Raw genomic sequence first — 72,089 nt, 5'->3', positions numbered from 1 at the left:
ACACATACTACTTGTTTTCTTCTGTGAGCTGCATCTTTTGCTACTGTTATGTCTTTAAGATTTGTCTTTGATGAGCCTGGCTGTAGTTCTTTACTTTCCAAAGCTAAACAGTATTCTCTTTATGAAATGATTACTGGTGAACTTTCTGGCCCTCTGCTATTAAATATTAGGCCCAACCCCTTTTTCTCTTTTCTTAGGAGCAAGTCTGAACAGAGAAAATGCATTCTCAGGTTTTTCCAGCCAGGTCCAGCTGGAGCTGAGAATAGGAGGATTACTTTAAAACTGAGTTCCGTGTTGGAAAGTCACTGGCCGGCCTTGTGGCATTCACATTCTGCAATGCCAGTTTCATGAGTAATGGCAATGCCTTAGCCTCCATTAGCCTCACTCCTTTTGACCGAATTCTCAGTTGTTACAGTTAGGCAGGGAAGAAAAGGATTACATATTTTTTTTCCTCTTTTGAAATCCTGCATTGACATTCTAATAACCAAATTTATTATTTTTCTTGATCTTTCGATTGTGTTGATGTCTCCCTCTTTCTTGAATTCCCCCTTCCCTGGCTCCATCCACATTGTTATGGTTCTCCTCTTCTTGTTGAGTTTTCTCTTTGTAAGATCTTGTGTATAATAGGCCTTGAGTCTTTACCATATGCCAGACTCTGCTGGAGGCTCATTTGTTTACTCTTCTAGATTAATTTCAGGATAATTTTTTCAAGTGAAAAAATTGTCTTATTGTATGTAATGCATGCATTGAGTTGGGAATCATGAGTATCTTACAATGTTTATTTCCCCAACCTGGCGGTAGCGGTGTAGTTGCTAAGTGGTATCTGACTCTTGCGACTCCATGGGCTGTAGCCGGCCAGACTCCTCTGTCCATGGCATTCTCCAGGCAACAGTACTGGAGTGGGTTGCCATTTCCTTCTGCAGGGGATCTTCCTGACCCAGGAATTGAACCCGGGTCTCCTGCCTTGTAGGCCGATTCTTTACTAACTGAGCTACGAGGGAAGATCCCATACACCTGGGTTGTGTGCATTTTCTTAGTACTATGTTAGTTTAGTCGCTCAGTCATGTCTGACCCTTTGCAACCCCATGGACTACAGCAGGCCAGGCTTCCCCGTCCTTACCAACTCCTGGAGTCTGCTCAAACTCATGTTCATCAAGTTGGTGATGCCATCCAACCATCTCATCCTCCGTCATCCCATTATCCTCCCACCTTCAATCTTTCCCAGCATCAGGGTCTTTTCCAAACAGTCAGTTCTTCACATCAGGTGGCCAAAGTATTGGAGTTTCAGCATCAGCATCAGTCCTTCCAATGAACATTCAGGACTGACTTCCTCTAGGATTGACTTGTTTAATCTCCTTGCAGTCCAAGGGGCTCTTAAGAGTCTTCTCCAACACCATAGTTTAAAAGCATCTATTCTTCGGTGCTCAGCTTTCTTTATAGTCTAACTCTCACATCCATACATGATTACTGGAAAGACCTCAACCAGATGGACCTTTGTCGGCAAAGTAATGTCTCTGCTTTTTAATATGCTGTCTAGGTTGGTCATAGCTTTTCTTCCAAGGAGCAAGCATCTTTTAATTTCATGGCTGCAGTCACCATCTGCAGTGATTTTGGAGCCCAAGAAAATAAAGTTTCTCACTGTTTCCATTGTTTCCCCATCTATTGACTGTGAAGTGATGGAACAAGATGCCATGATCTTCGTTTTTTGAATGTTGAGTTTTAAGACAACTTTTTCACTCTCCTCTTTCACTTTCATCAAGAAGCTCCTTAGTTCTTCGCTTTCTGCCATAAGGGTGGTGTCATCTGCATATCTAAGGTTCATGATATTTCTCCCGGCAATCTTGATTCCAGCTTGTGCTTCTTCCAGCCCTGCGTTTCTCATGATGTACTCTGCTGCTGCTGCTGCTAAGTCACTTCAGTTGTGTCCGACTCTGTGCGACCCCATAGACGGCAGCCCACCAGGCTCCCCCGCCCCTGGGATTCTCCAGGCAAGAACACTGGAGTGGGTTGCCATTTCCTTCTCCAATGCAGGAAAGTAAAAAGTGAAAGTGAAGTCGTTCAGTCATGTCCGACTCTTAGAGACCCCATGGACTGCATGCAGCCTACCAGGCTCCTCCATCCATGGGATTTTCCAGGCAAGAGTACTGGAGTGGGTGCCATTGCCTTCTCCGGATGTACTCCGCATATAAGTTAAATAAGCAGGGTGACAATACACAGCCTTGACATACTCATTTCCCAATTTGGAATCAGTCTGTTGTTCCCTGTCCGGTTCTAACTGTTGCTTCTTGACCTGCATACAGATTTCTCAGGAGGCAGGTCAGTTGATCTGGTATTCCCATCTCTTGAAGAATTTTCCACAGTTTGTTGTGATCTACATAGTCAAAGGCTTTGGCATAATCAATAAAACAGGTTTTTTCTGGAATTCTCTTGCTTTTTCTATGAGCCAATGGATATTGACAGTTTGATCTCATAAACTGTATTTAAATCATACATAATCTGTATTTAAGTCATACATAAACTGTATTTGAAGTGAAGTGAAGTGAAGTTGCTCAGTCGTGTCAGACTCTGTGCGATCCTATAGACTATAGCCTACCAGGCTCCTCTGTCCATGGGATTTTCCAAGCAAGAGTACTGGAGTGGGTTGCCATTTCCTTCTCCAGGGGATCTTCCCAACCCAGGGATCAAACCCAGGTCTCCCCCATTGTAGGCAGTCGCTTTACCATCTGAGCCACTAGCGAAGTCCAAACTGTGTTTAAATCATACATAATCACACATAAACTGTACATAAATGTACACAATGTACATAAATTTTACATAAACTGTATTTTTAAAATATATATATTTAAATAAAGATTTACATAAATGGCGTAATTAACATTGTGAATCTTGCTTTTCACTCAACATTATATTTCAGTATGTATAAGGCAAACTCATTCATTTTAGCTGCCATATAAATTTTTATTGTTTATGTGCCTATTCTTCTACTTGTTTGAACTGCCACGTTGAATATTCTTAGGTGTTTCCTTGTGCACATGTTCAAGTTAGCATATATACCTGAGAATGAGTGTTTAACTTTACAAGTTATTACCAAATCACTTTCCCAAGTGGTTGTACCAATTTGCACTCCTGCCAGAGGTTTATCAGAGTTCCTTTTTGACTACATGCTTACTGACACCTGGTATTAACCTACTATTAAGTTTTAAAGCTTGAAATGTTGTCATTGTAGTTTTAATTTTTATTCCCCAAATTCCTAGTGAAGTAGAGCATCCTTTTAATTTGTTTATTGAGTTTTCTCATCTGTGAGTTACCTACTTCTATCCTTTGCCATTTTTTACTTGGGTCTTCTTATAGATCTGTAGGAATTGTCTGCAGGTTCTGAATAGTGACACTTTTTCACTTAAACTCTTGATAATTTCTTCTTATGTGCTGCTGCCATTTAACTGAGCTTATAGTTCTTTTTTTAATACATATTTTTCTTTTTATGTAGTTAAATTTATCACACTTTTCTTCTATAATCTACTCCTTTCTGCTTCAGTATTGTGAAAATATTCTAACTTCTACAAAAAATTTTTAGAAGTTTTGTGTTTCACAATTTGATCTTTGAGTCACCTGAAACATTTTTTGTATATTATATGAAGCAAAATGAAGATGAAAAACTGGATAGAATCATTAGACCTCTATATTACCTGTCAAAGCTGAGATAAATGAGGCACAGCCTCTGCACCTTACCTTTGAAGGGAATCTCTGTTTAACATGCTAAGTCAGGACTTCATACTTTTATTAGTTGTGTCACTTGCTTCACTCATTTAAGGGCTTTTTAATGTATGTAAATAGGTTGTTTTATTTTTTCTGGAAACTGGAATGTATGGCAAAGTACTTCATTTTCCCTACATGATAGATAATTATTAGTAAATAGAAAGATATCAACTCTTTCAAAACTGCTGCTTTGCTTCAGTTAATGAGGTGCTATGTTAGAACCAGAAGGACTGGTCAGCAAAAACCAGTGGGAAACTGATATAAGCATCTTGTCTCTTGAGTCAGCTAATCAAAGCAATGTGAATTTCCAGAATGAAGGACACATCCAAATATACATGTGTAAATATAATCCAAAGGCAAGAATAAAGAATTCTTTAGGTTTTCCCTATCTGGATCAATAGACCATCTTCTGATGGCTTACTGGGTCAGCACTAAACAAGAATTTGCTTTATAGCTTTATAGCAGAGCTTTTTTATTGTGCCTTTGCTAGAAAATGGGATTTCTGTATACCACAAATCTGCTAACAAAACTTTTCCCCATATCTGGGGATGGAATCACTTAATAGATATTCTATAAACGTTTTCTATCCAGTTAAAATATATCTGAAAAAGAAGGCTAAACCTGACTGCTGAATCTGTCTATCCAGAGAACCCTTTAGGTGGACAGCCACGCTTCACTAGTGAGTCCTTGGCCTCCTGACATTGTTTTTGCCTTCCCGTGCTCCTGGCCACCATGCCAATAGAGCCACGCTCCATCAGGAAACTCACTTGGCCAATAAAATACAGAGGCCAAAAGAATACAACATTGTACCTACAGTAAACAATAATGTAGGGTGCACTTTAAAAATTGTCACGTGCCCCCCTCGTTAAAAAAAAAAAAAAAAAAAATTGTCAAGTGGGTAGATGTCATGCTAAGTGCCCTTACTGCAATAAAATAATTTTTTTTTTAAAAAATGATTTATTTCCCTTAGTATCTTCACAGAATAGCTTAAGGACAAAACAGTAGGAAGATGAAGAGTCAAATACAACTTTCACAAGTAACTAGCAGAGGTCAGAGTGGTGATATTACCTTTTACAGGTTGCTTAGTAGTGAGAAAAATGTGAGTAAAAGTCAAGACTCAAGAATGGCTAAAATCATTAGCATGAATGCTCTAGAGTGACTAGTTTTATGTTGTGTCCTTATGGAAAAAAGATTGTTACCAGTTGACTACTCTTGTGAAATAGGACAGGAAGGATAACAAATATGAAGACATCATGTTTTTTAATGGTTTCATCCCATGCTAATTGACACTGAAAGTGAAAGTTGTGATTGGTCTGTAACTACAGACCCTGGTAAGCTTCCTCTTTAAATCAAATCAGTAACCTAAAGGATAGACACATCAATGTTTTTTATGCTTCCAGTTGGATTATCAACCCACTGAGAAAAGTTAGGATTTCAACAGATATAGAAAACGAACTAGTGGTTATCAGTAGGGAGAGGATGGGGGAAGGGGAAATATAGGGTTAGGAGAATAAGAAATGCAAGCTATTGTGTATAAAATAAATAAGCTACAGGGATATTATACAGCACAGGGAGCGTAACTGGTATCTTGTAACTGTAAATGGAATATAATTGCAAGTATGCATTACTATGTTGTACACTGGAAATTTATATAATATTGTAAATCAGCTATATCTCAGTAAAAAATAAAAAGTCAGGATGTTGTTATCTTTATCAATAGCTGTTTCCATTCATGACATCTTATCTAGAAGACTTTTAATTGATAGAGACAAAAGGTAAAATTAACTAAAGTTCAAACCAGAAAAATTTACTGTAAGAAAGTCTTATAAAATGTTCTCTATTATTTACTTAAAGAAGGCTTAACTTTACATTTTTAAGGAAAGAAATTCAGCCTTTTTGTGATAACAATATGAAGACATAATGTCAGAGCACAATAGTCTGAAGAAGTGAACTTAACACAGTTATTGTATTAGGCAACTTGGGATACATATTGATTTGTGAGAAGTATAAGAAGCCTATCCTCTAAAGAGCTCGAACCTACCCTAATTCAGCTCCAAGAATTACTTTGATAACTCTCTCTTGGGAAAATTAGATGAAAGCTTGCCCTAGCAGTGATTAAGAGATTTATGGGATTTATACACCAACATGAAAGCTCAGGATTTTAGGCTTGTACTAATTGTTCCAACCCCAGGTCCCCAAAGTCTGACTCCACTGTTGAGATATCTTAAAGGATATTTCAAAATGTGTTTCAGGAGTCCCACAATTATTTAATTCAAACATTAGTTCATACATTTTTAGATATTATTTAAACTGTAATAGACTGTAATAGGGGCTTCCCTGGGGGCTCAGCAGTAAAGAATCTGCCTGCAATGTGGGAGCCACGAGAGACGAGGATTCGATCCCTGGTTTGGGAAGGTCCCCTGGAGAAGGGCATGGCAACCCACTCCACTATTCTTGCCTGGAGAATCCCATGGACAGGCAGTCCGTAGGGTCACAAAGAGTTGGACTCCACTGGAGCGACTTAGCACGCATGCAGACTACAATAGATGCAATTTTTCAAAAGTGTTGAATATCAAATTTTAACACATTAGAGAGAATTAGTGCCTGATCTCATGTGTTCACATGCAATCACTGAGGTACAGATGTGAAAATAATAGTTGCTTTAACCTCTTTTGCATATAGTTGAACTTACCAATGCAATATTAATCTTAAAAAATGTATGTGACTTTACATACATGTTTTACTTTTGAGTATGGAAATGTCATTTTATTTTATTATTTTTAATGAAGTATTTTTGATTTACAGTGTTGTATTAGTATTATGTGTACAGCAAAGTGATTCAGTTATAAATATGTATATTATTATATATATGTACAAGTATATATGTATGTATGTATGTATATATATATATACACACACACACACATTGTTTTCCAGATTCTTTTCTCTTATAGCTTACTACAAAATATTGAGTATAGTTCCCTGTGCTATACAGTAGGCTCTTGTTGGTTATCTCTTATATATAGGAGTGTGTGTAAGTCAATCCCATCTCTTAATTTACATGTCTTTTTAGTATTAAATAATTATTCAGGACTGTACATGTCTGTCACATTAGATTGTAATTTTGCATCAGCTCTTGTGTTTGCCAATAATTTTTATAATATGAATAAGATTCATTAGACTATGAAGTCTATAGTCATACCATCCTGCCTACTGCAGACAATGTAAGCAGTGAAGGCAACTCTTGAACTTAAAATGCAAAGCAAAGTCCATTTTACTGTTTTGAAATTTTAAGTGACTCTCTGTTTACTAGAGACAAGCACTGAAGTATACAGGAGACTTTTTAAATAACTACACCAAACGTCACATTATAAGATAGTTTTTTAAAATCTTTTCTATAAAAAAAAATCTTTGTTTTTTAATCAGCTTCTCTGAAATTTAAACACTTACCTACCTTATTATGTGAGCAATAGATGGATTACAAAATGAATAAATGCAGAAAAATATCTAGTATCCTCTGTAGTGTTTCAGAATCAGTTTAAGTGTCCAGTACCCTGAGAATGCAAAATGAATGGCTTAGAGAAGTGTCATTTCTTCTATATTACGAATTAGGAATTTCTCCCTATTGTGCAGACAAAATAAAATACAAAAACAATGATTTGTCAAAACTGATAAAAGAGTAAAACTGTCATCATTACTGTAAGAATAACCGTCGCTTCAAATAATGAGTGTGTCAAAACAGCCTAATTATATCCTCTAGTTTTATAAATAAATAAAAAAACAGATTGAAATGACTGAATTTCTATTTGTGCTTATTTTATGTCTCCAGAGTCTATAAAAGATAACATTTGAAATATAATGTCCACTTTTGCTTAAAACTTTTGAAAACTGTTGTGTTAATACAAAGATGAAAATTACTGGCTTTTAATTTGTACAAGTAAACATTCAGTATACTTCCATGGCCATCCCTAAGTTTTATTTGGTTTTCTTGTTATTTAGGTTCTGCAGATCTAACATCTAATTCTCATATTGAAAACTGCATCCATTCAGACAGCCAAGTTCAGCACTGTCCTCTAAGAAATAGATTCCCCTCCAAAAAAATCTCATTTATACCATCTCTGGTATTTACCAAGGTTATTTTATAGGTTTGCATGTTCAATCTAGCAGTTAAGCGGATTCTAAATTTCTCCTGATCCCCTGCTACTGTTTGAGTGAACTGTCATCCTATTCATCGTGATCTCTAAGTTATAGCTTCCAAGTGTGAATTGCTAGCTTCCCACAGGCATGCTAAGTCAGTCACGGGATTAAGCTAAATGTTCTGCTCAGGTTTATCTGAAGGAGAATTCTCTGTTAAAGAAAACAGCAGAACATGAAGAAAGACTCTCTTTTAACAAGAGGCACAATTTAGAGAAAAACTTAGAAAGATACCAGGTGAGATTGGATGTTTTGCTTACTCATCTTCAGCTCTATTGCTCAGTATTCAATTTAACCTTGAGTTTCCCTTCAAAGCTCACTGAATCCCTTGCAATCTGATTTTTCTTTTAATTTTTCTAGGACTTCTTTAAGGAATTAACATCTTGTTCACCGAGGTCAGTTATCAAAATTACTGTAGCTTTTCTTCTTTTCAGACCATTTATACCATAATTGTATCTCGACAGCAGCCAGCCTCTGTCCACTTAAAATTTATAAAGAAGAACATTTCGTCTGGTTTCTCAAGTTACTTGCGTTGTTTCTCTTCTCCTTTACATGCCTCTCACTCAATAGAAAAGGAGCGATTAGAACATCAACAGGCGTGGCAGCAATTATAGTTTGCTTGAGGTGCTTCCAAGCCTCCTTTTTTAATTGGAATGGGATTTCAATTATTCTAGGCTTGTGTGCTGTCTTCTACCACCTGCCCTCTACATGCACCTAAATGGTTTTCAGCATCACAGTCTGACCTATTTAAATGAATCCAGACTCCATTTCTTGGAATTTAACTTTTTAAAGAAAAGTATACCTAGACACATATTAAAATGGTTCTAAATGGAACTCTAAAGCGGCTTCTCCAAAATGTCTTATAAAGGGAAAATACCATTCATGGAAGTGACAGATGAAAATGGCAGTTTTCTCCCTCTCTGTGTAATTCCTTGTCTGTCTCCCTTAACTCTAGATCATGTTGGAACTCGTGGGGCTCTATCAAGGTAAGAGGTCAGGGTAGATCCACAGAAACCATGGGAGCAGGGTGAGGAAATTCGGAGTGGGGATCCCAGCCAACATTTGGGTGCTCTGTCCTTCTGTTTGCTAACTGTATCCTAGTCATGGATTCACTTACTTAGTTCTGGCCCCAGAGCCACCGGATTCCTGGAGTTGTATTTTAAAGCCGAATGAATGGATTCAGAGAGCTGTAAAGAATGTGGCCAGCTATGGCAGTGGCTCTGAGCCACGGAGGCCAAAACCCAGGAGGACTTTACCCTTCTCAAATTGAGCACTGCTTTAGCAGTTTTGTATTTTAGAACCATGTGGTACCACATACTGGGCCAGTTTCTTTTGGATTGATGTCATGTAATTCTGATGTTTTGATGTAATTCTTCAGTTGGTACATAGAATAAGTTAGGGTTCCCTAGAAAAAGTATTACTAGATTTTTTTTTAATTTTACAATGTTAATTAGTAATACAAAATTTTAAAAAGGGATTCAAAGAAAAAATGTACCCTCCCCTCTGACCCTCTCCTTCCATTTTGCCAATGTCCAGATAAGCACTATTGTTTTTTGGTTTATTTTATATATTTCCAATGTTTTTTCATCCTTACACAAACAAATATAAATGTATAGCCTGAATTTTCCCCTTTTTCTATAAAACAGTGTTTTGTATTTTGCTTTTTTCACTTGGTAATGTATCTGTGTTCTTTCAATATCAATACATGAAGAGCTCCCCTATTCTTTACACAGCAGCACAGTATTCCATTGTATTGATCAACATGATTTATTAACTAGTCCCTCCAGTATTCTTCCCGAGAGGATCCCCATGGACAGAAGAGCCTGGTGGACTGTAGTCCACGGGGTCACAAAGAGGCAGAGAGGACTGAGTGACTAGCCCAGCATGGCACAGATGAAATATAAAGTGTTGCCAATAGTTTTGCTGTTTCAAATATTGCTGCAAATATATTTATCAGTTACTGCATTTTGACTTAGCTTACATCATTTTCAGCTAAGACTAAATTTTAATGTCAACATAAATACTTCGTTTTATAGCTTCTGAACTTCCACAATCATAAAGGAACTTTCTCATGTATTCTTCTAATGCTTTTGTGATTTCACTTTTTACTTGTGTATTTTTGATCCACTTGGAATTTATCTGGTAGATCAGTGTATCAGGTTTGGACACAGCTTTTTTCTTTATACTCATCCAGTTGTACCGATGCCATTTATTGACTACTCTATATTTATTCCACTAACCTGAGATGGCTTCTTTACTGTGTAGCATGTGTTTGAGTCAATTTCTGTATTTTCTGTTTTGTTTCATTGATTTCTCTGTTTAGTCATGAACTGCTACTGCAGTGTTTAAATTATTGACTTATTAGGGTATGATTTTCTGTCTATTACAGCTAGTCTCACTTTATAAAGCTAGTCTGCTTTTCTTTTCCTGAGTTTTTATTTGGAGGATAATTTTGTTTATTTTGCCATGTGAATTTTATTTTATATTGTTTTTATATTTTTTATATAGAGAGAGCTTTTCTAATAAAAAAGATGAAGAAGACTATTAGTATTTTTATTGGCATTATAACATTAAATTTTAAATTTATGTAGGAAGAATTTATATTTTTATGGTATTGAGTCTTCTTGATCTAGAACATTAATACATCTTTCTTTTTGGTATCCTTTGACCATGTTTTAAAGATATTTTTATGTTTTTAAGTCTTGTATATTTCTCAAATTTATTCCCTTTTACTTTTTCATTTAATACTATAAATGAGATATTTTTTCCATTATATCTTCTTAGTTTTTTTTCATCCTAATATGCTTGGTTATTGTCATGAATGATAGGGGAAAAGGGATAACCTGCAAGTCATTCAAATTTTTCAAAGAGACAGGCGTTTATAATGATGTTTGAGAATGAACATCTGTAAAATCTGAGGCTTTCTGATAGAAAAGAATCACAACCTTGAGAAGTCCTTGTATAGGAACTGCTGATTGGTACCAGTTTTATTTGGCTTCATCAGTTCTCAGAACTTTGCTGCAACCCTACTGATAAATTTGTCCAGCCATCGAAAAATTGACATTTCTCTGAATTCATTTGCATCAGTTAAGGAAAGTTTCTATTTAATTTTTAATTTTAATGCTTATTTTTTAATGTATTTAAGGTAAAGGTTATATTGTTAATAAGAGTAAACTCTTGACCCATAATTTAAAATTCCCTGCTCACTGACTCCAACCTACTTTTTCATCCTTCACATCCCAGAATTGAAGTACTCACTATTTCTTCCACAGTCCCATACTTTTCCACCTTCAGATATCTAATCACCCTATTATCATCGTCTGGAATACCCTTAACTTCCACCAGTCAAAATTCTATCCACATAAGGCCCCACCTCTAATAGTTCTAATTGGATAGTACTTTTGTAATAGTTCTTTCTTATCATTTAGCTTTAGAAATTTTTTTTTTTTTTGGTTACTAATTTTGAATTGAGATGTAATTGAGATTTAACATTGTGTAAATTTAAGGCATACAGCCTGTTTATTTCATTCACTTATATATCACGAAATGATTACCCTCATCCTGTTAGCTAATCCCACATAATTCCCACTTCTTTTTTTGTGGTAAGAACATTTAACATCTATTCTTTTAGCAACTTTCAAGTATGTAATAGAGTATTTTTACCCATACTCATCATTAGATTCCCCAAACTTGTTTATCATTTAACTGAAGGTTTCTACCTTTAAATCAATATCTCCCCACTTCCCCTGATACTGGTAACCACAATTCTACTCTCTGTTTCTATGACTTTGGCTTTTTTCAATTACATGTGTAAGTGATATTATGCAGTATTTGTCTTTCTGTGTCTGACTTATTTCACTCAATTTAATGCCCTCAGGGTCTATCCATGGCAGAATTTTTTCTTTCTTGTGGCTGAATAATATTCCATTGTTAGGTATATACCACATATTCTTTATTCATCCATTGACAGACACTTAGGTTGTTTACATATTTTGGCTATTGTCAGTAATGCTGCAATGAACCTGGTAGTACACATATCTCTTTGAGATCCTGATTTCATTTCTTTTGGATATATATATCCCAAAGTGAGAATTGCTGGATAATGTAGTAGTTCTGTTTTTAATTTTTTGAGGAATCTCTACACTGTTTTCAGTAGTGACTCTACCAGTTTACATTCCTAGCAAAAATGCAAAAAGAGGCCCCCCCTTTCCCTTCATCCTCACCAACACTTATCTTCTTTCCTTTTGATGATAGTCATCCCAACAGATGTGAGGTGATAGTCACTGTGGTTTTGGTCTTCCGTGATAGTTCTAATCAGACTGGTTATCCCTGCTGAATGTCTGCGACACGTTATCTATAGGTCTCTCTGATAACATAACCCCCCCGCCCCTCCCTGCCACAAAAGGTCCACATCCTGATCCTAGGAACATATGAGTATGTTACACAGCCAGGAGGCTTTGCAGAATTAAGGTTAGAAAACTTTAGCTAGGGTAAGCCTGTATTGCACAGCACATGAGCCTTACAAGCAAAGAACTTTCTTCACCTGGACTCAGAGGTTGGAAGCTTGAGAGGGACTCATTGCTGGCTTATGAGTGGAAGCACCAACATTAAAACCTGAGAAGGAAACGGGTTTTGCAGAAAACCAATGAGCTTGTAAGAAATGCTGAGATCCACATAAGAATTGCAGTCCCAGCTGATATGTTGATTCTGGCTAGATGTTAACTTTTGGCTAATATTTTTGGAGTACGCAAAATCCAAATCTAAAGAGAATTAGGGACATTGAGATTGTTATCATGGAATTGAACTCAAGTGAATACGTTACTTGAAATCACGGGAAGAATTGGAGGTAAAGTAGACATTCACCTTCTCTCAACAGAACTAGCCCAAGTGAAAAAAATCATGGGAAGACTGACTAATAAGAAGTGGAAAACACATTGGGTTAATGGTGATGGCATCAGCAGAGATAGAGATAGAAACTTTTAAATAAGCAGGTATCATCTCCTCAAAAGAATTGACAAGATGTGCGTATGTGTATATGTGTGAGTTTAAGATGGTGTAGGTGTTCTGGGGACAGCTTTTGTCCTGACTTAAGTCACCTGGGTAATTGGCTTAAGATAATTGACCAGCCTCGACAGCATATTAAAAAGCAGAGACATTGCTTTGGCAACAAAGGTGTGTCTAGCCAAAGCTATGGTTTTTCCAGTAGTCATGTATGGATGTTAGAGTTGGACTATAAAGAAAGCTGAGCGTCGAAGAATTGATGCTTTTGAACTGTGGTGTTGGAGAAGATTCTTGAAAGTCCCTTGGACTGCAAGGAGATCCAACCATTCCATCTAAAGGAAATCAGTCCTGAATATGCATTGGAAGAACTGATGCTGAAGCTGAAACTCCAATACTTTGGCCACCTGATGTGAAGAACTGATTGATCGGAAAAGACCCTGATGCTGGGAAAGATTGAGGGCAGGAGGAGAAGGGGATAACAGAGGATGAGATGGTTGGATGGCATCACCAGCTCTGTGGATACGAGTTTGAGCAAGCTCTGGGATTTGGTGATGAACAGGGAAGCCTGGCGTGCTGTGGTTCATGGGGTTGCAAAGAGTCAGACACCACTGAGCAACTGAACTGAACTGAAGTAACTGGGACATTTGTAGTAAAGGAAAGTAAAGAGAATTGAAAGTTTGGTACTTGATTGTCAAAGAAAAGAACAGTAATGAAGAACAGATCAATTCACCCTTTCTCCTAACTCACAAGTCACTGAGCCTACTCTCAAGCATTATTTTTAGAAAAAATAATGATGATTAAATGGATGAGAAATAGCAGAAAGCTTACGGTTTACAGAACCATTCATCACAGTTGTAACCAAAGCAATGTATTGTATTCATTATGGATCATAAGAAAAATTGCTCATTTCTATTGAAATTTTTTTTGCTCTGATGAAGTATTATGCATATATCACAAGGTGACACAAATAGTATCATGATGACCATGTTTTTAGAAAGAGTTCTTCATTGATTAAAAAGTTTAAAGCTTTCTCTGAATGATTCTAAATTATGCCATATTTCTTTTCACAAATTTTTGTGGTTATCTTTCTGGCCTTAAATATTTCTGGGAACATCAGCATTATGTAAGAAAGTACTGTATTTTTGTAGCATCTGTTGGCCCCTAAATATTAGGTATATTTGAGGGAATAAGTGCATATTTCTAAAAAGTCCTGTCATCAGATATTCAAAGGAGTCTGAATACTATTACTAAAATAATATTAGTGATAGGAAGAATCTCTGTTCCAGAGCTTTGCATGCATGATTCCTCTTTACTCTTGATGTACAAGCTTTCTATTTCTGGCTGAAACTGCATCGTGGCCCAGTGTGTGTTCTGTTGATCTCCAGTAGTGCTTTCACATTTGTGAGAATGGGTGTTCATGCTTGACCTTGTGTGGGAGAGTCCAATAAAATAAATAGAGATAATTTAAATATTGTGACTGGCAAGGATGAAAAATTCTGCCATGTTTTCTTTCTATTTTTAAGCTTTTAGCAAACTTTCCACAGTTATGCTTTTTCAGTCTTTCTTAGATGAGAAGGGACTTCCCTGGAAGTCCAGTGGTCAGGATTCTGAGCTTTCACTGCTGAGGGCTCCGATTCAGTCCCTGGTTGGGGAACTAAGATCCCATAAGGCCAGGGCATGGCCAAAAAAAAAAGACTAGTAGATGTAATTTGTAATTCAGAGGAAGCACAATTTTCTGATAATGCAAGACACAGTGTAAATAAACAGATACCTCAGTTCAGTCATAATAAGAGACTGGCTCTCAGCATGATTAAAAAACATGTGTTTAAATCCTCCGTGGTGACCCATGACTCCCAGAATAAATCCCAAATCCCTTCAATTAGCTTTGTGATCTAGCCCCAGTTTTCATCTACAAGTTCATCTATAATGGGGCTTTCTGGCTTAGGCACTGTTAACATCAGGGCCACATAATCCTTTGTTGTAGGAGACTTCTGCATTGTCATGTTTGGCATCACCCCTGGCCTCCACCAACTTGAAGCCAGTAGCCTCCCCACACACTCAGCTGTGGCAAACAACATCTCCAGACGTTGACAGTGTCCCCTGGGAGCCAAAACCTTCCCTGGTTGAAAATCACCAGTGGATATGTAGCCTTTTACTCCCTCAGACTTGACCTCCCCACCGTAATGAGTTCTTTTCTGTTTCAGATGCACACTGTTCTTTCTCCTCTGTATTTGTGTACCTTCTATCCCCTTTATGTACACAGCACTCTCCCCACTCCTCTGTCTAGTGGCCTCCGTCTTCTCTTTAGGGCTCAGCTTGGATGTCTGGGTGAGGCGAGTACAGCCCTCACCAGTCTCTCCCCTTCCGATGAATGGCCCTACTCTATGGAGTAGTGGAGTGTTTGCCTGTCTACATCACCTGTTAAACCAGAAGTCACACGATGTCAGGGATCATTACCAGGTTCCTCACGAGTGTGTCACCACTGCCTGGCACATATTCGATACACAGTAAAGAGTCGTTGAATAAACTAACATTTTAGCCAAAAGATTAGTAATGCCATAGTGCTACTTTTAAAAATACAGTTTTTTCCTACAGTTATTGAGCATTAAAATTTCAGAAAAAATAACTAACCTTGGAGAAAATCTGGTACCACATGTGTCAAACACAAATCACTGTTTCAACTTAATTCTTTTCATGCTTTTGACCTTTGTAAAGTTTCTTGGCTAAATTAATTTTATATTTAAAACCTATATTTTATCATAATTTGGCAGATTTTTGTTTGCTGTCTATTAGCACAGTAAAGGTCACATCATTAGATAAAATCTGACTGCAGGAAAAAACACAGTAATTTGCCAGTGGGAAACATGAAAAAGACTTCATTTTTTATGTTGTCTTACACTTTTTACCTTGGGGTTGAATTTAAATGTTATTACTCAAAATGGAAAATTATGTCCGAAGTGAATCTGGGAAGGACACAAAAAAGAAAGATCACTTAGAAGTTCAACTTTAAGACCATGTTTATTTCACACAATTAAATTATAGAAAGGTGCTTAAAATATCTTGGCTGACAAGGGATTTTAAAAGCTACTAAATAATAGCTGCTTATTATAAGTAGGTCAAAAACCCTCAGCTATGTGTTTCACTTTGTTTCTTATCACTAACGTTCTTTCTAACGATAAAATAATTTCCAGCAGTACGTACATACTGGACAGATAATTATTTGATGCCTACCAAACTGGATACAAACTACAGTCCATTCTTGATAGTGGTGTGTGGGATGCAGGGCAATGCTCACAGTAATTATCTAGGCACTGTTTCTCATTTCAAGGATTTCACTTTAATCCAAAGCAAGGTAAACTGTCAACAGTGATTTACTGAGTATCCACTTTGTGCGAACACTATAGGAGATAACAAAAGATAAGTGATACAAAGCACCTGCTTGGAGTGACTACCCATCTGGTAAGGGAGGAAAGACATGTACACAAGGGCTGTAATTTAGCAAAAAGAGCACCCCATGTATTAAGGATAAGCAAAGTACTATCGGAATTTGACCAGAGAGACGACATCATCATGTGTGTGTTTGTGTGTGTTTATGTCTCTATCTCTGTGTGTGATGGGGTTGTCTCAGAAAGTGGGGCCTTCTAGATAAATAATATGTTTAAAGAAACATTTATAAAGACATATTTTGGTGTCAGTGAGCAGAGGATGTATTCGGAGCTGAGAAGTGGGATATATGGTGCCTGATATGTCACAGTGAAGACTGTGTCTTTAGCTTGGTTGACAGGAGATACATTTTAACAATTTTTGTCTCTATCCCACTAGTATCAAAATGTCATTCAGTAATTGCTGGTGGTGGTGTGGCTACGTTAGGAGAGGCAGGGAGAAAGCTTGCGGAGGGAGGGAAGGGAGAAGATAGGGAAGAAGGGAGATACTAATAGGAAGCCATAGAGATGCTTATATCAGGATTCTGTAACTTCAGCTGTATTGAATAAATCATCTGACAGTAGACAATAGAACAGACTGTGAGGAAAGGCGTGTGATCAGATACCAGCTGAAACTACTGAGATAAGAGGAAATGAGACCTTGACTCTGGCTGACCATGGGGATGAAAAGAAAGAGATTGATGAGAAAAACATTTTACATGGAGGATTTCAGGAAGTGATAAATTACTGAATTAGGTGTTAGCAGGAAAGACTGAATACCACTCTGAGGTCTCATGACTGGACAACTCAGCAATGTTAATAAATAGAGAAACTGGTGAATAAGGTGTATGGGAATCCTCTGTACTATAGTGTTAATTTTTCTATAAATCCAAAAATGTTCTATAAATAAAGTCCACTTAAAAGGGGAGAAAGATTTGTTGGTTAAGTGATTCCATTTATAAAATGCTTCAGATATGCAGAGAAGGCAGTCAGGATAGACCTGGGGATTACACTTTAATAAGTCAAATTCTAAAGAGACATTTCAGTGAATATTGGGCAGGGAACTCCATTTACAGAGAATGAAGTAGTGAGTGTATGGTTAGGACATAGAGGCAATAAGAAGGATGATGGTGAAGACAGACTGGCCTGAAGAATCTAGGAGCTTAGACTCCAAGGAAGCTCAAGAGCATGTACAGGTGAAGAAGGGAAGGAATGAAGGGAGAGAGGGAGGCTGAAAGTGTAGGACAGTGTAATGAGTATGTACTCATTCCCTCTGCTGTAATGAATTACCACACACTTAGTGCCTTAAAATGACATTAATTTATCAACTTCCAATTCTGGAGGTCAGAAGTACAAAATCAGTTCCAATGGGCGAAATCAAGCCGTCAGTTGGGTCTATGCTACTGCTATTAAAAGCTCTAAGTTAGAATCTGTTTCCTCATCTTTTGCAGCTTCTAGAGGCCACCTACATTCCTTGGCTCATGGCCCCTTTCTTCATCCTCAAAGCCAGCAGAGAGAAAATTCACCCTTTCTCTGCCTTCTGTTCTATTTGAGCCCTCACTGCATTGGATGATGCTCACCTACAAAGAGGAGGGCAGATATTCTTACTCAGTCTACTGATTCAGCTGCTAATATCTTCCAGACACACCCTCCGAGACACAAACAGACATTTTTTTCTTTTCTTTTCTTTTCTTCTTTAACCAGCCATGTAAGCATCTCTTAGCCCGGTCAAGTTGACACATAAAATTAACCATCATAGTTACCCTTTACAGTTATGTGAAGAGTTCACAGAAAAGATGCTAACTGGGTGTCCTCCATGACCATGAAGTCATCACTGAGAGGTGGGCAGCCTTTTGCCAAGAGTTAAGGAGGTAGGGCACATAGGGGAGGACTTGGTTCCTGGTGATGCCGGGGAACGACTGTGCACTCGCCTTGCCCAGAGAGCCTCTGTCAGAGAAGGCAGCCCTCTTTCTGCCAATGAGATGTTCATCCACCTGAAGATGCTGAGCTGCCTTCTCAAGGACCTTTTGCAAAGAGTCACGATTTGGTGATCAAAGACCAAAATGCACTTTCAAAATCACACCTTTGTCATTAACAGAAAAGTTAGTAAAATAGGAAAGGATCAGTAGACCCTTTTTCATTCAATTTCAAGAGAATGTAGATGACTGCTATGAAGCTGTAGTTAAAAAAGTTTGAAATGCATCTGTGAAACAACATTCCCAGGAAAAATGGGAGAAACTATAAATATTCAGAAATTTTCACATATTTCATTAAATTTTTCTACATTTTCTAACTCTAAAAAATTCTGTTTAACTGGGTTAGTAGGCTTGCTTTTGCACCAAACTTTTCCGATAGGAGGATATTTTAATAACATTGCCACTGTCAAATTCCTACAGCTAGAATGGCTTCATTTAACCTGACCTCCTCACACTAAAAGAACATACATTATAGTTTTTTAATTCTTAAAAAATGTTACAAACTAGTAGAAGTTTTTTTAAAACCTCTTCAGTGTATACAGTACATTTTGGGCAGTACAAGACATTTATTTACCAATGAGCCACAAGATTAGTTATGAAATATGATCACTAAGGCTGCATTCAACTGTACCAAAAAGCTAATTTTAGAATTTTAATATTATCAGCCCCTAAGTATGATCAGCTTCAGATCTCAAATAACTGAGAAGGAATACATATCACAGAACTTTTGACAAATTTTTGTTTCATAATTAAAATAGGCACATCAAAATCCTCTTGAGATTCATAGTGTAGACCTTCAGACAAAAGAATTAAAGTAATACTGAGCCCTAACTTGAAAAGAGCTGTGACAGTATTCAGCCTCACTAATTCTTACCCCAGAATATAATGACAACACATCACGTTTTCTAAACCAGAAAGGGAGCTTCATGCTAGAGGACCTGAGTTTAACCCACACAATTTCAGATTCATGTGATCCCTGAGACATAGTATAAACTGGTTTTTCAAGCTACCACTTAACATGGTGATAAAAATATAACCACAAAATATTAGCTACCTTCTCTACTGAAATATATGCATAAGACTATATGCATAAAAAGTTCAAAGTACTCTTTTTAAAAGAAGAGATGAATGTATTATTTTCTTACAGTGCACTCCTGGGAGAGCTTGTTCAAAGTTTTGCAGCCTTCTGGATGTGGGTGATAAAGAGCAATGAAATCTGAGGGAGGGAATGAGATGAATGGAGCTGAGGGAAGAGTTCTACATTGTTTTTATAAAAATCGGTTTCATATATCAAGAGAGTATATAGCTTACGTAGTGTGTCATATCTTCTTTAAAAAAGAAAACTGAGAACGTTGTTCTGAAAATCAGTTTATTCAGTTGAGCAGTAAAGAAGTATAATTATATAAAACATAAAAGATATTCACTTATAAAAATATATATCAGAGCTTTATTTAATATGTTACTCATAAAAACTAACTGGTCATCAAAAAGTAAGCTTAGGGCAAATAATCCACAACTCTTAAATGAGTGCCCCTAAACAGTAGTTAACAAAGAATGCTTAGTGTATGCTGGAATATTTGTATGTTTTATATTGTATATTAATGTAATAATCCTATAGCAACTCTACAAGATAGGCATTATTATTACTCCTGTGTTAAAATGAGAAAACTGACACCATGAAAACTCAAGTTACTTGGCAAAGATCACACAAGCCAGTGAGTGGTAGGGTTCATGTTCAAATTCAAGGAGTTTTAGTGTTAGTTTTGTTTAGTTTGTGTAATAAGTAATGCATGGTCTTTGTTTAGAATAAGTAAACAAAAGTCAACTAGACAAAAAAGCTACTCAGAAACAAATAAATACAGCTGTTTAGAAGTATATAAAATGAAGCAGTGAGAACACCTCTCCATTCTGGGCTCAAAAAGTAACACTTTGAGACTTAAGTACATAGACTTACACATATGTAGGGACACAGTACTTTCACAAAAATGGGATACTTTTATATGATGCATGTCATTTTTTCTTAATATCTAACATGCATGTTTCTGTGTCTTTAAAATACATCTCTCCGTGTACTATTACAGATAATACAACAATTACCATTCTTATGCACATATATGTTTTTACATGTGCTGAATTTCTCTGAAACAAATTCTGAGGAGTACAGTTCTTGATTCAAGTCTATGTGCTTAAGAAAACATTGACAGGTAATGATAAATTATCCTCCAAGATGATAATTAATTAATTAACTAAATTAATTAACTAACACCTTGAATATGGGCTTCCCTGATAGCTCAGTTGGTAAAGAATCCACCTGCAATGCAGGAGACCCCAGTTCGATTCCTGGGTTGGGAAGATCCCCTGGAGAAGGGAAAGCCTACACACTCCAGTATTCTAGCCTGGAGAATTCCATGGACTCTGTAGTCCATGGGGTTGCAAAGAGTTGGACACGACTGAGAGACTTTCACTTTTCACCTTGAATATAATGTTAAAATCTGATCATCCTTTTTTAAAATCATTATTTTGAAAAACATTTGTGTGCGTGCACCAGTGTTTCCTTTTTTTTAAACCAGTACACAAGTTCGATTTTTTAAGTTAATTTTTTTATTGGAATATAGTTGATTTACAACGTTGTGTTAGTTTCTGCTATACGGCAAAGTGAGTCAGTTATATATATGTGTGCGTATGTCCACTTTTTTTATGTTCTGTTCCCATATGGGATATTACAGAGTGCTGAGTATTGAGTAGAGTCCTCTTTGCTATACAATAAGTTCTTATTAGCTATCCATTTTACGTACCGTAGCGTGTATATGTCAATCAGAATTTCCCAGTTTATCCCTCCCCCAGCTTTCCCCCTGGGTAATCATAGGTTTGTTTTCTACATCTGTGATTTAATTTATGTTTTATAAAAAGGTTCTTTTGTACCATTTTTTTTAGATTCCAGATACAAGCAATATCATATGATATTTGTCTTTCTCTGACTTATTTACAGTAGTTTTGATTTGTGTGTGTGTGTGTGCACGCGCGGGCACATTTAGTGGCTCAGTTGTATCCAACTCTTTGTGACCTCATTGGACTATACCTCGTCAGGCTCCTCTGTCCGTGGAATTCTCCAGGCAAGAATACTGGAGTGAGTAGCCATCATTCCCTTCTCCAGGGCATCTTCCTGACCCAGGGATCGAATCTGGGTCTTCTGAATTGCAGGTGGATTCTTTACCGTCTAAACCATCAGGGAAGCACAATCTATGGTCGCTGCCCAACACTAAACTGTATAATTAGTTCCACTCTTATCAGTTTGGTTTCCTTAGATTTTTTTTTTTCTAGGTAAGCAAACCAATCATTCACAAATATCTCTTTACCCACAAAGTCTATTTTGTTCCCTCGTCTAATTTCACAGTGGTTGGTGCACACCTTCTTCTGATTTGAGTAGGAATGTCTGTCCTTTAACATATGTGTATGGTTCCCATTCCTTAAATAAGTTTCCTGGCACATTTTCATCTTCTTTTTTGTCTTCTTGAGATTTCTTTGACCTCTCCTTTGCTACAGTACAGTATGTGGTTTCTTCAACTAATATGAGAATATAGATTTATATGTGTGTGAAGTTTTCTTTTGTTTCCTGGAGTAATTCTGCTCTCATATTTTCATTATCTACAAGTTACTTACTGTGCTTTCTTTCTACCCCTCCCTGTCCCCCTCCCATCCTCCTCCTTGTTCTTCTTTCTCTCTCTCCCCCATTTTCTTTTGTATTATCAAAGCATAGATCCCAATGTTATTCCTTTCTGCACGTTCCTCTTCTCTGTATGTGGAGAGTTTTTCCTCAGACACCTGGTTAACAAAGTAGGGGCAGTTTAGAGGAGCCGTTTTTGGCCAGTAGCTTTGGTTTGTATTCTTGTTTTTAAATATTAATATTTTCTCATCAAATCACATGTCTTCTTCCCAGGGGCAACATCCTCTGTCAGTTTCTGGCATTCTTCACTCTGGGGTGAGCAGGAGGCGAGAGGATCTTCCTGTGAACAAACCCTTCCGTGACTCCCTGTTGCTTTATCTCTGCTCAGCTGACTGGGTGAGCGCATACAGAGCTCATCACTGCTTCTTTCCTGTCACTTATTCCTTACACTTTTAGGCATGTTTTGTTTTGTTTTTCCTGGGAAAGGCATCTAGTTTAGCTTATGTGTTTCCTCCTCATCCCTACCCTCCCATTTCTACTCTGCAGTGGCATCCCTGTAACTAGGTCTTTTTCTTTCCTTATGGCCTGCCTATTGATGAAAGTCATCACTCATTTGTAGGCTCTTTCAGGCTACTTTCACTGACTTTGGAGGAAAATACAAATCTATCCCAGTTAGTTTCAGTATGAGATGTTTCCTTGATTCCACATTTCTACATCTATCTGGGTGACATATGAAGCTTACCCTTTAGATATAAGATGAAAGTTGGCTATTATATTAATAGTATCTATTCAGCCATCCAGCTTCTGAGAGGAGAGGGAAATAACCTCTCCCCTGTGCATGTTCACAGTGATACTCTGTCCTTTCTCTCCGAAAGTGTTGAATCCTTTGCTATAAGGATCACTTCTGCTCAATTGGACACTTTTTAAAACCCTTCCTAGGGGAACTCCTGAAATCTGAGGGTCAGCATGCCATTTTGGTAAGAAGTTGGGTAAGAATGGCAGCTATCAGGTCTTTGATTGATGAAATGTTTATTTCTCTGCATCGTTGGGGTCTAAAGTTTAGACACTTGAGGGGTTTGCCTGGTGGTCCAGTGGCTAAGGCTGTGCACTCCCAATGCTGGGACTCAGGACACAGCTATGAGTTCAAATTCCGCAACTAAGACCCAGCACAAATAAATTAAATATTAAAAAAATAAAACACTCGAGAGGCCCCCAGATGATCCTTTTAGGCCTTACTTTCTCTCAGATGTGAGACCCAGAAGAAAATACTGCTGTGTGGTGATAGTAGTATTGGGCTCTCTTGGTGACTCAGTGGGAGAGAATCTGCCTGCAATGCAGGAGACGTGGCTAGAGACACGGGTTCAATCCCTGGCTCAGGAAGATCCCCTGGAGAAGGAAATGGCAACCCACTCCAGTATGCTTGCCTGGAAAATCCCGTGGACAGAGGAGCCTGGCAGGCTACAGTCCACGGGGTCGCAAAGAGTCGGACATGACCGAGCGACTGGGCACACACACAGTGACTGCATATTTTCCCCAGTCCTAATAGTCCTTCTGATTCATACCAAGTAGTGAAAGCCCGGTATCTTGCCCACAACCACCAGCCCACTGCAGTCTTTCATGATGTTTCTTATTTCCAGAATAAGGGTAATATACTACATGTTCTAGAATGAAACTAAAACCGGTTGTTTGCAAAACAATAAGCATTAAACTGGCATCAGCCTTCTGATCCATGCTACTAAATGCTTGAAGGTATGAACAAATGCCTACCAAGTTCTAAGAGTAAAGGACTGTGAACTTTCACAGTCAAGGGCAAGAGTAAAATTAAGTCATAAAAAACATTTTCTGATACACAAGGATTTAAAAGTATACTACCTGTGAACCCTTTATGAACAGAATTTAATAAAATTTATCTCCAAGTGTTTTTAGAAAACTGGTAGAGAATGAGCTCGTGTAAAATTAGGCAGAGGTTAAGAAAGAAGAAATAGTAAAACTGACACAAGATTAGGACAAGAGTTCTAAAATGAAAGCGTGTAATTGGCTTTGGGGACAGAAGTGTTCAAGACTGTGGGATACTTCACTGAGGTCCTCCAGGAAAAGAAAGGGAAGAGATGAGGAGAGGGAAAGATAGACGAGGGGAGATGAGGGTATTTAGACACAAAATTAAGTATTTGTATTTAAATTGGAATTTTTTTTTTTCTTTTACCATTCAAGAATGTTTCTCTGGCCTCTAGAAGTTAGAGCATGTCCCACCAATGGTTAGGATTCTTCTAGAGAAAGACTGCAGAGAGAGGGTATAGAGCGATACTTGGCTTATGGCATACAAAGTAAGTTCATGCAGCAAGAAAGTAATCGTGCAAGGCCAGCTTCTCTCTCAAGGGAAAGTCATCTGTGCCTGACCATTCACATTCATGCGACCAAGCACCAGGCTTAGTCACCTGGAGTATAGAGGTTTCTGTGAGACAGGAGTCAAGGAGAAGAGAGAGAAGGATGAGATGGAGAGAGAAGGATGAGATGTAGACAGAAAGGAAAAGAACTGAGTGGTCAAGATGTGTTGTTCTTGTTGTTTAGTTGCTAAATCATGTCTGACTCTTTTGCAGTCTCATGGACTGTAGCCTGCCAGGCTCCTCTGTCCATGGGGTTTCCCAGGCAAGGATACTGGAGTGGGTTGCCATTTCGTCTCCAGGGAATCTTTCCAACCCAGGGATCGAACCCACATCTCCCGCATTGGAGATGGTCTCCCGCAGTGCAAGCAGATTCTTTACCACTGAGCTACCAGACGACTGTGTCATTATTTCCTTCTCAAAGGAAAGAGAGGATGTGTGAGAGTTGTGGCAACAACATTAAGAGCAGAGTCATACTTCATCCTTGTCTAAAACCTGGACAAGATGATACCCTGGATTGTCCCCACACCAACCCAGGACAGGCCACTCTGATTTAGTAGAACTGCCTGCTCAGACAGAGATAAAACTGGGCGTGTCTGTCCAAGAAACTGAAGACTCCTGAAAGGGAACTGTTAAATTTATTGGATCAAACTTAGAATTAAATGAAAGTGGACAGGTTATACTTTTCCTCCCATTCACCTAGAAGGATGGCCTGATTGGTTATATTTAAAATAATGAAATTATTATTCCCCCATAAGTTACAATATTAAAGTCTTACAACCTCCTTCTTGCTGCACACACTTTCTTTATTTTCCAAGATAGGCTCCCACGTGTGGTTAAAAAATTACTAGTTCCCTTCCCCTTTTCCCATCTCTGTTAATTTATTTTTTCTTTGCCTCCCCCTACACATACAGAATGATAAAATAGAGTCAGTGCAAATGTACCATTTTTCAAATGAAAATCAAATCTAAAGTCTCCAAAGAGATTTGGTAAGCATTTAGGGAAAGCGTATGAAATCTCAGCACTGACAAATATTCCATAGCCAGTCCTCTTTTTAGTCAGGGGAGAGTGTTTCTCCCCACGTGGTCCTGCTGCATAACAAAGGACAATGTTCTTCCTAAACACTGGTAAAGCAGAGTTCAAGTGTATCACAGTAAGCAATGATCTCATTATGTATATTGCACATGTGACGGAAGCACCAGATATTTCCATCTGTCCATCTTTATCTGCAGCAAATTGATTTCACAATTTTTCCGGATGTTAAATGCCAAGCTCCATATAAAAATGCTTGCCAATCACTGCTAAGCCTGAAAATGTATCTTTCCAAACAGTGTAGGGGAATGTGGAGTCTGAAAGTCCCAGAGAGGAGAAAGAAACCCGTGGCAAGTGAAAAAAGGACTTTCGCACTTCCATTAATCAAAGAGTTGGGGGACTCCTGTCTGCCGCACACCCTGCTTTGTGCTCAGCGGACACTGGAGGCTAAATATACTAGGTACATGGTCCCTGTCCCCGGGAGCTTCAAATCCAAGCAGGAGCTTAGGGGGACCAGTGTCCTGAAGGAACGTACAGGTGTGTAAGAGAACATTCAGCAACATGCATTAAGAAACAAAATCAAGTTCCTCTGAGCCGTATTGGTTAGGCAGAGAGGCGTTCTGATTCATCAAATCATCTCGTTATTCTATACGAATAAACAATTTTCAGAGTCAGAATTTGAAACTTACACTTCACAGTGAACTCAGAAGCAAAAGGCGTCACTGAGTTTCCAGGCATCATTTCAGAAGTCCTGGAACTGTGAACACCCGGTTTGCACTTGACACTGTGTGGCCTCTTTGCTTCCTCAGTCCCGAGTTCCTGGTTCTCCCAGGACCTCACTGCTCTTGGCTCCTCAGAAGGACTCTCTTCCCCTTCCCGTGCCTCACATGGGCCCTCCAAGGCTTGGCTCTTCCCCACACCCTTCTCTCCACACTCCCTCCGTGAACGCTGGCCTGCGTGCCTGGGGGCTCCAGCTCTGCTCAGTCTCGGGCTGGCTGCCAAATTCACATCTTGCCTGACCTATCACCTTCATTCAGTTTCCTGTCTCCAGGCCCATCCTGGCTGTTTCCCCGCACAGCAATCTATACATAGTTATCCCGCTGTCACTTGCAACTTGGGCTCTTCCAAAAGTGAGCTCACTCACTTTACATCCCACACTGGCTGCCTTTCCAGCCGTCTGCTGTCCTCACACCAACATGTTCTGTTTTTCAATAGAACCCATTCTGGCCATCTCTTGGGTCCCCACTCACGAGGGACTGGGGAGAAATTCATAAATCCGCTTCCATTTACAGCTACGTTCTTATCCCATTAGTTTGACAATTGCCTTTCAGTTCCTTTGTTTCTTCAACAGTAAAAACAGAGGCAGTGACAGATGACAGCAAATAATACATACAAAACCGTTCTGCAAAGTAGAAAGCGTCACACAAGAATATGAGCCAGTGGCTCATAAATGTTAAAATATTTTTCACGTGGGAGGCTATTGTCATATACAAGTATGATCAAGAGGATCTGCAGCCTTAAAATATAGTCTGTCATGCCAAACTCCAAATCAAACTTGAACGGCTCAATGCCCAGAAAAGGGTGGATAGTATTGTATTTTTGGAGGAGTGAAATGTAGGTTTAAGAAAAAACAAAACAAAACAAAATCACCTCTTAGAAGCCCTCAAGAATAAAGAGGCACAAAAATTGCTGTGTATCACATTTATGTATGACTGTGAAAGTGTGTAATATCCACGTGCCCAAATCACCTCGTTTCTGCCGCCCCAGTTACCATTCTGTCGTGGTTTTCTGAACTGTGGACAATAGTTGCTCCAGGACTAAATCCCCAGGCACGTGCTGCACAACCAGGAGTTAAAATTTGAAATTCGGGGAAGTCCCTATTCCCTGGGGGCTGGCCAGGTGGTGGGTACCATCTCCCGAGCCACCCCATGCCCAAACATGCTCCACAAACACCGTGGGAGAGGAGCTAGGTCCTCCATACCTTCGCATACGCCTGTTCTGATAGCTCATCAGTTCTGCCTGTGACTCCCGCCACACCCACCACATACTTTAGAAAACACAGGATATTCGAGTACTTATCACAAACCAGATGTCTTGGGTCAGGGGTGGAAACCAGATTGGGCTCTCAACTGAATTTCATCCGGCCTGTGGGGCGAAGTAGCAAGAACTTGCAAAATCGGTTAACATTTGTACTCTCTGGCAGAGATGTAAGAGGCCACAGAAAGGGTGTCTGTTTCTCTCTGGGTCAGTATTTCCCTGCGTGGTTTTTCATCCGCTCCTGTTTCTAAGAGTTTGTCTTGTGCAGATTCAGAGCTCAGCCTGCAGCTCTATGGGTGTCCTCGTCTCGTAGTTCTCATTACTTTGAGTGGGAACAGGGGTACTGCAGAACTCTCACCTGGGAATAGTCTAGAAACAGAGTAGGTTATGACTGCATGGGTATTGCTCATTTCCTGTTTTTGCTGAAAAAGCATGAAGTGCTCTGATTTATTTTTTAAGCTCCATGTGTCCCGGGCCTCTGTTTCTGACTCCTGCTACCTCTAGGCTTCCTGGGCTGAGCACCTGTACCCCACCCCCCACACTCATACCTTCAACCTGTACCTTAAGTCACAGCAATCTGATTTTTGACCCTAGCACTCTGCTGAAACCACTGCATCCTTTCCAATCTTTAAACTGCCAGAGCCCGGAGCTAGCTGCATTTTCCTCATGTTCTTAGGATCACATTCTCCTCTGATAACTTCCTAGTTGCCTTTCTACCGCCTTTTCAACTCAATTTCTCAGATTTTTGTTCTTAGACAATTTTTCTTCTCCTTTTATATTTTATGTTTTAGCCAATGTATCTATTCACTGAAATTTAACTAAAATCAGCCAGTTCGGTGCCAGACTCCTAAGTTCCATTGCTAACCTTGACCTCAGCTTCAGACCAGCTGTCAGAGAGCATCTGTGGATTTCTTGTCATCTCAGATGCTCACTAGCTCCAAGGAAATGCCCCCATATGTTGTGTAGGTTCTTCTTAGTACGTGACCTTTAAAACTTCGGTCACCTGACTCAGGCATAGGCCTTAGATATCCTAAATAGGTGTCAGTATACAATGCTTTGACTGTATTTTTTGTCCTCAAAGGAGCTTTAGAATCACATTTTTCAAGAACTGGACTATGTCACTTGAATCCTATAGATCCTCATCCATAAGTGAGAACAGAGGACAGGATTGAGCCCTGAGGGACAGATTCTTTTCAGTTCTTAAAAATAGACAAGCAGATACACACAAGCCCACTTTTTATTTTGTAGACATAAGTTACTAGCCTAGTGGCAATTGCTTTAAGTACTGTTTGTTTGATTTCAGTCCTTTAGAAATGAGTGGTGAAGAAGTGAAAGTGAGAACTGTGTGACTGTAAAACTGTGAAAATTGTTTTCATGTGTGGATTATGGACACATTCTCATTAATAAGAGTCCGAACGGCTACCCTTCTTTTTAGCATGTACCTTATACTAGTTGTAAAGGAGATGTTATTCTACTGAGGCTGTTTTCAGTGTATCCAAGAGACAGCAGGATAGCTGTGAATAACACTAACAAGGACCATTTTAGAGTGTTTATTACATGCCAGGCACTGTGATATGATTTTTTCATGCTTATTTTCTCCTCACAAAAACTATAAATTGAATTATATTAAAAGTCCTACTGTATATCTGAGAAAGATTATAGCTTGGGGACTTTAAGTAATCTGCCCAGTCACCCAAAACACTGTAATTCCTGTTCATAAGACCAATTTACATATTTAGAAAACATATTACACATTTTCTGTTTGTTAATATTTGTGTCTAGCTTTCTTTTCCACCAAATCATATGCTTGTGCATATATCGTTGAAGGGGAAAGAAAGGAAGAAAAGGATCTATTCACTCTCATGTATTTCTAGCAAACTAATCAATAGAAAATGTTCTGTGTATGCATGATAAGGATAATTTAAAATGATTACATTCAAATGTCCAATTTAGTTTTAATAGTATAATTACATCTATGAAAATATATTTTATACTCAAATGTATAATTATGCTCAAAATTAAAATCTTAATTGAATTATATCATATCATTTTGATTTGGCCCTGAAAAGCTGGGCTATTAGGTACTGAAGAGTCAATAATCACTGAACTGTGTATTAAATAATTCTGGGAAGGCGAGGGTGGGATGAATGGAGAGAGTGTGTAAAACAGCTAGCTAGTGGGAAGCTGCTGTAGCGCACAGGGGGCCCAGCCTGGTGGTCTGTGATGACCTAGAGGGGTGGGATGGGGTGGAGGGTGGGAGTGAGGTTCAAGAGGGAGGCGACATATGTATACCTATGGCTGATTCATGGTCGTGTACTGCAGAAATCAACACATCATAAGGGAATTATCCTCCAGTGGGAAAAAAATAATAATAATTCTGTGACCATGTAAGGATACCTACATATGATTAAGTGTATGGACATGTTTACAAAGTAAGACTAACTTTTAAACTTATTCTTTTATTGTGAAATATATACATATAAAAGAGGCTGTATAATACTTAGGTATGAGGGAAAGAATAACTCATTCACTTAATAAATGAATAGAAGCTTATTATAGAGACTTCCAGATTCAGCACTGCAATGTAAGGAGTTTGGAAGTTGTTACTCTCAGCCTTACAACAAGGAAAAGCTATTCAACTGAGAATTAATGCCTTTTCTTGGCCCTATCAGAGAAGTTAGATTGCAGGGCAGTCACTCTGAAATCTGGAGTACAGGTGAATCCAAACGACTGTCATCAAGGTCTGCTCACCTGGACCAGAAAGCCCAAGAGCTATCAACTAATAAGAACACTAAAAGGGTAATTTTGATGAATTGCTGGAAATTGAGTGTAGAGAAGGAAGAGAGTGTGAAACTCCTGGACCCCTATATCTTAGTGGACATTACCTACAGGCACCAGTTCTCATAGTGAAGAGCTGAGAAAGGTTTCCTAGCGGTTCTGGCATGAGAGGAGGAGTGATAATTGTGAAATACTCCCAGAGCCTTTCCGTAACAAAGGCCTCCTCTCCAGGGAAAAATACTCTGAGAGAGCTTGATAAAAGCTGGAGGAAGAGCTAGCCTTCCATCTCATCTAAGGGGAAAAAGAATGAACAGGTTCACAGGGATCAGAGCTTTAAGGAAATAGCTTAGGGTCACTGCACCAAGGAAGGGGGGATGAGGCAAGAGAAAATAAAAAGCTGTACCAGTAGAGAAGGTAACGGCCCAAGACACAGGCCCACCAAAATACTGAGATTTAATCATAAAACTTTACAATGTTCTCCCTCACCCATACCACCACACCAACAGGACTGCAGATAATAAGAGTGAATTAAAGCAGAAAGAGCCACAAGACACAAACTGTTTCTGACAAATACTTAGAAAAGCCCAACAGAAAGAGTGGACAAAACAAGGGAGCTACAGGAATTGGATGCCTCCAGTGCCAGTAGCTATAGTAGTCATTAAATACAGCCCAGACGCCTAGCCATTTTAACGTAAGTCTTCACACTAAAGGCCTGTTTACCTTATTTCCTGTTACCCAATTCATCATGTCTGTCTTTCACAAAAACTATGGCATGCTCAAATAAGGCAAGAAAAACACAATCTGAAGAGAAAAATCAAGCATCAGAACAAGACTCAGATATGTCAAAGATTTTGGGATGGTCTGTATGAGAATTTAAAATAACTGATTAATATGTAAGGGCCCTAATGGAAAAGCACAGACAACAGGCAAGAACAGATGGGTAATGTTAGCAAAGAGATGGAAACTCTAAGAAAGAATCAAAAGTAAATACTGGAAGTCAAAAACACTGTACAAGAAATGAAAATTGCCATTGATGGACTCATCAATAGACTGGATATGTCTGATAAGACAATCAGTGAACTTGAATACATGTCAGTAGAAATTTGGCATACTGACACAAAGAAAAAGAATGGAAACAATGGTAGAGAACATCCAAAGACTGTTAGGCAGATACAAAATGTGTAATATAAGCATAATTTTAATACCAGAAGATGAAAGAAAGAAAGGAGCAAAAAAGAAATATTTAACAATGACTGAGAATTTCTCTAAATTAGTGACAGACACCAACTTACAGAGCTAGGAAGCTCAGAGAACACCAAGTAAGATAAATAACAAAAGCTATCATGTAGAGATACCATGTTCAAAATGAAGGAAACCAAATAGAAAGGGGAAATCTTTCTTTTTGATAAGATGAAAAATACACCCTCCTTTAAAAGGAACAAAAATAAGAATTACATTATACTTCTCATTGGAAGCTATGCAATATTTAAAAGGTTGAAAAAAAACCAAATAAAAAGCAACATAGAATTTTCGATTCAGTAAGATTATCCTTAAAAACAAAGAAGTTTTCTCAGACAAACAAAATCTGAAGGAATTCATCACGTACACACCTGTTCCACAAGCCATGTAAAAAGTTCTTCAGAAACTGGTTAAACAACATAGGTCAGGAATTTGGATCTACATAAAGAGATGGACAATGTCAGAGAAGGAATAAATGAAGAGAAGGCAGGGAAATAGATGAAAAGAAGAAACAACTAATAAGGATAATAAAATGCTAACAAATACAGTCGATATCAGTCCAGCTATATTGATAGTCACATTAAATGTGAATGGTCTATGTATACCAATGAACAGATAGAGCTTCTTATAATGGACATCAGAACAAGTCCTAATTATGTCGCTTAGAAACTCATTTGGGTATAAAGATTCAGATAGTTAAAAGGGATGGGGAAAGATGATGATACCAAGTTAGCACTAGGTAAAAGAATACTGGAATGACTATATTAATTTCACAGAAGTCTCTAGAACAAGGAAGATTATCAGAAATTACATAATTATGAAAGTGTTCCTTCTCCAAAACATGATAAAGATATTTTGTACTAACTAAAGTCATAATAACAACATATTGAAATTTGTGAAAGGCGACAAAAGTAGTGCTTAGAGGAAAATTAATGGCTTTAAGTGCATGTACTAGAAAAAGAAGAAAAATCTAAAATTGGTAACCTAAGCTTCCACCTTAAGTAATTTGAGAGTGAAGAGTAATTAAAGCTTAAACCAGCATAAGAAAATAAATAATAAATCTTAGAACAGAAATCAATGAAATTAAAGCCACAAAACAGTCAAGGAAACTGGTTAACCTGAATCTGGTTCTTAGACAAGAACAATAAAATTGATGCCTCTAGCTGGGTAAACTAAGAGTAAACCAAGCTGAATAAACCAAGAAAAAAAGAAGACACAAATTACCAACACCAGGAATGAAAGAGGGTTAATGACTACTAATTCCATGGACATTAGAAGAATAATAAAGGAATACTCTAAATAAGTCTGTGCCCACAAACTTGATAATGTAGATAAAATGGACCAATTTCTTGAAAGACATGAACAAAATTCACTCAAGGAGAAATACATAGCCTGAATAACCAAAATTTATTTAAGACATTGAATTATTTTTTTTAAACTTGCAAAGAATAAAGCATTAGGTTCACATGGTTTCAACTGTAAATTCTACCGTACTTTTAAAGGAGGAATTATACCAGTTTTCCACTGTTTCAGAAAACAGAATCAGAGGGAAAACTTCTTTTAATGAATCCAGCATTACCCTCACACCAAATACAATAAAGACATTGACCAATATTTCTCATTAACCCAGACACAAAAATCCTCAAAAAATATTAGCAAACCAAATACAACAATGTATAAAAGGGATTATATATCATGACAAAGTACATTTAATTCTAGGTATGTAAGTCTGGTTTGGAGAAGGAAATGGCAACCCACTCCAGTATTCTTGCCTAGAGAATCCTGTGGACGGAGGACCCTGGTGGGCTGCTGTCTGTGGGGTTGCACAGAGTCGGACATGGCTGAAGCAACTTAGCAGCAGCAGCAGCAGCAAGTCTGGTTTAACATTTATAAATCAATCAGTGTAATCCACCACACCATAGGCTGAAGAAGAAAAACTATATCATCACATAAATTATTTAAACTGTATGAAACAATCTCAGCCCCATGGACTGTAACCTGCCAGGGTCCTCTGTCCATGGGATTCTCCAGGCCAGAATACTGGAGTGGGTAGCCGTTCCCTTCTCCAAGGGATCTTCCCAACCGAGGAATCAAACCCAGATCTCCTGTATTGCAGGTGGATTCTTTACCATCTGAGCCACCAGGGAGACCTGGGTGGGAAAGGTGCTGACCTAAATAACTCTAGAAATGAATGGAGTCTATAAGAGTAAAGTTGAAAGAACTATATATAAGCACCATGCTCTCACTGATAAAGTTGCTTCTCATGGGAGTGTGGGTTATCATTTCTGAAACCACTGGACGCATACAGTAGAAATGAACAGTTTAGTAAATGAATGGTAGATGGTTGGAGCCAGGCTTCTCACTGGATGGAAGAGAAGGCTAGGAATTTCCATGTAGCAATGCATTAGGGTAGGACACAGTATAAAGTAAAGTTTAGCTTCATGTTGATATGAATGCATATAGGAATTTTTCAGATATGTGCTTATAAAGCAGTTAGAACACACATACAACTTTTTTTTTTCAGTCAGCTAAGGGGGTCTAGAAACAAAGATATTCCAGTAGCAATAAGAACACCAAGTGCCCAGATGTCCAATGAAAAGAACTACAGATTTTTGAAGAAATGGCTAATCCCAGGACTGGGAAAGGAAGCTTATGACTTAAGCCTGGAGCATCTTGTAGAGCCAGAAAATAGGAACAGCTCATAAAATATATACATATAAAAAAAGAAAATATGCTAATGGGAGTATGTCCAAAGGGCACAGGAGCCAACTGAAAGAGCTCCCAGTGGTCAAAGCTGGAACAATTTGAGCCACAAAATAAAGTAGCAGTAGATTATCTCCCAAAGTATAAATAAATGTAATAGCCCAAAGTAGAAGATGAGTCCATACTAACATAAATAAATAATTGAATAAATAAATAAATTAGGGAAGAGAGATAATCTGTACAGTAGAATTCCAAATAACTTACATAGATAATCTGCCTTTAAGGAGGCCATAACTCTGCACTCCTTGAGTGGGAAATGCACACAGTGGCTTCCTTTCAGAGGAAAGAGGGGGAAATAACTTTACAGGGAAGTAACCTAACAAAACGATCTCAGCCAGATGAGGAAGGCTAACATCAACGGTGACAAGTCATACTGAGACTAGACACCCTGGATATGATGACGTGATTAGTACTTTTACCTCTATGGTCCTCCCTCCTCAACCACATAACCTCAGTCTAATCATGAGAAGAACGTCAGACAAATCCCAGTTGAGGGCTGTTGTATTAAATGCCTGACTAGTGTCTCTGAAAACTGTCAAAGTCATCCAAAACAAGGAATGTCTGAGACACTGTCACAGCCAAAAGGAGCCTGAGGAGACATAACAACTAAATGTTATATATCCTTAATGAGATACTGGAGCATTAACAGGACATTATGTAAAAACTAAGAATTTATTAGTAAAGTATCAGTTCAGTTCAGTCGCTCAGTTGTGTCTGACTCTTTGCGACCCCATGAATCGCAGCACACCAGGCCTCCCTATCCATCACCAACTCCCGGAGTTTACTCAAACTCATGCCCATCGAGTCAGTGATGCCATCCAGCCATCTCATCCTCTGTCGTCCCCTTCTCCTCCTGCCCCTAATCCCTCCCAGCATCAGGGTCTTTTCCAGTGAGTCAACTCTTCGCATGAGGTGGCCAAGGTACGGAGTTTCAGCTTCAGCATCAGTCCTTCCAATGAAAACCCAGGACTGATCTCCTTTAGGATGGACTGGTTGGATCTCCTTGCAGTCCAAGAGACTCTCAAGAGTCTTCTCCAACACCACAGTTCAAAAGCATCAATTTTTCGGCGCTCAGCTTTCTTCACAGTCCAGCTCTCACATCCATACATGACCACTGGAAAAACCATAGGATTTAGTTAATTATAATGAATCTATATTAGCTTATTAATACATTAATAATAAGGGAAACTGGGTGTGGGATATATGAGAACTCTCTGTTCTATGTTCTCTGTTCTATCCTATATATATATATGGGATCTAAAAAGTTGGTACTTATGAACCTATGTACAGGGCAGCAAAAGAAATGCAGACATAAAGAACAGACTTATGGTCACAGAGAGCAGTACTGAAACATGTACATTACAGTATGTAAAATGGATAGCCAGTGGGGATTTGCTGTATGATGCAGGGACTCCAGTAGTCATGTGTGGATGTGAGAGTTGGACCATAAAGAAGGCTGAGTGCTAAAGAATTGATGCTTTTGAACTAGGTGTTGGAGAAGACTCTTGAGAGTCCCTTGGACTGCAAGGAAATCAATCCTAAAGGAAATCAGTCCTGAATATTCACTGGTAGGACTGATGCTTAAGCTGAAACTCCAACTTTGGCCATCTGATGTGAAGAGCCAACTCATTGGAAAAGACCCTGATGCTGGGAAAGATTGAAGGCAAAATGTGAAGAGGGAGGCAGAGGATAAGATGGTTAAATAGCATCACTGACTCAATGGACATGAATGTGAGCAAACTCCAGGAGATAGTGAAGTAGAGGGGAACCTGGCATGCTGCAGTTCATGGGGTTACAAAGAGTCAGACACAACTTAGCGATTGAATGTGAAACAGCAGGGAATTCAAAACTGATGCTCTGTGACAACCTAGTGGGGTGGGATGCAAAGGAAGGTAGGAGAATGGTTTGAGAAGGAGGGTTTGAGAAGTATGTCTATGGCTGATTCATGTTGATGGATGGCAGAAACCTTTACAATATTGTAAAGCAATTATTCTCCAATTAAAAATAATTAAAAAAAAATTATATGTGAGACACTCTTCCAGGTATGGGCAAATATTGGATGACAATACGCCTGGGCTCCGCCCTTGTAGAACTGTTTAGTGGGGGAACTGTTTAGACAGCAAAAAGCAGTGGGAGAATAGACCACTTTGGGTGGTAAGATCTAACATGACAGGGACATTTAGTTCATTTAGGATTGTTTTCTTTTTTTTTTTTTTTTTTAATTTATTTATTTATTTATTTTTTTTTCCAGTGGGTTTTGTCATACATTTAGGATTGTTTTCTTTAAACAAAAGTTTAATAACTGCAATAGGATTTAGCTAGCGAGATCTTATTGAGACTTGAAATATAAGAACAAAATCGTTGTGCAAAGAGCAGAGGTGAAGGACAGAAGTTTTCAAGTGCAAGGGGACAGCATGAACAGAGCCCATAACATAGGTTTCTTGAGGGATTGAAAAAATGGCCAGTGTCTTAGGTTGAGTTATTGAAGAAGCCAGTCATGAGCCAGGATTTGAGTGCAAGAACAAGGATCTGAATGCAGGTAGTTAATTATGGGGAGAGAAGGTGGTCCCAAGAAGCATTGGTAGGATAGGAAGAAAATGAATAGGAGAAGACATGGTTATCAAGCAGGTATTATGGGCAACTAGGGCTCATTCTCATTGGGGAACTCGAGGAGACAGTGGAGAACATGCCTCACTTATCCCACCTATGGAAAGAAACTGGGATGTTTATCCACCAGCTCCCATCAGGAACTGGTTGTAAGCTGCTCCTCAGGGGTAACTGCCTTAACTTGAATACCTGTATGACAACTGAAAGTCAAAAAGGTCAGTAGGCATGGGAACCGTGAGTGCCAAGTGTGTGTGGGAGAATCATGCACAGATCTTTAGACATAGCCGTGGACCTAAGGAACAGGTAGCCAGGGGGAAAGTGGCACTGGATAAGGCTGGAGGAGTAAGCAGGAGGCCATTTCTGTAGCACCTGATGGTAGGCAATTGCTATGTTCCACACTTGGCAATAACACAGTACCATTTGTGTGAGATCACTCTGGCTGTTGTACTGGGAATGGAGACTGAGGATGTGGCTTAAGTTGAAATAGGCAGAACTGTTACGGTGCCGCTGTAGTGGGCCGGGCAGTAGAAGTCTAGCTTCAGCATAGGTGAGAGTAGTGGAAATGGAGAGGGGTGGACAGGTATAAATTGCACTTTGCAGATGGAGCTTTTCAGGGGATAATAGAAAAGGAGGATTTAAAGATGCTGAGCTTGAGATGTGTCCACCAATCGAACAGGAGCTATCTAGTAGGCAGTTGGATGGGAGCCTGGAGACAGGAGTTGAGATGTGGTTAGAAAATATAAATTTGAAAGTCATCAGTATGCATATAGCATTCCAATGCCAAAGAAATAGGTGAGGTCAGCTGAGAAGAGAAGACAGAAGAGGACTCAGGGAGAGAAGGTCCCTGTAAAGGGGGGTTAGTAAGAAGTGAGTAACGAGAATTTTCAGGGCATGGTGTCCCAGGAAGGCTTCAGAATATGGGAGTCAACTGTGCCGAACACATCTGTGAAGTCAAGTGAGTTAAGGACGGAAATGTGCAAAATGAATTTACAGCTTAATGTTGTTGGAGACCTTGATGACAGGAGTTTCGGTTATGAGGAGAACGTAGTGACTGCAGCAGGTTGAAGAGTTAATGAAAGCTGGGAAATCGAACATTTGCAGGAACAACCCCATTACAAAGCTGTGGCTTTCATGGAAGCCGAGAGTAGGGGCACGAAGTGGAGGGAGCTGCTGGACTGAAGAATAATCTGTGGTTGTTTGTTTTTGTTTTGCTAAGTGGTTGAGAAAAGTGCATTTTTTGTTTTCGTCAAATGATCTGAGGGGGATTTTTGGATGACTTAGGAGAGGGGATGGTGAAGGAACTGGAGCAGAAAGCAACTATGCATAGAAAAAGCTTATTTTCTTCACATGTTTTAAAAGGACAAGTAGAGAAGATTTAGGCAGATGGTGGAAGGAAAGGGAGCACCTATATATATAATGGCTGCCACCTCGATACATCAGGAAGAAAAGCACAGAACTAATAATCAAGAGGGATAAAAGATAGGCATACAGAAGTTTGAGAAAAGGTAAAAACTGCTCCATTATGCTGAGAACCCACGGTAAGTCCATCATGTCAAAGAGAGTCAGTATGAACATATGGAATTTCTCCAGCAATATTCCTCCACTCAGGGCCCAAGCACAGAGGAGGCTCATAGCCAGGATCTTCAGAGTTGGGGTTTTACAGGCAAGTATGGCAGCAGTAACAAGAAGGAACTGAGGAAATGTAAAATGGCATTATTTTGAATAGATTATGGAATTTAAGATGGGTAAGTTCAGAAAAAGTCCCCAGTAGGAGCTGATGGATAGTAGAAAAAGTCCTGGGATTGGCATCTCAATGAAATCCGAAAAGCCTAACTGCAGGGTTCTTGAGCAAGTGGATTTAAATAATGGAGGCGGTAGCTGGTAGGAGGCTTGTTACATACTTTCTATCATTTGAGTGATTTAAAATGCATGACTTAAAAGTGGAATATTGTGTCTGTGGTTACTGTCAAACTGAACTATGTCCCTCTCAGTAGGCATAAAATACTTTATACTTTAATAAATTAAAATTTTGCCTGTGGCTTAGCAATTTAAATCTCCAAATAATACTTTATGATGGAATGTCTTCACTTTTTCCTTTCTCTGGGGTGGCAGCCCTATTGATTCCCCTGTTCAAATGTGTAGAATAGCTTCCTTATGAACCTATACAAGTAAACTAGGCTAAAGGTTACCAAAAAGGAAGGAGAATCAGCAAATCCATGAACCAGATGTCCAACTTTCTAGATTCTGGGGTCTTCTACCAAAGAAATACAGATCATCAAAATGAAGTGTGGAGAATGAGAATGAAGGACAAATTGACTTGATATTTACTAGAACTGGTAGTAGTAATACTACCACTTCATAGTTACTTTTGAAAGGCATTTAAATTCTGTCTACCAAAGTTTCAAGTCAAGAACCTTTAGTATATACTAGACACATTTGTTCAGTTACCTAGTTATGTCTGACTCTTTGAGACCCCCTTGGACTGCAGCATGCTAGGCCTCCCTGTCCCTCGCCATCTCCCAAAGTTTGCCCAAGTTCATGTACATTGCATTGATGATACATCCAGCCATCTCATCCTCTGACATCCTCTTCTCCTTCTGCCTTCAATCTTTCCCAGCATTAGGGTCTTATCCAATGAGTCGGCTGTTCATATCAGGTGACCGAAGTATTGGAGCTTCAGCTTCGGCATCAGTCCTTCCAATGACTATTCAGGGTTGATTTCCTTTAGGACTGACTAGTTTGATCTCCTTGCTGTCCAAGGGACTCTCAAAAGTCTTCTCCAACACCACAGTTTGAAAGCATCAATTGAGGGATACATTAACTGAGGGAAAATACTTTTTTCCTTACTCCATTTTATCAAATTCCAACTTTCACTTCAAAAAACTAGGTGTCATTTACAGCATTCTTTTGGAGCTCCTGGTGGCTCAGACAATAAAAGTCTGCCTGCCGTGCGGGAGACCTGGGTTTGATCCCTGTGTTGGGAAGATCCTCTGGAGAAGGAAATGGCAACCCGCTCCAGTATTCCTGCCTGGAGAATCCCACGGGCATGGGATCGCCAAGAGTCAGACACAACTGAGCAACTTCACTTTCACTTTCTTTCACTTTCTGAAGAGTTAGATTCCAGACCACTTATTTTTAATTTTTGTATTTGCAAATAATTTGTCAATTAAGAAAAAACAAAACAGTCATACAGCCAAGATTTTAATTTGGCAAGTTATTTTAACTTCACAGAGAACGAAAGTAACAGCACTCTAATTTAAATCAGTATTTCTCAAGCCTTTTCATCAACTTGTTTGAGGGATAGAACTCAGTACAGTGGCATATAAGCATAATGATGTAATTATAGGAGTGCAGGTGGGGTGCATTCCCTTGTTGAGAGCTAATCACAGTCTATATAACATAGAGTTGTTGTTGTTCAGTTGCTAAGTTGTGTCCAACTCTTTGCAATCCCGTGACATACAGTAGATAATTTAAATAATAGTATTGGAAAAAAGGTGGGACTCAGAAAAGGCAACCAGTAAACACAAAATGTAGAGCATCTGCTTTTCTATCAGTTTTGTTTAGAAGGAACTAGTAACCCACTCCAGTATTCTTGCCTGGAAAATCCCGTGGATGGAGGAGCCTGGCGAGCTACAGTCCATGGGGTCGCAAAGAGTTGGACGAGACTGAACAACTAACACACAATGGAGAAACTAGGGCTTCCGTGATAGCTCAATTGGTTAAGAATCTGCCTGCAATGCAGGAGACCCTGGTTTGATTCCTGGGTCAGGAAGATCCCCTGGAGAAGGGATAGGCTACCCACTCCAGTATTCTTAGGCTTCCCTGGTGGCTCAGCTGGTAAAGAATCCGCCTGCAATGCGGGAGACTTGGGTTCGATCCCTGGGTTGGGAATATCCCCTGAAGGGAAAGCCTACCCACTCTAGTATTCTGGCCTGGAGAATTCCATAAACTGTATAGTCCGTGGGGTAGCAGAGAGTCAGGCACAATGGAGCGACTTTCACTTTCACTTTTCAACGGAGCACCTGTCAGAACTAGATTGAGTCAAAGTGGAGTGCTTGGCTCTAATCCCGGGTGAGCGTCTCATTAGTTACATGACCCTCAGCAATTTACTTGGGCTTTGTGTTTCTGGTCTGATAAAACAGAGGTGATAGCACTGGTTCTGCCACTTCTCAGGGTTTTCTAAGACTGAAATGAAAATTTGGTTTTTACAAACTTTGAATGCCTTGTAGGTTCCAGGCGCTGGGCTGAGGTGAACAAGAAATAAAATAAATCCCTTGCCTTCATGGAACTTACATTTGAATGGGGGGAGATGTATGAAAAATAAAGAGAGAAAAGACTGGTGGTATGGGTGGGGGTGAGTTTGGAAGGCATTGTTTTACACAAAGTAGTCAGGGAAGGCCTGTCTGGAGTTTTAATACTGAAATAAGTGCGTTGTCAGGGCTTCCTCAGCAGAAGACACAGCAAAGAAAAAGGCCTCAGTGTTGGAGGGACTTGGAACAGCAGTCAGTGTGGCTGGAATGGAGTGAGCAGGTGGAACGGCAATGTGGTCCCAAGAGTAGGGTTGGGATGGATCATGGGAGGAAGGGGTGTGGCTCTCACATGAAGGGAGATGGGGAGGCACTGGGATCAGAGCAGAAGAAAGTAATCTGACTTATGTTTCAACAGGATTGCTCTGGCTACTGTGTGGACAGAATAGATTACAAGGAGACAAAGGTGATGGAGAAAAGATCAATTCAGTGGCACAGCATTAAGGCAGACAAGGTCGGTTAGTTTAGACTAGGGTGATAGTGGTGCAAGAGATATGTGGTGAGAATCGAGGTCTATTTTGAAGGAAGAGGCAACAGGATTTCCTTATGGGTTGACATGAATTGTGAGAGAGAGGAGTGGGACACCAAGAGATGAGGGCAGAACCACTCAACAAAGGGGCTACCGATGAGTGAGCTTGCTTCAGAATTTCAAGAGCACTATTCAAGCATTATGGATTACCTTGTTCATTTTGTACCAGAGACCAGGCATTTGGTAGATAAAAATCTCCTCCAATTCCCAATAAAAGGTATTACATGATTTTCACCAAACTCGCTAGGTCAGAGGTCAATTTATGACAATGGAACTTTTCCGTCAGAAAAAGTTTTATTACAAGAAACAATGCCATCAGGTAAAAATGCAAAAAATTGTGCAATTATGGCAAAATGTTTAAAAATATCTACACATTTGCCCCCAAAGGACTACAGTACTTAACTACATACCTGAGCACAGAACATCGAATGCCATTTTAAACTGTTTCACGTAGAAAATCTGATTCCTTGCAAGATCACATCCACTTTCTCTCATGCACCCATGAAATCAGCTTGATGCTTAAGCATCAACTTTGTAGGATAACAGAAAACAAAGATGGAAAATAAAGAATACAATTTCTACTTCCCTATAACATAGTTATACCACATCCAGTTTTCAATGTATAAAAAATACATAGGAAAGTGCTACATACTTTCTTCAAATGCAAAAACAAAGCTCAAGTGGAACTGGCGTCTGTCACCCTCTATTTTAATTCTATAGTACCCATTATGCCTTTTACTTATATTCTCATCATACTAAGCAAATGTACCTTAAATATCTAAACACAGACCCACACATATTACTAATCTTAGTTTTCTAGAACCTCTTCTGAAATCATCTGAAAAGTGGCAAAATATCCCAGCTATATAATTTAAACAAATAGTTATTCATACAAAATTCAATATATATTCTATTGATACTTCCATAGCAAATTCTAAACCTTGGCTTTGACACACTATCCTTAGATCACACCCTCAATATAAACTGTTATAGGATCAATTGTTAGAGGATCAACTGTTGTGCAGATCAATAGAATAAATCGACTGCAGAATTAACCACAGTACATTGTACTCCTATACATCACACGGCACATGTAAATTGTTAATGTCTAATGTCATGTTTTCAAGTAACACAGTGTTCTAAATAAATACAGGAGATTGTCAAAAAGCGGCAGAAGTCTCAGGAAGCAACAAAGCTTTCAAAAATAAATTATGGGAACATCTCTTATAATGTTTAGTTTGGTTTTTCCTCCCCTTGGCAATGCATCACGGTGTAGATGCTTCAAAATGCTCACAGAAAAAGCCCCAAAACAGCACGAAGATAAAGAAAAACTGAGAAGAAAAAGAATAGGTGATTAGTTGACAGTCAGTAAGGAGACTATAGACACACTACCAAGGCCAGCAAGAAGAAAGCATGTACCCAGCTTCCCAAGACTGGATTTTAAAATGTCAATTCTCTAAATGCTGTCCACTTTCAATTCGGCTTCAGGAAACATTCCCTGCTTGTAGAGAGCTAAGACAAGCAGTTTGGAAAGTTTCCAAAAAACGAGGTATGTGATGCAAAGAGGCAATGTTTTCGATTTGTTTCACAGTATCACATTACAATTTGTGCAAGAGTTTTTAATACAAACCGTGCCAGTTTGTTTTCTTTAAGGGAATCAAAATGTTCCAGTTAAGGACAGACTCTGGCTATACTTATATCCTTTATTACTTATTCTGGGAAGAGTAAAAAATAAGTTACTGATCTAAATATCTGCCTTAGGTATAACACATGAGTTGGTTTGTCCTCTCTGTGAGTATTTCTGTTAGAAATTAATCAGTTAAATATGAAAAATGATTTAGTACCTATAATGCTACGGTTCTATTCACTCACACTTTTCCTTCTCAGTCACCTGCAGTTAGAACAAAGGTTTTCAATGCAAAACTATTCATAACTGTTAAGTGCAAAAAAATTTTTTTAAATGAGGTTTTAATTGTCATAGGTAATGCAAAAGACATTAAATGAGACTATTGCAGGAGTTTTATGTTTCTGGAAAACAGAATTTTAAAAGTAGGAGTTAAAACTTCACATTCTGCTCTGTTTGTACCGATAATGAATGGACAGGTAGAGGATGGAAAGGAGGTTAGGCAACAAAATGCCCCATGTTAGTGCAAAATGAGGATAATAGTCTTTTCACTATTCTCAGATTGAATCCAGTTAGACCAGTAACTAGCCATAGCTTGCCATCATGTAAGTAGAGAATCTTGTGAAATCACAAGAGTTCAGCAGGTCAAGTACTATGGTCATGAAACTAACATACCAATTTGAAAGGTAAGCATAGGCTCAGACATTTGAAATACACCTAACTATACACATGAGTTAAATTATACTAGCACCAGCCACCTTTGAATTTGAACTCTACTCCAGATTTAAAAAAAAAAAAAAATGAGACAGTGTTAGCACTTGAAAAAACTGTCAACACAAAACTACTTTAAAACTTTAGCTTAACTTAAAGTAACATGGGAAATATAAAATAATCCAACTAAAAGCTCTTTCTGAGACTGATTTGTTTTTCCTTCAAACTACTCTAATAACACATTTAAATCCAGTAAACGTGAAAACAGTACACAAAATATACACATATTCAGAATGAGGATCTAAGTTAGTGCGTCTCTGTAGCAGAGAGGTCACAGCTAAAGTCCTAGTGATATTGCCTCAAATTTTTACCCGTATTTAAAATAAAAAGTCACATCAAACTATTTTGGATGTCTCTAATCCATAGTACCCTAACTGCTCTTCTAAGAGTGCATAGTTGTCAATTCGTCTGGTATCTCAGTGACTATTCATCACACAATTCTAGAATGATGTGATTACTTTTATACCAGAAAAAAAAAAATGCTGATAATTGCACTTTGTTACCTTTTGCTTACTGAAATGAAAACATCACATGGATGAAAAGAAATCCCTCCCTACAGTCATCTCAAACAGCACCCATCTCCACGTGTAAACTCTCTTCAGCTTTCTTAAATACTGACAGCACTTCTTATCACTGAAAGACTAAGTTTCCTCCAGCACAAGATGCCGGTGAGCTCACTAAGGCCTGCCATTCATTAAAGTACTTTCTGAAGACACTGAGGATACAGCTTAGCAACAGCACATTCAAAATGCCGGCCTAGGTCCCAGAGGCGATCTGGGGTCTCATACACTTTCATCCATTGGTCAGTGATATCATCATACTGGTAAAGGGAATTTTTTCTGCTGGTTCTGAAGACATGTTCTTCAACGGTCACTTGAGTAGCTCGAACAAATAAATGGAGTTTATTCTGGAAAAGTACCAGTTTAAGGTATGGGTTTATGGACTCATCACATGGAAAGTCCTTCTTACGAGTCCACTTATTGAGCTCAATATCATAGGCTTCTACAGTAAACATCCGCTGATGATTTCCACAGGTTCCAGCTATGTAGTAGATAGAGTTCTTGTATACCGCTGCTAAGCCCTGGATTCTAGGCACAGTCATGGGGGTTAAGAAACCCCAGTAGTCTTTCTGAGGCTCATAGAAGAGGAAAAACTCTCCTAAAGAAAGAGAAAGGGAAAAAAAAAAGAGAAAACAAAACAAGAATATGAACATTTAAATATAAGATAGCTTAAAACATCTACATCTCATGGCACAACATAACATAATATTAGAATCAACCTGATTTGGGGCATTCAAACTGGGTGAGTATGAGAAGTTACTTTGGCTTGGTGGCAGTATAAGGGTTAAGAGCTTGGTTTCATTTACTCTATCCAAATATCTGGGTATTTCAGAAAATTGATTTTAAGCCAGCTCTTATAAAAAGTATTATTACTAATGGTTAGCCAGTAAGATCAAAATATGAATATAGGTTCAATCATGAATAAGCCACTATAAATTTATGTGCTAGTTATTTAATTATAAGGTAGTACATAGAATTGTTCAGATTTGTATCTATGAGCCACTAATGTGTTTACTTTAGTGTTGCTATAAGGCAAAGACAAATATCAAGAGGAGAAAATATGACCTTAAGCTGATAGAAAACATGCACATCATTTATAGAATTGAGGCAGTTTCCATTCTGTTTTGACAATGAAAAGGTGTGCTGAGTCACACTGCCGATGTAAAAATGTCTAAAAGAATTAAGCTAGTGAAAATTTACAAGAGCTTGGCTAATTATAACATTAAAATCTTTGATTTGAAAGAATCAAATAAAATCTTTGATATGAAAATCTGAACCCTTTATGATCAGATTAAGTGGTACTCCAATAGCCACTGACAGTAGGGCATGATCTTCTGACTATTCATGTCAAGTTTATTTATATTAAGAGGCTTTGTTTAGATCAGAAGTACCTACTTCTAAATTGAGCTTCCCCTTGAAAACTGTTCTGAACTAGGTTAACTCCTATCGATAAATATAACTGCCTACCTAATAAAAAAAAGTGATGCTGAAAAAAATCCAGGTTTTCATAAAATAGCTTGTTAAACTCTCAGCTTTTGCCTGCATATTCCCTATGCTTTTTGACTAAAATGTAATAGGATTCTTAATAAAGAAGACAGGAATGAACACTTTTTACCATGTACTACCTTGCTACAAATTTCTTATAAAGAGGAAAGATAATACATTTTACAAGTTGATTTTTAAAACCTAAAGTCGTCTTTAATAAACTAAAACCAGTAATGGGCAATTAAAACCCTCAGTGCCTCAGATTTGTCTTATACAATCTGATTAAACAATGTTCACTCCAACCCTGAAATTCTGTTAATTCACTGTTACTTTGCTTTAGTATTTAAATTAATATACCACCTTTACATTCCATTTGGGAGTCTTCTAATTAATTCTGTCTCTACTAAAAAATAACTGCTTAGCCAGTAAAACCAAAAATCTATGAAGAGAGAGCTTCACCATATTGGGTGATATAACCTATCCAACCATGTAAGTGAATGTGTTACTGGCTGAGTTGTATCCAACTCTTTGCAACCCCATGGACTCTAGCCCACCAGGCCCCTCAGGTCATGGAATTCTCCAGGCAAGAATACTGGAGTGCGTAGCCATTCCCTTCTCCAGGGGCTCTTCCCAACCCAGGGATCAAACCTGGCTCTCCAGGACTGCAGGCAGATTCTTCACCACTTGAGCCACCCAGGAAGCCCTTTCTAACCATTCTTGATAGATTTTACATTCATTCAGATACTCCATTTTTTGGCAAGACCAACAAACCTACATCATCTCAGGCTTCCATTCAATTAAAATGAGGCACAAGAGAGTATTCCTTACTCTCTCTGGAGAATTAACTTTACACTGAAGTTTAAACAAATGGGTTTAGGCATTTCTAAGAAATTTTAAGTCAAATAAAGGATTACGGCAAAGAACATTAAAAAAAAAAACTTACAATGGGGAAAAAAACTAAAAAGTCACATGTATCTACACAGAAGTTGCACCCCTTTCCTTATTTTTTTTTATAGTAGTGAAGAAAAGCATTTATATATAAGCAGTTAAGAAATGCCAAAGAAGAAGAAGGATGTTGGTATTGTCAATACTGTATTCAGCATTCAAGCAACTAAAATAAGAAACCAAACACAAGGAAAAGATTAGCACAAATCAGAACCTTGAATCAAGTATCTTATTTACTGTTACTCAGTTCCTCTTTCTTGTATCTTTACCAAGGTACCAGTCTTCAATTGTTTAAACAAAAATTTTTAAGCTAAGCATATTACCATCCCGCTCATCTTATAAGGTTAAAAAGATGACATCTCAAAATTTTTCAGTGAAAAAAAAATTGAAAACACTGTATTATGGATGACAACATTAACTGCAGTGAAATTAAAATCTTGAACAGTGTGATTTCAAACTCTTTGTAAGTGAGTTTCATAACCTTTGCCATCATAAGACTTCATACAAAATTCTTTGGCAACTGAATAGTATAACTGCAGTTGAGGCTTTGTTCTTTTTTTCTCTTTTAAGCTAGTCCAGTAAGTTCCATAAGAAGAATACTTGCTACCATCCCTTGATTATATATCATTCAACTGCAAAAAGTCATGTATCAAACTTGCTTCCTTGTTTAAAGTCTTTAAAATGGCACAGAAATAGTTTTTCTCAAATGCTGAACTATTATTTATGGGAAAAAAAGTTTTCAAAAATACTTATGTCACATGATGTCAAAAGACAGTAAGAACATAAAAAACTTACATGATCATTTTAGGAACTTGAAAGCACCTGCCTTTTTTGATTGAAAATTTTATTTTCTTTACTAGTCCCTTAAAGAACAGACTACTCCAATAAATACTTTAACCACTTAGACACCTACCCTGTAAAACATAGATCTTCTCTTTGTATTCCACGGCATTATGAAACTCCATTGCAACAGGCATGGCGCAAACAGTAGTCCAGCGGTTCTCTCTGCTGTCGTAGCACTCCACAGATTTTAGTGAGTTTCTTCCATCACCTTCATAGACACGCCCTCCGATTGCATACATCTTACCACAGCAGTACACCAGTTTGCAGCCTATTCTGGCTCGAAGCAAGGAGGGTTTGGAAAGCCACCTGTTGGTGGAATGGTCATACATCCAGAAATCATTTTCTGCCTTGTGGTCAATGGATACCTCACTGCTGCTTGGCCTGTACCCTCCTGCAATGTAAATATCATTATCTGGTGATACAAGAATTCCAACTTCTCTCAGATCATTTGGTGGTTTGCATAGTTTGAACACTCTTCCTGTGAATATATCTAGACAAGGCACTGTTTGCTTCTTTCCTGAGTGTTTGTGGGCTGCGTCGAAACATATGATCATTTCCGATGCAGTCATTCCAAGTCTCTGTGTACAGCCATTGGGACTGGCTGGTCCCTTTTCCACACAGCTTTTGGCGATAGCCTGTGCAAACTGAGGTGGAATTTTCTCTATAAAGGTGTCTTCCATCAGAGGAAAACGTATGCATTTGGCAAAAATTTCTGGAAGGTGCACTTCTCTTTCATTCTGTTCATGTTCAAACCACCTTACAATACTCTCATAAACATGCTCTTCCCGGTCTACATTTAAATCATCACTGTCTAGGATACTTATCAGTTGGTCTTTTGTCAGCTGAAGAAACTCCTGTTCTTTGGTGACACACAGGAACTTTTTACGAATGTATTCTTTAGATCGATCTCCAAGTTCCTGATGACCGTAATGATCAGCAAAGATGAAGACCCCGATAGAATTTTGTGGGTCCAAATGACTGATCATGTACTTAGCACACTGGTCTTGGATGGAGGGAATCTGGAAGATGCTAGCTGCAGTGAACAAGGCTTGAACATTGGCCTCTGTCAGAACAACTCTGGAGGTATAGGCATAGTTCAACACTAAATCCATCGACTCGGCTTCAACACCAACAATTCGAACTTCTTTTTGAGTGCTTTCTGTAAGGCCGCTAGTGAACATGGATCTAGGAAGGAAAGAGTGGTGAATTTATGTGCACTACAAATAAAAATTATTGTGGCAAGCTTGTAAAAGCATAAAGTTATCACAAGGATCACCTTTTGAAATTGAAAAACATGTCTTAATGTGTTTCCTGATATCCTGAATATCAGGAAAGGGATAAAGTGGATCATCTAGCAGAAGGATTTAATCTGGCTAATCTCAAAGAAACCCTGTTCTCAGGACCAGTCGGTCTACTTTGTGCCAACTCTGAGAAAAGCAGAGTATACCTAACTAAATCAAACTGAAAAGTGGCAAGACATATTCTAGGACATCTTATTTTCCTTGGAACCCCATGCAGGCTTCTGGTCAAGTTGCTTTAGGGAGTTAAGATTTTCAATCACCAGGTCAGTCAGAAAGTTTTCAAATACCTATGGGGTATCAGTGTGACACATTAGCATATAGAGACTGTCTAATAGAACTTCTCATAACCCAGTGGAAATTTACAAGGCAACCTCTACCCAAAATGTATCTTTAAAAATTTTAGCTTAGAAACATAAGATGTTCTTCAGAAGTTCTTATTTTCTCCCTACTCCTTTTTAACATAATTATCCTTTGAATGCTTCCTTGATCACTATAAAGAATATAAAGCACATCAATTCATCAGTTATCCTTTTGCTTGAGAAAATCAAGCAATATATGTTATTTTCTCAAAGTTACCATAGTTTTATCTATTTATAAATAAAAATGTTAGCCTCACTGATGCTCAGTCGTATCTGACTCTTTGCAACCCTAGGGACTGTAGCTCTCCAGGCTCCTTTGTCCTGGGATTTCCCAGGCAGGAATACTGGAGTAGATTGCCATATCCTTCTCCGAGAGATCTTCCCAACCCAGGGACTGAACCCCTGTCTCCTGCATCACAGATGGATTGTTTAACATTGAGCCACCTGGGAGGCCATAAATAAAGATCTGGCTAGGGTTAATATTAATAAAATGCCTACTTCTAAAGAGAATTTAAGAATTAACTGATTTGTTGCAGATCTGATTTTGTTCGTTTTCAAAAATTCCAGGTTTTTGTCTTTGAGACCAAGCTTTCTTTTCCTTTTTAATGTGCTTTTATGGTACTTTCAGGGCTTCCTTGGTAGTTGAGCTGGTGAAGAATCCATCTGCAATGCAGGAGACCCCAGTTTGATTCCTGGGTGGGGAAGATGCCCTGGAGAAGGGATGGCTACCCACTCCAGTATTCTTGGGCTTCCTTGGTGGCTCCGCTGGTAAAGAATCCACCTGCAATGCGGGAGAACCTGGGTTTGATCCCTGGGTTGGGAAAATCCCCTGGAAGAGGGCATGGCAACCCACTCCTGTATTCTTGCCTAGAGAATCTCCATGGACAGAGTCAGAATGAGCGACTAAGACAGCACAGCATGGTACTTTCTTGGCCAAACCATTAAGAAGTCAAAAGCCTAGCTTTTTATTTAAAGTCCTAGTCATTTATAAACATCATTTGCCTTTCTTCTCCCTCCTTTGATGTTTCTTTCTAAGCAGTTCTTAAAATGAAACTTAGAAAAAGGTCAAAAGCTCTTTTAAAATCCTCTTGAGAAAAGGATGGTATGCCCTAGAATGCTTAATAGATGTCTGTTGAAGATATTGACCTAACACTGGTGATAAACTTGATTATTCAGATCCAGACCTCTCCTATTTTAAGTGTGATGTTATGAAAAAACAGTGGGAAGATTTCAGACCACTTTAACATCTTTGTCAAAAACATGAAATTAATTCAAAAATGCAATATGTAATATTGGAAGTATACAGGGGTACCTGGACCTGGCTTGTTACCTGGGTTAACCATCCTTTGAGTCCTAATTTTACTTCTATTATGCAAAATTTCATATCCTGCAGACTTTTTTTTCCCCCTTAAATGACTGAAAACTAAATGTTCCAATGTATGAGCTGCTTTTAAATTCAGGTACTGAAAAACTCAGTTATATAGGTCCCAATTAAAAAGAAAAAGAAAGCCCTTCATTATGCAAAGATTAAATCCCAAAGGAGAACATTACCACATAACCCTTTATCAAGGGAGCTACTCTACTGACTTGAATAAGCTGGCCTCACACACAGCAATGTGACATGCAAGTTCTCCTCTGGTCTATCATGTTCTTTATGTAAACTCTATATAAAGTGGGAGTACTTCCTCACACAAAAATCCTGAGCAAGATGTTTCTAATAATCATACACATTTTATTTCTGACAAGTCTCTGGGATCAGGAAACAGCCATGGCAGATTGCAAGCTATTCTATTTTTTCCATCAGTGATGCAAGATTTGCAAATATTAAGTATGACTTTCTACATCTCACATAAGGTGCAACAACTGGTGCCCAAGAAACTTCTGTACAAAAAGCTCTAGTCAAGTGAGAAGAACCTAATCCTTGAGTCTTCTAGCCAAATACCTTCATTTGACTTCACCTAACTTATGCTTAGAAAGTCTTCCAAGCATTTCCTTAACTTCTTGGAAAGCAAGAAAATCTACTGCAGTGTACGTCTTTCCAAGAGATCTCTCAGGTCCTCAAAACTAATTTTAAGCAAGTGTGATATTCAAATGAAATAAGCCAGAATATAAAATTACACTGAATAAATATTTTCACTTTAAAGTTTCAATTTTTTTTTTACTATTTAAATCTAATATACAATTAACACTTCTGTAAATTAAAATTTAAAGAGGACACACTCTTGTTCCTTAAAAGTTATACAGTGACTAAGAAGCCTGACTCTGGACTCAAATCCAGCCTCTGCCACTTACTAGTTAGATGATTTAGGCAGTTCACTTAACCTCTTTGAGCCTCAGTTTTTTCACATGTAAAAGGGTAATAACAAGAGTGTAGAGACAGAATTACAAAGATTATATAAAGTGACATAGGTAAAGTGAGCTTTGCCTAGAACTTGATCAGCAGTAACTATAGCATGTATAAACACATAAATGACCTAACCATATCTAATGGATAACCTAGATAACTGAATCTCACCAGCAATTTTCAATAGAGGCCAAACTTCATACCTTTTGTGTATACCAGTTTCTTCTTTTTTCTTTCCAGGTCACTCCCTTGTTATGGTTAATACTTAATAGTCCAGTGGCCTATCCAATGCAAATCTAAATGGTTACATCACAAACATCAAACTGAAGTGACTATATGTAACCCAGTATTCTGAGAAGGAGGAACCAGAAACTACTGTCTGGAACATTACACTGCTATATGCCCTATAATGGTAAGCACCTTCAAAAGGAAAAAATACATTTACCGTGTGGTTGAGAAAATTACTTCACAGTCATTCATGCACCATTTTTGAAAACAAAAAGGCTTAAAGCGAGCACTTCAAACAAAAAGTTAAACTTCAACAGGAAATTGCCTTTATCACTGATCTTTTCTTAGAGTATGACATTATTTTTTAGACCCAAGTTTTGAAATTTTACTTTTCCAAGTTTTATAATATATAAAGATGAATATAAATGAAAATGACCTCTAAAATACTTCTGGAAATCTTAGAAATAGTCACTAGCGTGGAGCCTAACACACATAGAAACTGTATTTCACTGATTTTTATTTCACTGCTGTTACCATCATGGGATTAAGACAGTCCATTAAGTGGGCAATTTGTTTTTAAAAGAAAACGCTATTAATTTTTAAATTCTAAAAGAGTTAACATGCACTAAAGAAATCCTGGATAAATTTCTGGAACAAATTCCAGATCAGCACTGTCCAATAAAACTTCCAATGATGGAAAGGTTCTGTTTCTGGGCTGTACAGTGAGGCAACCACTACCTACATGTGGCTACTGAGCACTTTAAATGTGGTTAGTGTACCTGAGGAACTGAATTTTTTTTATTTTATTTAATTTTAGATAAGTGAAGTTTAGCCACACGTGACTAGTGGTTGCCATATTGGGCAGTGCAATTTTAGATTTTTCTGGAACATACAAACAAAAACATATTCACTGACCACTCATCTGAATTCTAGAAGAATCTGTCAGCTTTTTTTAAAAAGGCGGGGGGGGGGGGGGCTTAATAAAATAGGGCCTGCTATTTATTCTTAGGAAACAAATGCATTAGTTTCAGTCATTGTTGCATCTCAATATAAAAATGAAGTGGGCAGTACTGAAGGAGGAAGGGGACTCGGTGCAGACATCAATAGAGGTTTCCACCAACATCATACCTGAAGTAAGGGCTGATTGCAGCAAGAACGTTTCTATGACAGGAAAATGTTTTCCCGTGATCCACTTCCACTACAATGTCTGTCAGCTGTCCTTCATCGTACATTGTTTTGAGTTGCTTAAGAATACTGCAAGCATGCAAGGGGTCCATGGCATCGCTGGCTGTGTCTGAAGATGGAACTCCATTCGGTGTTAGGGAAGACTTACTTAAATCTAGGAGGAGAAAAATCGTACAACCACAAGAAGTTCGGGGCCAGTTTCGGCGTTGCGGGTTTTATTTTTTGTTTTTGTGTTTGTTTGTTTTGTTGTTGTCTGTGGGATGGGGCTGGGGGTTGTTTGTTGGCTTGGCTTGCTTTCTCCCCGCTACAAAAATACACATATGTATATAGACTCCCTTAATGAGAACGCGAGATAGGATATGGGAAAGAGCGAGGTGCGATGCAAGTTCAAACACCAGCCTGCTTCTCCCGGAGCCCGGCGAGCCCGAAGCCCCGTGCTCGCCGACAGACCGCGCAGGCAGAACAGGCGAGGTGTCTGCGGCGACTCCGCCGACAGCCAGAACGTCCCAGCTGAGAGCGGAGGGCAGGAGCCTCACAAGGGAAGCTCGATGGATGGCGGCCGCCAGTGCCTCCTCAACCGCCCTGCGAACAGGTCAGAGCGGCGGCGGGTACCCGGCCTCCCCATCCCTGTCCTGCCGGACCGCCCACCTCCCTCCACGCCATTCATCTTCCCTCTACTCATCTCTGTCCACCTCTCCATCCTTCTCTCCCAGTCCTCATCGCCGCCGCCTAAGCTCGCAGCCCGAACTTGGCCCCCGGCCCACCTCCCCTCCACACCTCCCTAGCCACCACACGACCCACCTGCCGACGCGGCCATTTCTAGACGCGGCCCGGGCTCCAGCTATTTAAAGAGGAAATGTCATTTCGCTTCTCTCTCTCCCGGGTTCCGGCTCTTCTAAGCCGTCCCTAGCCAATGGGGTGACCTATGCATCCGGCTCCGCCCCTAAGCTCCGAAATCAGGGGGTCTATTGGCCACGAGAAGCGCAACGGCACGTCGGGAAATGTAGTTTTATTGCCCCCGCTCCCGCGTGGTCCGTGTAGGGCGGAGGCCCAAGCTCGGAATTTCTATTGGCTGTTTTGGGTGGAGGCGGAGAGCAGGGAGCCCGCCAGCCTGTGTCTGTGGGGCGCGCAGTGCCTGCCGGAAGAGGTAGTCTTCTGGCTGAGGCGAGCTGTCATTCTGAGAGGCTGGGGTAGGGAAAGCTCTTGAAGTGCAAATTTCCCCATTTTAGGCCTCTCTCCAGGCCCCCGGTTCTTTTTTTTTTTTTTTTCCCCCCACCTGGTTCTTCGTTTCCTAAACCTCCTGCCAATGACTAGCTTCCGGTACGAAAGCGGGGGTCCATGTGAGGGCTGTGAAACGAGAAAATTTTGGAAATGGACAAGAGAGCTGTTGTCCAAAAATGGGAAGGAAACCTGACACCTCACCCCTAAGAAAAATATCAGGAGGCCAAAAAGCAAGCCATCTTTGATGAGTCACCTGTGACACCCAATTGAAACAGCATCGACTTGGCTGAGTGCTGCGGTTTCCACAGATTAATTGGTCTGGTTACAACCGCTGCTCGGGATCTTTAACTCCCACAAAATGCATTGCTTCTCCTGAGCACTCGGGAACACCTGTTCCACTTTTAAGAGTACGTGGACATTACAGAGGGATACAAGACGCTTTCCTTTTTGCTCCTGGTAAATTGAGTGGTGAAGATACTAAGTAGTCTGGATTTTCCTTTGAAGAAATCCTGGAAAGTGCCCTGAGCCTGAAACGAGGGACGGTTATTGAATCCCTGGCTCTACTTCTTAATGTGGGACCTTTAGATAAGACCATTTAATTCTTGGTCACTTAGCTCCTTCACCTGTAATGTGTGAATAATAATTATTTTTCTAGCTGCCTCATAGGCAGCAAGTCTTTTGAAAGAAAACAAAAATGTTTTACTGTTGACATGTTTTGATTTTCTTGTCGGGTATTTCTAGCATCTAACAGGGTGCCTGACACATTATAGGTAGTTAATGTTTGAAAAATAAATGTAAGGCACAAATGAGCTAACATTGGAAATGCTATTTCCAGATATTTCACTTGTAAGGAAGTCTTACCAGCGAATAGGAAGGAAATTTTGGATGATATATAGTTAGTGCATGAGCATGGCTTTTCTAATCCTGAAAAGACCAAACAGTTGAATCTCCTGATGAAGGATCTCGGAATTTAAATTGAAATTGTGGAACACATAGAATGAGGAAAAACAATACAATTCTGTCCTACAAGGTCGGCTGAATAATTTAGAGCTCAAAGTATTATAATTCTGTGCAGGTTAACAAGAATTGGTGTTTCTTTGGAGCTGGGATATGTGGACATTGATAACCCTGTATACACAGTTCTGCATGAATGAAATTGATTTAACTTTTGTTATTCAGGACTTTAAATTTCCATTTTTTTATGAGCCAAATGTTGTTGCTTTCTACTTTTTGAAAATAGTGGGAATTTTACTCACAATATTGATGGCTTCCCTGGTGGCTCTGATGGTAAAGAGTCTGACTATAAAGTGGGAGACCTGGGTTCGATCCCTGGGTTGGGAAGGTTCCCTGGAGAAGGGAATGGCTACCCACTCCAGTATTATTGCCTGAAGAATTCCATGGAAAGAGGAGCCTGGCAGGCTACAGTCCATGGAGTCACAAAGAGCCGAACACAACTGAGCAACTAACACACACAAGAGAAATGACATCAATCTTTAGGGTTGCCAAATTTAGCAAATAAAAACACAGAAGGCGCGATATTGGGGAGATACTTATAGTAAAATGTCATTTGTTATCGGAATCAAGTTTAATTGGGTGTTTTGTATTTTACCTGTCAACCTTTTTGAGCCTATTAAAATAGGGGTTTTATTGTTTGAGTTTGGCTTTTGGTAGCCATCTGTTTAAGATTTTAGAAATTTGGCCAATTTGCTTTTTCATTTAATTTTCACTTAATTAAGAAATAGACTTGGCAATATTTTTTTTTCATTTTTTTAAAGTTTTCTGATTCTTTGAGCCACAATAGTTTCTAAATTTGGAGGTGGGAAGAATACAAAGAGCAAATGTCAATTTAAGTATAAATAGGGGAAAAAATGAAGATTTATAATTACAAGGTTGCCATTTATGTGACACTGTAAATAAACTCCATCCTACTGGGCAAATGGCATTACATAGTAGAGTCCATCATCATTCAAAAGGCACTTTTGAAAAATATAGAATAAGTGGGAAAATGTCAAAACTGAGTCAGTAGCCCCATAGTAGTTATTCTCAGTGATCTGTAAGAACACAAAGGAGATTTTGTTTCAGGATTGATATTAAGTAGCCAAAGACTACAGCTTTATTTTCAAATAGCTCTGATTTGAAATTTAATATGAACTCATTGCCAATCTAGAAAGGCAGCAGCAAGGGTAAGCCCGTTTTCTTCTTTATGTATTAAGTACTGTACTGTCCTCTGAAGCAATCTTCTTAAATAGTTACAGTTTAAAGTAAATTTTCATGGAGATAAAAAATTGAAAAAGCAAACCAAAATAGTTGAAGAACCTATATTTATTTCAAATTAGACATTTAGAGCATTATTACTTTATTAATTATTACCTAGGAACTGAAGGCAAAGGAGATTGCTGTAACCATAGTTGTTTGAGAGTTGAAAAGTCTTCACATTTAAATTCTTACAGAGATGAAAGGAAAGCAGCAAATTTGGAAAATAAGAAAATTGCACAGTCGCCTTGGTTTTTTGTTTTTTGTTTTTTTCTGCTTCTACTTTAAGAGAATGACTTAGCAATTATCAGGTGTGCCCAGGCTCCTGTCCCTAATAATACCACATAACACAAGAATGATAGCAACTCTGATGAAGAAAGTATAAAAGAAAATAGGACTTCACTTCTGCAAATCTCTTCTGCAGTTTTCCGGTTTCCCTATTCAGTTTTGATTCAGGCTATGAAATTGACCAGAGCAACTTAAAATGAAAATAGAGAATTCCTGTGACTTCTCCTTTTTAACAAATGACATCTTATAGTATATATATAGTATCATTCTTTTCAGGCTATGGCTGCAACAAAAGATGACATTTTCCTTGCTGAAGACTGTTGTGATGGATAACTGCCTCAAGTGCAGTAACAAAAGTGATCATTTGAATATAATTTTCAGATAATTATATTTTCAACTTTATTATTTGAATATAAAAGTGATTATTTGAAAATAAGTGATTATTTGAATATAAATTTGATATAATATTACACACTGAGAGAGATTTGGGGGGTGATGTCTAGAACCTTACATATTGTATATGAATTACTTTCTTTGAAATACAAAACTTTAAATAGATAGTAGCTTCAGGTTTACTGACTGAACATTATTAACCTTTGTTGTATTTTAATTTTTATTCCATCTAAGGTGATGTGAGGACTCAACATGGTAGTAACTAGAAGATTGCATTTTGTGAATCACTGAATTTGATCATATTGTAAGATGTTAAATCATATTAATTTGTCTTTTAAGTATTTGAAATTTAGCATATATGTGAAAAAAAGTGTGGGGGGTGGGAATTGTTTTGTGACCCCATGGACTGCAGCCTGCCAGGCTCCTCTTCCATGGAGTTCTCCAGGCAAGAATTCTGGGATGGGTAGCCATTCCCTTTTCCAAGGGATCTTCTCGATCTAGGGATTGAACTGAGGTTTCCTGCATTGCAGGCAGATTTTTTTTTTACCATCTGAGCCACCAGGGAAGCACTAAAAGTAGTAGCTGGGATAGTCAGTTCCTCAAGAATACTTATCACCCCCATCCTCCACCTGAACCTGCATTCTGAGCAGGCACTGTATAAAGCAGTGTTCCTGATAGTAGAAATAGTACATAATGACAGAGATAAAGACAGCAGTACAGATAGAGACACTGAGTGTGTCTCTGCAAAACTGATGTGGAAACCTGATCTCCAGTGTGATAGTATTTGGAGACAGGGCCTTTGGGAGGTGATTAGATTGTGAGGGTGAAGCTCTCATGAAAGGAATTAGTGCCCTTATAAAAGAAACCCCCCAAAGACATTTCACCGTGTGAGGACACAGTGAGAAGACAGACATCTGTGAACCAGGAAGCAAGTCCTCACTGGAAACCAAACCCACCAGTGCCTTGAGCTTTGATTTTCCAGCCTCCGGAACTGTGAGAAATGAATTTCTGTTGTTTATAAACCACCCAGTCTATGGTATTCGGTTATAGGAGCTTGAACAGACTAAGGTTTATATATGGATGGATGGTTAGATAGATGTAAATGATATAATGTGATATATGTGTGCATATGTGCTCAGTTGTGTCCAACTCTTTGCAACTCCCCAGACTGTAGCCCACCAGGCTCCTCTGTTCTTGGGATTTCCCAGGCAAGAATACTGGAGTGGGTTGCCATTTCCTTCTCTAGGGGATTGTCCCAACCCAGGAATCAAACCCGTGTCTCCTGTGTTGTAGGTGGATTCTCTACCATCTGAGCCACCAGGGAAGCCATATTACATATATATGAATGATTAACCATATATATAGTTTCATGTATATGGTTAATCACATATAATTATATATCATATATATTCATTCATATTTGTTAAGCTGATCATAACTCAGTATTCTACAATATAACTGAGTACAAAACTGGAAACCTTGAACAGAATTACTCTACTGGACCCTTCAGTTACAATATTTAAACTTAAAATGATTGAGAGAGCCAAAGCCACTGTCAAAATGTGAGACATCAACACCCTTCCTTGTATGAAGATTACCTTATAACCCAATTGGGACTGATAGAATTAATCAATGACTGCTGCTTCTTTCTAACCTCAGTCATGATCCAAATCTTTAAGCTCATGGTATCACTGGAAAATGTAAAGAGAAGAAACATCAGTGTCTTCAGCATGTAGCCATAGGAACAGAAATTCATCGAGAAGAGGCATAAGGTATAGGAAAGAAGTATATTAAACACAGCAGAGAGAACACAAAGGATGAAGAGCTGATGGTTTAATCCCTAAAAGAATCAAATGTTTAGAAAGCAAATCTGCTGGCATGCCACAGTAATTTCAGAGATATTTAATTTTCATTTCTGCTTGTTCTACCCCAGGATTTCTTAATCTTGGCACTATTCATAATTTGCCCCCAGATAAATTTTTGGTGGTGGGGGGGTGGGGGTTGGGTCTGTCCTGTGCATTATCAAATGCTGCTCACCAGTATCCATAGTCTCTGTGCACCAGAGGCCAGCAGTACCTTCCATGAGGACTTGACAACCAAAAATGTCCCCAGAGGTGATCAAATGTCCCTCGGGAAAACCATCCCTAGTTGAGAGCCACTGTAGTGCAACATGCTTCTGTCTGTTCTGTGCCCTCCCGCTTTGTTAACAGTTCTATTACACTTTATATCGATCTACCATGTTTATTATTTAAAGCTGTTTTGTTTATCTTCCTTTTAAATATTCATTGCAAGGATTTGAGTTAATCATCTCTTGTGTTCATAACACAACAGTGTCTTTGGTCCAGAAGCCCCATCTCCTGTGTTGCAGATGTCCTACTTTCTTTACCCCTCCCCACATCCTCTAATCCCATCCTCTCCTGCTTCATATACAGCCATTGTAATGGTTTGATGTGGATCCCTCTGTTTACATCTGTTCTTGTAAATTCTGATTGTTGTTTTATGCACTTTATATAATGGTATTGTGCTATGGATCTCTTTTATTTCTTACTTTTTTCACTCAGTACTGTGTTTTAAGATCTGTGTCAATCCTTCTTCTTTATATCCCCATCAACTAGCTTACTATCCGATGTATGTTAGGTGCCAAATAAATGTTCACATAATTTATTGCATAAATGAATACGTCAAATGGTGAATCAGAATAGTAGACAGAATAGTGGCTTCCCAAAGATGTCCATGTTGTGAGCTCTAGAATCTGTGAATGTGTTACCTTATGAAGCACAAGAGACTTTGACTGCTGCTGCTGCTGCTAAGTCGCTTCAGTCATGTCTGACTCTGTGTGACCCCATAGACGGCAGCCCACTAGGCTCCTCCATCCCTGGGACTCTCTAGGCAAGAATACTGGAGTGGGTTGCCGTTTCCTTCTCCAATGCATGAAAGTGAAAAGTGAAAGTGAAGTCGCTCAGTTGTGCCGACTCTTAGCGACCCCGTGGACTGCAGCCTACCAGGCTCCTCCATCCATGGGATTTTCCAGGCAAGAGTACTGGAGTGGGTTACTATTTCCTTCTCCAAGAGACTTTGGAGATGTGCTTAAATTAAGAATTTCAAGATGGGAAGATGACCCTGGATTATCCAGGTGGACTCAGTATAATCACAAGGGTCCTTATAAGAGGAGAAAAAGGGGTCAACGCCAGAAAAAGGAGACGTGATGACAGAAGCAGAGGATGAGTGATGTGCTTTCAAGATGGGTCAGGAGCATGAGCCAAGGAATGCAGGCAGGCTGGAGAAGTTAGCAAGGCAAGGTAATAGATTCTGCCTAGAGCCTGCATGAGGATGTCTGTCCTGCTGACATGTTAGTTTCAGGTTTTCTGACATCCAGGACTGTAAGGTCATTTGTTTTGTTTTAAGCCACTAAATCTGTGGTAATTTGTTACAGCAGCGATAGGAAAGTAACACAGTGGCTGAATTAATGCATAGATAAGTGTACAAAACTTTCCAACAGTTGAACTTCTCTCTCCTGTCTCCTCCTTGTCTCTCCATAAAGTGTTTATTATTCACACAAATTGAGAGAATCTCAAGATATGAAAAGACCTCGAAGAGTAATACTTTAAAGGGAAAATCGTGAGGTGAACAGTCAGCCCACATCTGTCTGTTAATTGGATGGCCCACTTGGCTGCAGCAGGGGTTCACTCAGGCATCTTGTAAGGAGAGTGAGATTCACATGGGATGAGGACTTGAACACCTGGGAGGTATGGTTCCTTTGTGGCCATCTCTGGAGATTAGCCACTTCACTAGATTTAAGTCTTGAAGATAAACAGGTTACTATGATAGAGACAGGCTTCCCTAGTGGCTCAGATAGTAAAGACTCTGCCTGCAATGCAGGAGACCTGAGTTTGATCCCTGGGTCAGGAAAATCCCCTGGAGACGGGAGCGGCTACCCACTCCAGTCATTTTTTTTTTCTCCTGAAGAATTCCATGGACAGAGGAGCCTGGAGAGCTACAGTCCATGGGGTCACAAAGAGTCAGATGTGACTGAGTGACTTACACATGTACACACACATGATAGACACATCAAGCCTCATAATTGTGGCAGAATTCTTTCTACGGGTCTGGAACCAAAATTATAACACTCACTACATTAGATGTGACCCAAACCTGATGGTGTCTTACATGCAGCTTTCTTGCATGACCCAATCCATCCCTCAGAAAGAAATGTATTCACTTATATACATATCAATTCGGTTACAGGTTTAGGATCTCGCCTCATTTCAAATATATGGCTATTTTTTCCAACCATCTCATAAGGCTTCCTTGTTAGAGCACATGTAGCCCTATCTTGTTAGGCAAATGTCTGCATATTCACCAGGACCTCATTTTCTGGAAAATCAGAGAATCATTCTTTAGGAAGTAGGTTATCATAGCTGTCAAGAAGTGCAGGCTGAGATCAGACTACCCCAGTTCAAACTCTTGTTGAACCACATTCTAGCTGTGACCTCAAACAAATGAATAACTTCCTGATGCCTTTGTTTCCTCAGCTCTAAAACTGAGCTAATAATAACATTTACAGTTATAAGGAACATAGAGATAATTTATATAGATTATTGCAAAGCATTTAGTTCACTGATGGGCACAAAGAAAATGCTCAGTGAATATTTGTTATTAGTAGTAGTAGGACTGTGATAGTGAAAATTCAGTTTAATTTTCCAGATAATTATGGCAATTAATTTTTTATTCTTCATGGAACATTTACCAGTTTTGCAGCTTAAACTTGATCAGGAACCTGAGATGCAGCTGTTTCCCCAGCTCTCGCCATCAGTGACCTGTAGCCTTGCTAAGGGTAAGGGAAGAGGAACCAAACCACCCTCATGGGTCCTCTGAATCCAAATGTCCCTGACATTAAAACCAGCACGTATTGTTGCTTAGTTGCTAAGTCATGTCAGACTCTTTGCAACTCCCTGGACTGTAGCCCGCCAGGCTCCTCTGTCCGTGGGATTTCCCAGGCAAGAATACTAGAGTGGGTTGCCGTTCCCTTCTCCAGGGGATCTTCCCGACCCAGGAATCAAACCCACATCTCCTGCTTGGCAGACAAATTCTTTACCACTGAGCTACCAGGGAATCATGTATACTTTAGAATAGACTAAAATATGTTGTGGTAACAAACAATCCCATACTTACAGTAGTGTAACTCACCAAAGTTTTTTTTTTTCACTGTTGCGTATGTCCAACTGAGGCGAGCAGAAATATCTGCTCACTGTAGTCACTCAGAGACCCAGAATGATGGGTATCCACCATCATAAATGGGGATGGTCCACATGTCTGAAAGAAAGCAATTGGGTGGTGAATTGTGCACTGGTTCTTAAAATTTCCACCTGGAAAAATATGCATCACTTTCCTTCCCATTTCAGTGGCCAGAAAAGTCAAGTGGCCACTCCTCATTGTAAATAGGATGGAACATTTAATTCTACCATTCTCAGAAGGAAGAAAGCCAGAAATATTTGGAGATCCACATCAATGACAAACATGCCATACAAAGATTATGCTAAGCGCTTTTAGTGATTGGGCATAAACAAAACCTAGCAGCTACTCTCAGTGACTTGACAGATAAAAGGCAATCTGTGCATGAACACGTATGACTTTTTTTAAACAAACATTTATTTATTTAGGTTTACCAGGTATTCAGTGTGGCACACAGGATCTTCCATCTTCGTTTTGATGTGGAGCATATTTAGTTGCAGCATGCACACCCTTAATTACAATATGTCGGGTCTAGTTCCCTGACCAGGGATCAAATCTGGGCCCCCTGCATTGGCAGCACAGAGTCTTAGCCACCGGACCAAGAGGGAAGTCCCCACATCTGATTTTGAAATTAACTAGCAGCTGCTAAGATCACTTTACCCCGATCATGTGGGGAAAGGAAACCAAAGCCACTGATATATTGGCCAGCTTAATTAAGCAAGATTTAGTCCCAGTGGGGGAAAAAAAGAGTGGCATGACATAATTAGATGCTGACTGTGGATAATAAGGTGAGGGCTATGGTGAGACCTTCTTGCCCTGAAGCACCTTTCTCTAAGAAAAGTCTAGCATGGTAAGAGGAATCAGGAAATGATCAGTGGTTAGTGACCGAGGAAAGGGGGTGTAGTAAAAGTCCATGGTGCTAACTGAGTTTGTGGGCAAGTTTTGCCAGACACAACTCCAGAGGTAAGGGAGGAAATATAAGGAATTTGTTATAGTACTTCAAGGTCAGGAGCTGTAAGTAAACTACACCAAGGTAATTTTGACCTCCCCACCGTCAGCTTGTGTTAGAATTTGGGTTTAAGGTTGGATCCCAGATGGCAAGGTTTGTTTCCCCATCTGAGCCTCAAGCCTGAGGCTTGTAGAATGATTGGCTCCAGAACCATGATGTGATGCCTGGCAAAAGGAGATCTGTGGGTTGTTAATCTGTGAATCAAAAAGCAAACCCTGGCCCAGCAGTATGTTAATCCTGATGGCTGAGAGGGAGCCAGTGCAGTCATTTACAAGAATGCATCCAGCACAGGGTCTCAGAAATAGTCTAGGGAAGTGTTTGGAATGGACCAAATCAGTAAATTGCTGATTTTTCCTCTTGTGTTAGGTTTCCTGTAGTGCAAATACAATCCCAACACTTTCTGAATGACTCAGGTCAAAGGAGCAGGCCTAAATTCAGTTTGGAATTCTTTTATTTATCAAGTGTCTACAGTCATAGGGGAAATTTAATTGCTATGCGTCTTCATTAAAAAAAAATTTGCCCCTTTCACACCTGTCCTTGGTGGAGACCAGCATATTCTTCCTTTCATGCACTGGGTTTTGTTATATAAATGCTATTCTTCTAAGAGAATTTAAGTTTGAGAGCTTTAGGTGTGAAGAGTCTTGATTCTTGCAACATACTTTCAAATGGTCTAGCATAAATAATAAGTATAAAAGTATAAACACAGAACAAGGACCTACTGTATAGCACAGGGAACTGTACTCAATTTTTTGTAATAACCTGTAAGGGAAAAGAATCTGAGAACATAGATAAATGTATATAAATATAAAATATATGTCAATATATACATATATATATTTCAGTTGCACATAGATATATATAACTGAATCACTATGCCGTATACCTGAACCTAACATGCCACTATAAATCAACTATACTTCAATTAAAAATAAAGTATAAAAAAAAAATAAAAAAATATATTAAAAATAAATAAATAAAGTATATACGCCTACACGGGAATAAAGCAAACATGGCAAAATACTAACCTTTTGGTGATTCAAAGTGAAACACTTACAAGACTGTATTGTTCTACTCTTGCAGATTTATTTACACTGTTTCAAATAAAGAAGTAAAAAACAAGCAGGCAAACAAGGAAAATCCCAGATATGTGAGGCAGTAGAAAGGAGGTTCTCCTATTACAGTTTAAAATCTTAAAGTGAGATGGCAATAAAAATTGTTTTGAATTTTTCTTTAAAGTAAATTGGTGGGAGTAAGGTTGCAGGTTGAGTCATTAAGAAAGAATATTTGGATGTGATGGAACACTCTATTTGTTAATACATCCTTGTTAAATGAAGGGGATGATGCTTCTCTCCTCAGGGTGTTTTTCTATCAGTGATGACGGATGATTCCAGAGTTAGCTACACAATGTGAAATGATGTCTCTCATTATAAGAAAAAAAAAAAAAAAAAAACAGAGGGAGAGACCTAATCAGGATGCTGACAATAAACGTATGCCTCTTTATAATGACTTAGTCTGAGCTGACTTTGATTTATCAGCACCGGACTCGAAGCTGCCTGGTTGACTCGTCCTAGTTTGTGCTGGTAGAAAAAATGCTTCCTCAGCACTGAGTGCTTTTGAGACCTGATAGTTCACTGTAGTGGATCGGACCTTGGAGACCTCCTTATTGATTGCCGCTATGGACTGAAATGTGTCTTCCCCAAATTCCTATGTCAAAGCCTTTCCCTCCAGTATGATGGTATGTGGAGATGCAGCCTTTGGGAGGTAATCAGGATTGGGTGCGTTCATGAGAGTGGGCCCTCATGATGGGACTAGTGCCCTTATAAAGAGAGACACCAGAGAGCTGATGCTATCCCTCTCCCTGTGAGGACACAGTGACAAAGCAAATAAATTCAAAATAATGTGTAAGTGATAATACATGTATGCATGCTGAGTCAACTTCAGCCTCTCCGACTCTTTGTGACCTCATGAACTGTAGCCAACCAGGCTGCTCTGTTCATGGGATTCTCCAGGCAAGAATACTGGAGTGGGTTGCCATGCCCTCCTCTAGGGAATCTTCCTGACCCAGGGATTGAACCCACAACTCTTACATCACCTGCATTGTCAGGCAGGTAGGTTCTTTACCACTAGCACCACCTGGGAAGCCCGTAAGTGGTAAAGTATGATTATAATTACTCAAAACAAAATATACTTTGCTAATGTGAATTAATTTTCTGTAGACTTCAATAATGGGAGCTTCCTTGGTGTTTCAGATGTAAAGAATCTTCCTACAATGCGGGAGACCTGGATTCAATTCCTGGCTTGGAAAGATCCCCTGGAGAAGAGAACAGCAACCCACTCCAGTATTCTTATTTGGAGAATTCCATGGACAGAGTTACAGGGCTACAGTCCATGGGGTCACAAACAGTCGGACATGACTGAGTGAATAACACTTTCACTTTTTCAAGCTTCAGTAATAAAAGAAAGTTAAAACTAAAACTTTTATATTACTTGCAGGAGAGATGTTGCCTAGGATGTTACACACGTACATACATGTGTATCGATTAGCAGTACAGAAAGGTAGACACAGTTTTAATTTCCAAATCTTTCATCATAGTGTATTACCAAGAAGATGGTGGTAAATAAAATTACAATACAAAGTCACACCAGAGTGTATTGTAACACACACTTTAGAAATACATAACATGGTTTGGTTACACAGAAAGCATACCATTGTATGCTAAATTTCATCAGACGGCTCAGTATCTCCCTGTAATTCTAAAAATTGTCAGCTCTATGCCTGTTTCTTGTACTAAAAAAAAAAAGAATATTAAAGGTAATAGCAATAAACATCTTTCAAAAACAACTGAGGAAACCCTAAATAATTTAAGAAAATGGTTTTAATTATTACATGATTCTCAGCTTATGGTTGAAGTTTAATTTTCATGTTATGTTTTATATCACACTGTGTATTTTCCAACCCAACTTTGACATTGCCTACATCTCTAAAGCTGTCACTGAATTGGTCCTGACTCTACCTAATGGATAATGGTCAGAAACGGGTGAGCAGATTAAGGAATGAGGTCAGATATTGTCAACCACAAAGAGAAATGCAAACATGAGAATTGTGAGTTAGGTTTTATTTGGGGTAAAGTGAGGGCTGTAACTTGGGAGACAGCCTCTCAGATAACTCTGAGGAACTGCTCCAAAAAGGTAAGAGGAAAGAAAGGTGATCACATAGTTTTTATTTTAGTGAAGGAGGGTATGTAAAGTGTACATTTGGGGAGGTTACTGCTCTTCACAAGAAGGTTGCCGCCAGTCGTGAGGAACAGATAATCTCTGTTTATGATTTTAGGACTTTTCTAGATATGAGAAAATATAAGAATTTGAGCTCATAAAATCTTCTTCTGAGAATGGACACATGTACACTTATGGTTGAGTCCCCTTGCTGTTCGCCTGAAACTATCACAACATTGTTAATTGGCTATGCATGCGTGCATGCTAAGTTGCTTCAGCCGTGTCCAACTCTTTGCAAATCTATGGACTGTAGCCCATCAGGCTCCTCTGTCCATGGGATTCTCCAGGCAAGAATACTAGAGTGGGTTGCCTTGCTCGCCTCCAGGGGATCTGCCCAACCCAGGGTAATTGGCTATATTCCAATACAAAAATAAGTATGTAAATAACATGAGAAAAAAATAATAAAATAAAAATATGCTCTTGGAGGAAGTTGTTGATGATCATAAAAGGCAAATTAATAATGATAAGATGTCACAACTCCATGAAAAATGTCTAACTATCTGAAGTCCTGTTCTGCCAGTCTTTCACATAGCATAGAATGCCTCCTTTAATTTCCACCCTGAATTCCTTTCAGGGTGTGTTGAAGGTCAGTGACTAGAGTGGCTAGAGACCTAATCCTTATAGAGGGAGATGGCGAGTGATAGTTTTTCATCCACAATATAAAAAAACTTTGATTGCATTTTCACTTGCCACACAGACTAATAAAATGAACTCAGTGGGTTTAAGCATAGATTCATCAAGAAATCTAAACACCTAATTGAAGCATTCTCTCTTATTTTGTCATACTGTCACCAAACCATCCCAATGTTTTTGCCCTACTGAAATATACACATTAATTATATGTATAAATGATATAAATGAAATAGAATTCATATTTTATAGCAAGACAAGAAAAATTTAAACAAAAAAATCTTCTCTGCCAACTGTGCATTGTGTATCTGCATTCTGCATGCTCCAGACCTTTCCAGTGACAGAAATACCTGTTCAACCATAAACAGTAGTATTCTCCTAGCATCAATAAAACAACTCCTGAAAGATAATGTTCCTTGTAGATCTCATAAGAGGTCACATGGTGCTTAGATCTGGATTGTATAAGCCACCAATAATATGTAATATGCAGTCCTCTGTCTCAAAAAATGTATGTAACTGTGCCTTAACTTCTAGTAGATGAAACAGTTCTCAGAGCTTCTGAGATGCTGTTCCTGGATTACAATGCTCAAATTTGACTTGACTAAAATTTTCCATTCCTTTCTTAGATTGACTAACTTCATATATGTATATATATATATAGTATGTGTAGGAAAGCTTGACTAGGGTTTTAGCAACTACTTTTTAGTAAATTAGACTGATATGACTTTTGTCACATGCAGGTATATAGTATTTAAGAATTATTTTATCTTCATCTTTCTATTTCTGCATTTTAGTAATGCCTTTCATCTTAAAGTCTATTTTGTCAAATATTAACATAGTCAGTCACCCTCTCTTTTCCCTCTAATAAATTTCCCTTTTCTTGCCTGACTGCCCAGCTCACTATTTTTTTCTCTGCACTCGCCTTACATTCTGTTGCTGAAACCCGGGAGGGAAGATCCACCACAACTGGGTAAGCTCCTCTCATGAGTTCACCTCTGGTGGTTCCCTCCCTTGGACCTTGCCAAGAAACTGAGACAAGCTCTGGGATGGGACCTTCCACTTGCCTTGCTGGAATGACATTCACACACCAGCCCACATTTCATCCATCAGTTACAAGGGACTGATGCTGAAGCTGAAGCTCTAATACTTTGGCCACCACCGGAAGTGAAGAGCTTGATGCTGGAAAAGATTGAAGGCAAAAGGAGGAAAGGGTTGGCAGAGGATGAGATGGTTAGATAGCATCACCGACTCAATGAACATGAATTTGACCAAACTCTGAGAGATACTAAAGGACAGGTAAAAGTGTTTCCTTGAATGACATAACTAATTGGTATATTTAGAGATGGAAAACTATGTGGATTTGATTGAGACAAATCAATAGAGCACACTGTTACAAAGATCAAACCCTGAACCTTTGGAGTGAGATCACTGACTCCAAGACCCTAGACTACCAGAGAACTGTGGAGTATCAAGTGGTGAGAACTCACACAAAGGAAACCACTTGAATACAAGACCGCGCATCACCCAACCACCGGTAGCACCTGTGCAGGATGCCTCATCTAAACAACAAACAAAACAAAAATGCAAACCCTGTCATCGGCAGACAGGATTACCACCTCACTCAGCCTTGTCCATAAGAGGAAAAACAAACAAACAAAAACAAAAACTCAGCACAAATCTCATACGAAGCAGAAATCTATATGAAGCTCACAAACTTAGGAAGGCAGACTCAGGACCAAACTTAGGAAGGCAGAAACCAAAAGGAAGAAAGAATTCAACCTTCTTCAAGGAAAGAATTCACCTTTCCTTGAAGCCTGGGAAAAGGAGACCTCAAACACAATAACTTTAAAAAAAAAAAGAATGAAAAGGCAGAGAAATACTGCACAAATGAAGGAACAAACTAGAAACACAGAAGTCCAAACAAACGAAGAGGAAATAGGAAAGCTACCTGAAAAATAATTCGGAATAATGATGGTAAATATGATCAAAAACCTTGAAAACGAAATGGAGAAAATGCAGGAATCAATTAACAAAGACCTAGAAGAATTAAAGAATAAGCATACAGAGACAAATAACACAATTACTGAAATTAAAAATACTCTAGAAGGAACCAATAACAAAATATCTGAAGCAGAAGAGTGAATCAGGGAGCTGGAAGATAAAATGGTGGAAATAACTTCTGAAGAGCAGAATAAAGTAAAAAGAACGAAAAGAGCTGAGGACAGTTTCAGAGACCATATCAAATGGGTCCCATATCTGGGACCATATCAAATGCACCAACATTCGAATTACAGGGATCCCAGAAGAGGAAGAGAAAAAGGGTATGAGAAAATTCTTGAAGAAATTATAGTTGAAAATTTCCCCAACATGGAAAAGGAAATTGCAAATCTAGTCCAAGAGGCACAGAGAGTCCCATACAGGATAAACCCAAGGAGAAACACACCAAGACACATACTAATCAAACTAACAAAGACTGAATACAAAGAAAGAATATTAAAAGCAGCAAGGGAGAAGCAACAAGTAACATACAAGGGAAACCCCATACATTTAACAACTGATCTTTCAGTCAAAACTCTGCAGGCCAGAAGGGAATGGCAGGATATATTTAAACTACTGAAAGGGAAAAAATCTACAACCAAGAATACTGTACCCAGCAATCATCTCATTTAAAACTGATGGAGAAATAAAAAGCTTTTCAGACAAGCAAAAGTTAAGAGAATTCAGTACCACCAAACCAGTTTTACAACAAATGGTAAACGGACTTATATAGTCAAGAAATACTAGAGAAGAAGAAAGATCTACCAAATCAACCCCAAACAATTAGAAAATGGCAATAGGAATAAATATATCAATAATTACTTTAAATGTAAATTGATTAAATGCCCCAAACAAAAGACTGGCTGAATGGATATAAAATCAAGACCCATATATATGCTGTCTTATGTCAGGAAACCCACTTCAGACATCAAGACACATATAGACTGAAAGTGAGAGGATGGAAAGATATATTCTGTGCAATTGGGAAGCAAAAGAAAGCTGGAATAGCAATCCTCGTATCAGACAAAATACACCTTAAAATAAAGAATATTGCAAGAGATAAGGAAGGACACTACATAATGATAACAGGATCAATCCAAAAGGAACGCATAGCAATTGTAAATATCTATGCACCCAACATAGGAGCACCTCAATACATAAGACAAACACTAACAGACATAAAAGGAGAAATTGACATAACATGATAATAGTAGGAGACTTTAACACCCCACTCACACCAATGGACAAATCATCAAAACAGAAAATTGATAAGAAAACAGAAGTCTTAAATGATACATTAGGTGAGATGGATCTCATTGCTATCTTCAGGACATTCCATCCAAATGCAGAATACACCTTCTTCTCAAGTGCACATGGAACATTCTTCAGGATAGACCACATCTTGGGTCACAAATCAAACCTCAGTAAATTTAAGAAAGTTGAAATTGTATCAAGCACCTTCTCTGACCACAATGCTATGAGACTAGATATCAATTACAAGAAAAAAAAAACAAACTATAAGAAACACAAACATGTGGCGATTAAACAACACATTTCTAGTAACCAACAGGTTCCTGAAGAAATCAAAAGGGAAATCAAATAATTTCTAGAAACAAATGACAATGAAAACACGACAGCTCATCCTATGGGATGCAGCAAAATCAGTTCTAAGAAGGAAGTTTATAGCAATACAATCCTACCTCAAGAAACAAGAAAAACATTGAATAGACAACCTAACTTTACACCTAAAGCAACTGGAAAAAGAAGAAGAAAAAACCCCCAAAATTAGTAGAAGGAAAGAAATCATAAAGATCCAAGCAGAAATGAAAACGAAATGAAAGATGCAATAGTAAAGATTAATAAAACTAAAAAAAAACTGGTTCTTTGAGAAGATAAAGAAAATTGACAAACCCTTAGCCAGACTCATCAAGAAAAAAAGAGAGAAGAATCAAATCAACAAAATTAGAAATGAAGAAGGAGACAGACAATGCAGAAATACAAAGGTTTACCAGAGATTATTATAAACAACTATATGGCTATAAAATAGATAACCTGGAAGAAATAGATTCTAAGAAAAGTTCAATCTTCCAAGACTGAACCAGAAAGAAATAGAATTATGAACAGCCCAATTACAAGCACTGAAACTGAAACTGTGGTTAAAAATCTCCCAAAACACAAAAGCCCAGGACCAGATGGCTTCACAGGAGATTTCTGTCAAACATTTAGAGAAGAGCTAATGCCTATCCTTCTAAAACTCTTTCAAAAAATTGCAGAAGAAGGAACACTTCCAAACTCATTCTACGAGGCCACCATCACCCTGATACCAAAACCAGACAGACAACACAAGAAAAGAAAACTACAGGCCAATATCACTGATGAACATAGATGCAAAATTCCTCAACAAAACTTTAGCAACCAGAAT

General features: G+C 38.7%; 1 protein-coding gene across 1 annotated transcript; it reads right to left on the bottom strand.

Annotated features, from left to right (window-relative positions):
• Nucleotides 1–41,961: 41,961 nt before the first annotated feature.
• KBTBD8 (kelch repeat and BTB domain containing 8) lies at nt 41,962–54,213 on the bottom strand. The gene is made up of 4 exons (XM_043443552.1): nt 54,133–54,213; nt 53,275–53,485; nt 47,985–49,099; nt 41,962–45,239 (listed from the first exon to the last, which is right to left on the bottom strand). Exons 1-4 carry the CDS (start codon nt 54,146–54,148, stop codon nt 44,776–44,778), a joined length of 1,806 nt encoding a protein of 601 aa, XP_043299487.1. The 5' UTR covers nt 54,149–54,213; the 3' UTR covers nt 41,962–44,775.
• Between the last annotated feature and the right edge of the window lie 17,876 nt (nt 54,214–72,089).

This window comes from Cervus canadensis, chromosome 22 (genome assembly GCF_019320065.1).
Source record: "Cervus canadensis isolate Bull #8, Minnesota chromosome 22, ASM1932006v1, whole genome shotgun sequence".
NCBI classification, from domain to species: Eukaryota; Metazoa; Chordata; class Mammalia; order Artiodactyla; family Cervidae; genus Cervus; species Cervus canadensis.
This window is presented reverse-complemented; position numbering and strand designations above follow the sequence as displayed.

Excerpts from the sequence above, each read along its gene's own strand:
- KBTBD8 (XM_043443552.1), bottom strand. Across the intron at positions 49,100-53,274 it reads GCAATCAGCCCTTACTTCAG|ATCCATGTTCACTAGCGGCC; the intron begins GTATGATGTTGG and ends TTTCCTTCCTAG. Across the intron at positions 45,240-47,984 it reads GAAGATCTATGTTTTACAGG|GAGAGTTTTTCCTCTTCTAT; the intron begins GTAGGTGTCTAA and ends CTCTTTCTTTAG.